The sequence below is a fragment of the Ascaphus truei genome, chromosome 5 (genome assembly GCF_040206685.1).
Source record: "Ascaphus truei isolate aAscTru1 chromosome 5, aAscTru1.hap1, whole genome shotgun sequence".
NCBI lineage: Eukaryota > Metazoa > Chordata > Amphibia > Anura > Ascaphidae > Ascaphus > Ascaphus truei.
Genome location: NC_134487.1, coordinates 283,083,727 through 283,146,530, shown reverse-complemented (window position 1 = coordinate 283,146,530; position 62,804 = coordinate 283,083,727). Strand labels below are relative to the sequence as shown.

Below are 62,804 nucleotides of genomic sequence, written 5' to 3'. Positions count from 1 at the left end.
TATTATTATTAAACTCTTAATGTCATTTTAATGTGTTTAAAGCATCCTTTGATCTCTATAGCAGGCTTTAGCCCACCTCCCCAGCAGTGCAAGATTTTTGCAACAATTTCCTGTGTGATACTTTGTTGCCAATGTTCCCAGCAGTTTGAGCTGCAAACTGTAACAATAGATCATGTTACTTTTGTAATATAAGAATACATTGTAACTGCTGAGTTACACTGACTGAAAGATTGATTGAAACTGAAAGGCGGCCATTTAGTGAACCCTGGAAAGCAGGATCTTTGCCGATAGATTACGGGAGAACTAATCTATCGACGGTTTATTGAAAACGAATTTGTGAAAGGCAATCAAAGGCTGCATATATTAAAAACAAAGGGACGCTTGGATTGCCTCTATAACTGCTAATGTTCTAATGAATGCTTTGGAATATTCCCTTGTCTTCATGTATAAACCTGGGACAAAGTTTAACTATCTGTATAGTGGTGCAGTGGTATAGTGGTGCAGTGCTATAGCGTTTAAAGTGCTAAAGTGGTAAAAGTGTGGAGGACTGTATATTTACTGAGTTATAATACAGACAGTACAGGGAGATAATATACAATGTTACACAAGTGCATTAAAGAGGAAGTTAAACAAAAGCAACAATTTCAATCAATCCTTCAGTCAGTGGAACTCAGCAGTTACAATGTATTCTTATATTACAAAAGTAACATGATCTATTGTTACAGTTTGCAGCTCAAACTGCTGGGAACATTGGCAACAAAGTATAGTCCCTGAGCTATAGAGCTTACAATCTAAATGGAACAAAGTCAGACGGGGGGGGGGAGATGTCAGGTGTGATGGGGAGGGGTGTGGAATGCTGTTGGGAGTTGGGGTGGGGGGAGTTCCCCAGGTGGGGAGCCAAATGTGAGAAAGGTTTGAGACATGAGACTGCTGTAAAGACAAATAGAGCAGAGAGGAGACAGGCTTCAGCAAAGCGTAAGGAACAAGAAGGGGCATAGAGAGAGAGATCAGAGCCGAGATGTAAGAGGGGGTAGAAGAATACAGAGCCTTGAATAAGATCAGTACACTTGTATAGTTCATGCAGAGTTTGATGGGGAGCAAGTGAAGGGGTTTCAGGAGGAGAGAGGCAGAGACAGACCTAGGAGCGAGAGAGACAAACCTAGGAGAGCGAGACAGACCTAGGAGCGAGATAGACAAACCTAGGAGAGAGAGACAGACCTAGGAGAGAGAGACAGACAGGGAGAGAGAGAACACTCCAGCAGTTATGGGGGGGATTGATTGCAGAGTAAGGAGTTAGGAGGCATCAAAGCCAGAGAGCAGAAGGTTATAATAGTCACATTGGGAGATAATGAGGGCATGCGTCAGAGATTTAGTTGTAGAACAACAAAGGAAAGCCCGGATTCTTGCAAAAAAATTGGTAAGCGGTTATATGGAACTAAAGGAGAATGTTTAGGAAGCAGTTATATAAAGCAATAGAAGGTGTTGTAGGGTGCAGTTATATGGTGTAATATGAGGGGTTATAGGGAGCTATAGGAGGAGTTAAAGGTAGGTCATTTGGAGTATTAGGAGGAGTTATAGGGTGGTCTCAGTACCACAAGATTGGCATAAATCAGACGTGGTGCCTATATTTAAAAAGGGAGCTAGATCACATCCGGGGAATTACAGACCTGTAAGCGTCACATCAATAGTGGGAAAGCTACTTGATGGTATAGTATGGGATAATTTTCAGGAATACCTAATAGATAACAAAATTATTAGTAATAGTCAGCATGGATTTATGAAGGATAGGTCGTGCCAAACTAACCTTATTAGTTTCAAAAGAACTATTCATCCTAAGGGCAGTGCCAATGATACAGGGTCATCCCTTAAGGTTGGATGAAAGGAGATGTCCCCAGCAACAAAAGGAAAGGATTCTTTACAGTAAGGGCAGTTAACATATGGAATTCATTACCCATGGAGACTGTGATGGCAGATACAATAGATATCTTTTAAAAAAAAAAATAAGTCTGGACATCTTTTTAGAAAGGAAAGGTATACAGGGATATACCAAATAAGTAAACATGGGAAGGATGTTGATCCAGGGAGAAATCTGATTGTCATTATTGGAGTCAGGAAGCAATTTATATTTCCCCTTATGAGATATCATTGGATACTGTTTGAATGGGGTTTTTTGTTCGCCTTCCTCTGGATCAATATACTGTAATTACAAATATAGGATAAATATCTGTCGTCAAAATTTAACATAGGTTGAGGTCGATGGACGTATGTATTTTTTCAACCTCATCTACTATGTAACTATGATAAATAGAACAATAGGATGAGTTATAGGGAGAGGTTTCATGGGGCATATGGGGCAATGGGAGAAGTTATAGGGAGAGATTATATGGGGCGATAGGAGGAGTTATAGGGAGAGATTATATGGGGCAATAGGAGAAGTTATAGGGAGGGGTTATATGGAGAGATAGGAGGAGTTATAGGGAGAGGTTATATGGGGCAATAGGAGGAATTATAGGGAGCAGTTATATGGGGCAATAGTAGGAATTATAGAGAGCGGTTATATGGGGCGATAGTAAATGTTATAGGGAGCAGTTATATCAGTGGGTTTTAACCTTTCTTTTGGTTAAGGGACCCTAGAATTAGATTGTGAAATTCTGGGGATCCCAACCCCCCCCCCCTCCCACCCCCCCATCTCCCCCTTCTCAAACTCCCTCCTTATACTCCCTCCCTCTCCCACCCCCCTTACACTCTATCTCTCCCCCTACCTTACGCTCTCCCCTTACCCCTCTTCCCCCTTACACTCCCTCCCTCTCCCACTCCCCTTACACTCTATCTCTCCCCCCTTATGCTCTCTCCCCCCACCTTACTCTCTCCCCCTACCCCTCTTCCCCCTTACACTCCCTCTCTCTCTCTCTCTCTTCGTCCCTTACACTCTCCCCCTCTCTCTTCTCCCTTTACACTCTGGGTTATATGGTGCAGTAGTAGTGCTTCCTGTATATGGCGGGATGCAGGGCAGACTGGGAACATTGCGGAGGCGTGTAGTATGAGGTGTCTTACCTTCTCCTTCGCCATCTCTCCCTGCCTGATCCCTCAGCATGGCGCCGCAATGTAAAATGGCGTTGTGTTGCCATGACAACGGGGCATCACGCGACATCGTGATGTGTTGTCACGGCATGTGGCGCCAGAGGGTGTCCCGTTTTCATGGCAGCGTTATATCACGTGACGCCCCGTTATCATGGCAACACTACACCATTTGACGTCGCGACGCCATGATGAGGGACCCTGCTGGAAGAGATGGTGAAGGAGAAGGTAAGAGAGTTACAGAGGCCCCGCGCTCTCCCCCGGCAATCAGTTTCATTGTTTTGGGGAAGAACGCGGGGCCCCTGTAACCGCGGGGTCGGGGTGCACAGGCACCGATAGCACCGCCATCACTCCGGCCCTGTGTGTACAAATAGGTATAATAGGTAAGTAATAAAACTGAGCCAGGGGCAGCTTCATGTAGGTGACAGGTAACAAGACACGGTGACGGGTCACAGGAGACGGTAACGGGGCACAGGATACAGTGACGGGGCACAGGATACGGTAACGGGGCACAGGATACGGTGACGGGGCACAGGATACGGTGACGGGTCACAAGACACGGTGACGGGTCACATGATACGGTGACGGGGCACATGATACAGTGACGGGGCACATGCTACGGTGACGGGTCACATGATACGGTGACGGGGCACATGATACGGTGACGGGGCACATGATACGGTGACGGGGCACATGATACGGTGACGGGGCACATGATACTGTTACGGGGCACATGATACGGTGACGGGGCACAGGATACGGTGACGGGGCACAGGATACGGTGACGGGTCACAAGACACGGTGACGGGTCACATGATACGGTGACGGGGCACATGATACAGTGACGGGGCACATGCTACGGTGACGGGTCACATGATACGGTGACGGGGCACATGATACGGTGACGGGGCACATGATACGGTGACGGGGCACATGATACTGTTACGGGGCACATGATACGGTTACGGGGCACATGATACGGTTACGGGGCACATGATACGGTTACGAGCACATGATACGGTGACGGGTCACAAGACACGGTCACAAGTCACATGATACGGTGACGGGGCACATGATACGGTGACGGGGCACATGATACGGTGACGGGGCACATGATACGGTGACGGGGCACATGATACGGTGACGGGTCACATGATACGGTGACGGGTCACATGATACGGTGACGGGTCACATGATACGGTGACGGGTCACATGATACGGTTACGGGGCACATGATACGGTGACGGGTCACAAGACACGGTCAAAGGTCACATGATACGATGACGGGGCACATGATACGGTGACGGGGCACATGATACGGTGACGGGGCACATGATACGGTGACGAGGCACATGATACGGTGACGGGGCACATGATACGGTGACGGGTCACATGATACGGTGACGGGTCACATGATACGGTGACGGGGCACATGCTACGGTGACGGGTCACATGATACGGTGACGGGGCACATGATACGTGACGGGGCACATGATACGGTGACGGGGCACATGATACTGTTACGGGGCACATGATACGGTTACGGGGCACATGATACGGTGACGGGGCACATGATACGGTGACGGGTCACAAGACACGGTCACAAGTCACATGATACGGTTACGGGGCACATGATACGGTTACGGGGCACATGATACGGTGACGGGTCACAAGACACGGTCACAAGTCACATGATACGGTGACGGGGCACATGATACGGTGACGGGTCACAAGACACGGTCACAAGTCACATGATACGGTTACGGGGCACATGATACGGTTACGGGGCACATGATACGGTGACGGGTCACAAGACACGGTCACAAGTCACATGATACGGTGACGGGGCACATGATACGGTGACGGGTCACATGATACGGTGACGGGTCACATGATACGGTGACGGGTCACATGATACGGTGACGGGTCACATGATACGGTGACGGGTCACATGATACGGTTACGTGGCACATGATACGGTGACGGGTCACAAGACACGGTCACAAGTCACATGATACGGTGACGGGGCACATGATACGGTGACGGGGCACATGATACGGTGACGGGGCACATGCTACGGTGACGGGTCACATGATACGGTGACGGGGCACATGATACGGTGACGGGGCACATGATACGGTGACGGGGCACATGATACGGTTACGGGGCACATGATACGGTTACGGGGCACATGATACGGTTACGGGGCACATGATATGGTGACGGGTCACAAGACACGGTCACAAGTCACATGATACGGTGACGGGGCACATGATACGGTGACGGGGCACATGATACGGTGACGGGGCACATGATACGGTGACGGGGCACATGATACGGTGACGGGTCACATGATACGGTGACGGGTCACATGATACGGTTACGGGGCACATGATACGGTGACGGGTCACAAGACACGGTCACAAGTCACATGATACGGTGACGGGGCACATGATACGGTGACGGGGCACATGATACGGTAACGGGTCACATGATACGGTGACGGGTCACAAGACACGGTGACGGGGCACATGATACGGTGACGGGGCACATGATACGGTGACGGGGCACATGATACGGTGACGGGTCACATGATACGGTGACGGGTCACATGATACGGTGACGGGTCACATGATACGGTGCCGGATCACATGATACGGTGACGGGTCACATGATACGGTGACGGGGCACATGATACGGTGACGAGGCACATGATACGGTGACGAGGCACATGATACGGTGACGGGGCACATGATACGGTGACGGGTCACATGATACGGTGACGGGTCACATGATACGGTGACGGGTCACATGATACGGTAACGGGTCACATGATACGGTGACGGGTCACAAGACACGGTGACGGGGCACATGATACGGTGACGGGGCACATGATACGGTGACGGGGCACATGATACGGTGACGGGGCACATGATACGGTGACGGGGCACATGATACGGTGACGGGGCACATGATACGGTGACGGTCACAAGACACGGTGACGGGTCACATGACACGGTGACGGGGCACATGATACGGTGACGGGGCACATGATACGGTGACGGGTCACCAGAAACGGTGACGAGACAGCTCTGAACTTACTGGAGAAAAGAGACAGGAACTGTGAGTCTATGATAGTGAAGTGAGATCCAAGCTCTGTGAGACGCCACTGTAAGAGACAGAGAGACAGACTGTGAGACAGACAGCTAATCCGGCAGACAGGCAGACTGTGAGACAAACAGCTAATGCGACAGGCAAACTGTGAGGCAGACAGGCAGACTGTGAGGCAGACAGGCAGACTGTGAGGCAGACAGGCAGACTGTGAGGCAGACAGGCAGACTGTGAGGCAGACAGGCAGACTGTGAGGCAGACAGGCAGACTGTGAGGCAGACAGGCAGACTGTGAGACTAACAGGCAGACTGTGAGACTAACAGGCAGACTGTGAGACAGACAGGCAGACTGTGAGGCAGACAGGCAGACTGTGAGACTAACAGGCAGACTGTGAGACTAACAGGCAGACTGTGAGACTAACAGGCAGACTGTGAGACTAACAGGCAGACTGTGAGACAGACAGACAGACACACACACTGTGAGACAGACAGGCAGACTGCGAGACAGACAGGCAGACTGCGAGACAGACAGGCAGACTGCGAGACAGACAGGCAGACTGCGAGACAGACAGGCAGACTGCGAGACAGACAGGCAGACTGCGAGACAGAGACAGACAGGCAGACTGCGAGACAGACAGGCAGACTGCGAGACAGACAGGCAGACTGCGAGACAGACTGCGAGACAGACAGGCAGACTGCGAGACAGACAGGCAGACTGCGAGACAGACAGGCAGACACACACACACTGTGAGACAGACAGGCAGACTGCAAGACAGACAGGCAGACTGCGAGGCAGACAGGCAGACTGCGAGACAGACAGGCAGATTGGGAGGCAGACATACAGGCAGATTGCGAGGCAGGCAGACAGGCAGACAGGCAGACTGTGAGACAGACAGGCAGACTGTGAGAGAGATACTGATCACAACGTGCTAGAGAAGCCCACCTCTATCTCTGTATTAGAGAAGCACCCCTCTATCTCTGTATTAGAGAAGCCCACCTCTATCTCTGTATTAGAGAAGCCCCATACCATCATCCCAGGACATACATGAAAACGAGCGGTAACTCTCAATGTATTACTTCCTGGTAACACATTTTATACATAAATAAATAAAAATCATTGTATTACAGAAGCCTCCATCCTGTCTCTGTGAGAATGAAGACCCCCTCTCAGTACTATAGATGTCCATCTCTGTATACTACATATGTCAATCTCTCTATACTATAGATGTCCATCTCTGTAAACTATATACTATAGATTTCCATCTCTCTATATAATAGATGTCCATCTCTCTATATTATAGCTGTCTTTCCTCTCTCTGCATTAAATATGTCCCTCCTCTCTGTGTATTAGAGATTTCCCTCCAGATGGCCCCTCTCTGCATTAGAGATGGCCCCTCTCTCTGTATATAAATTCATTAATCCCTCCTCTCTCTGTATTAGAGATGTCCCTCCTCTCTGTATTAGATATGTCCCTCCTCTCTGTATTAGATATGTCCCTCCTCTCACTGCAATAGAGATGTCCCTCCTCTCTCTGTATTAGAGATGTCCTTCCTCTCTCTGTATTAGAGATGCCCCTCCTCTCTCTGTATTAGAGATGCCCCTCCTCTCTCTGTATTAGAGATGTCCCTCCTCTCTCTGTATTAGAGATGCCCCTCCTCTTTCTGTATTAGAGATGCCCCTCCTCTCTCTGTATTAGAGATGTCCCTCCTTTCTCTGTATTAGAGATGCCCTCCCCTCTCACCGCCAGCTCCACATGGTCAGTTCCAGCATCGTCCTGTTTGTGCAGCAACTCAAAGTAATATCTCTGTGAGGCCGACAACCTGTGGAGAGACAGCACGAGAGCGCTACGAGACAGAGCATGAGAGCGCATGAGAGCACACACAGAAACAGCATGAGAGAGCACAGGGAAAGCATGAGAATACTCAGAGACAGCACGAGAAGGGACATGAGAGACAGCACTTAAGTGCACACAGAGACAGCATGAGAGAATGCAGAGACAGCATGAGAACCAGAATAAGAGTGTGAGAGGTGAAAGTTCTCCCTTCCCACAGTCTCACCTCACAGGTTTAGAGATCTGACTCTGGAATTTTCCAAACTCTCCTGGAGCTGCCCACTGCTTTCCTGTCTGCACAGGGCACAGAGAGGGGGGTACACAGAGGGGGCAGCAGAGAGAGAGAGACACAGAGAGACAGAGGCACAGAGAAGGGGCATCAGAAAGGGGGCAATAGAGAGAGAGGGGCACAGAGAAGGGACATCAGATAGATGCACAGAGAGAGAGAGACAGGCACAGAGAAGGGGCATCAGAGAGAGAGAGAGAGAGGCACAGAGAGAGAGGGGGCATCAGAGGGGCAATAGAGAGAGAGGGGGCATAGAGAAGGGGCAGAGAGAGAGAGGGGCAGAGAAAGGAGACATCAGAGAGAGAGAGGGGGCACAGAGTGAGAGAGAGAAGGGCACAGACGGATTATTAGAGAGTGGGGGAAATAGACGGGGCATCATAGATAGAGGGGCACAGAAAGAGGGAGAGGGGAAGGGGCATCAGAGAGAGAGAGAGGGCTCTATCCTTGTGTTGAGTAATGTATCTGTGTGTGTATATCAGTGTGTAGTGTATATGTAGCTGTGTTTGAAGTGTGTATGTATAATTTTATCACTGTGTTTCATTGTATCAGTGTGTGTAACATTGTATCAAGGTGCGTGTGTATCACAGTATTAGTGGGTACGTCTCAGTGTGTACGTATGTGTGCGTCTCGTTGTGTACACGTGTCTGTATCAGTATGTATGTATGTATGTATGTCTGTATCAGTATGTACGTATGTGTGTATCAGTGAGTGTATATTTGTGTGTATGTATCAGAGTTTACATGTGTGTATCACTGGATAGGGTGTGTGCATCAGTGTGCGTGTATTACTGTGTACATATGTGTATGTATGTGTAGCAGTGTTTGAAGTGTGTATGTATGATTGCAACAGTGTGTGTGCATTGGTGTGTATTAGTGTGTCTGTATTGGTGCGTGTCTATCAGTGTATGTATCACTGTGTCAGTGTATGTGGCACTGTATTTGTGTGTACATCTCAGTGTGTATGTATGTGTACTTATGTGTATATGTACATGTGTGTATCACCGTATACACGTATGTATCAGAGTGTGTGGATGTGTGTGTATCAGTCTGTGAATGTGTGTGTATCACCGTGTATCAGTGTATGTGTGTGTGTGTGTGTGTGTGTGTGTGAATGTATGTGTGTATCAGTGTGCGAATGTCTGTGTGTCAGTGTGTGTGTATCCATGTATGAATGTGTGTGTGTGTATCAGTGTGTGTAGTTCTGCGTACCGGACCCACGCTGCACAGGATCCGGAGTTTTCCGACCGTCTGATCCTCACTGAGCCAGAACTCAGAGTTATCATCAGAGGCCACAGCAAACTGGTACTCGCCTGCAGAGAGAAGGGCAGAGCGTCAGCTAGAGAGAGGAGAAGGGACGGAGACAGCCTGCACTGCGCTGAGAGGGGACAGAGACAGCCTGCACTGTGCTGAGAGGGGACAGAGACAACCTGTACTGTGCTGAGAGGGGACAGAGACAGCCTGCACTGCGCTGAGAGGGGACAGAGACAGCCTGCACTGTGCTGAGAGGGGACAGAGTGTCAGCTAGAGAGAGGAGAGGGGACAGAGACAACCTGTACTGTGCTGAGAGGGGACAGAGACAGCCTGCACTGCGCTGAGAGGGGACAGAGACAGCCTGCACTGTGCTGAGAGGGGACAGAGTGTCAGCTAGAGAGAGGAGAGTGGACAGAGACAGCCTGCACTGTGCTGAGAGGGGACAGAGACAGCCTGCACTGTGCTGAGAGGGGACAGAGTGTCAGCTAGAGAGAGGAGAGGGGACAGAGACAGCCTGCACTGTGCTGAGAGGGGACAGAGACAGTCTGCACTGTGCTGAGAGGGGACAGAGTGTCAGCTAGAGAGAGGAGAGTGGACAGAGACAGCCTGCACTGTGCTGAGAGGGGACAGAGACAGCCTGCACTGTTCTGATAGGGGATAGAGACAGCCTGCACTGCGCTGAGAGGGGACAGAGACAGCCTGTACTGTGCTGAGAGGGGACAGAGACAGCCTGCACTGTGCTGAGAGGGGACAAAGTGTCAGCTAGAGAGAGGAGAGGGGACAGAGACAGCCTGCACTGTGCTGAGAGGGGACAGAGACAGCCTGCACTGTGCTGAGAGGGAGCAGAGACAGCCTGCACTGTGCTGAGAGGGGACAGAGTGTCAGCTAGAGAGAGGAGAGGGGACAGAGACAGCCTGCACTGCGCTGATAGGGGACAGAGACAGCCTGCACTGTGCTGAGAGGGGACAGAGACAGCCTGCACTGTGCTGAGAGGGGACAGAGACAGCCTGCACTGCGCTGAGAGGGGACAGAGACAGCCTGCACTGTGCTGAGAGGGGGCAGAGACAGCCTGCACTGCGCTGAGAGGGGACAGAGACAGCCTGCACTGTGCTGAGAGGGGGCAGAGACAGCCTGCACTGCGCTGAGAGGGGACAGAGACAGCCTGCACTGCGCTGAGAGGGGACAGAGACAGTCTGCACTGCGTTGAGAGGGGACAGAGTGTCAGCTAGAGAGAGGAGGGGGATAGAGACAGCCTGCACTGCGAGAACAGTGGACAGAGACAGCCTGTACTGTGCTGAGAGGGGACAGAGACAGTCTGCACTGCGCTGAGAGGGGACAGAGACAGTCTGCACTGCGCTGATAGGGGACAGAGACAGCCTGCACTGTGCTGAGAGGGGACAGAGTGTCAGCTAGAGAGAGGAGGGGGATAGAGACAGCCTGCACTGTGCTGAGGAGGGGCAGAGACAGCCTGCACTGCGCTGATAAGGGCAGAGACAGCCTGCACTGCGCTGAGAGGGGACAGAGACAGCCTGCACTGCGCTGAGAGGGGGCAGAGACAGCCTGCACTGCGCTGAGAGGGGGCAGAGACAGCCTGCACTGCGCTGAGAGGGGACAGAGACAGCCTGCACTGCGCTGAAAGGGGACAGAGACAGCCTGCACTGCGCTGAGAGGGGGCAGAGACAGCCTGCACTGCGCTGAGAGGGGACAGAGACAGCCTGCACTGCGCTGAGAGGGGGCAGAGACAGCCTGCACTGCGCTGAGAGGGGGCAGAGACAGCCTGCACTGCGCTGAGAGGGGACAGAGACAGCCTGCACTGCGCTGAGAGGGAGCAGAGACAGCCTGCACTGCGCTGAGAGGGGACAGAGATAGCCTGCACTGCGCTGAGAGGGGACAGAGACAGCCTGCACTGCGCTGAGAGGGGACAGAGACAGCCTGCACTGCGCTGAGAGGGGGCAGAGACAGCCTGCACTGCGCTGAGAGGGGGCAGAGACAGCCTGCACTGCGCTGAGAGGGGACAGAGACAGCCTGCACTGCGCTGAGAGGGGACAGAGACAGCCTGCACTGCGCTGAGAGGGGACAGAGACAGCCTGCACTGCGCTGAGAGGGGACAGAGACAGCCTGCACTGCGCTGAGAGGGGACAGAGACAGCCTGCACTGCGCTGAGAGGGGACAGAGACAGCCTGCACTGCGCTGAGAGGGGACAGAGACAGCCTGCACTGCGCTGAGAGGGGACAGAGACAGCCTGCACTGCGCTGAGAGGGGACAGAGACTGCCTGCACTGTGCTGAGAGGGGGCAGAGACAGCCTGCACTGTGCTGAGAGGGGACAGAGACAGCCTGCACTGCGCTGAGAGGGGACAGAGACTGCCTGCACTGTGCTGAGAGGGGACAGAGACAGCCTGCACTGTGCTGAGAGGGGGCAGAGACAGCCTGCGCTGAGAGGGGACAGAGACAGCCTGCACTGCGCTGAGAGGGGACAGAGACAGCCTGCACTGCGCTGAGAGGGGACAGAGACTGCCTGCACTGTGCTGAGAGGGGGCAGAGACAGCCTGCACTGTGCTGAGAGGGGACAGAGACAGCCTGCACTGCGCTGAGAGGGGACAGAGACTGCCTGCACTGTGCTGAGAGGGGACAGAGACAGCCTGCACTGTGCTGAGAGGGGGCAGAGACAGCCTGCGCTGAGAGGGGACAGAGACAGCCTGCACTGCGCTGAGAGGGGACAGAGACAGCCTGCCCGGCTCTTTACAGACTGGCATTCTGTGTCCGCATTAAGCCCTACAAGATCCGGACAGCTCCTTGGATCCGGGGCAGATGGTACGAGACCTTTCCCTGGCTCAGCGCAGGAGCCTGTTCCTGGTCTGTAATGGTGTCTTATTTAACCCATGAGGGTACAGACCTGTCAGCAATCACCGACTGTCTGTTAGTCTTACTGGTTTGGGGTCAGTCTCACTGATTTTATTGGCGACAATGTCTCAGACTTCAGGGGCCTTTTTATGGTCCAAGCACCACCAAATGTCACTGACTTTGGTGACCTCTCTGTGTACACAAAGCAGGGGACGAGGTGCCGCCTGACTATGGACTTTCTGCACCTTGTGACGGGAGGTATAAATGGCGGCACTATCCCTTTAAATAGGGGGTAAAGCTCCACCTGCTGCTAATTTAGAGTCCGAGCCCCTTCACTGCCCGATGGGGCCAGAATGCATTGTTACTATTTGTGCTGTGGTCCCCTGTGGCAGCGAAGGGGTTACAGCTCCACCCTAATTTAAAGCACTGCACAGTGTGAATTATAGGTGAGAACTGGAGATCTTATCCAGCAGTGCAAGGGTTACCTCCCTCCTTCTCTTATTGCCCCGGGACCTGGGCACACAGTGGGGGGGTTATTCATTAAAATGTGATAGTGCCAATCAGGGCACATTGGCGTAAATGGAAGTTTCTGTGTGATACGGCCCCGATCGGCACTATCGCAGTTTAATGTATAACCCCCGGTCAGTGCTCCGGGAGGTCAGTGAGCAAAGTATAAATACCCCACACGAAGTGAAGCAGGGGACATTAAGAAACCCCAGCACTGCTAGAAGGGAAAGGGGAAGGGACTGTCTGTCTGTGACACTTCTAACTGTCTGTCTGTGACACTTCTAACTGTCTGTCTGTGACACTTCCAACTGTCTGTCTGTGACACTCCTAACTGTCTGTCTGTGACACTTCTAACTGTCTGTCTGTGACACTTCTAACTGTCTGTCTGTGACACTCCTAACTGTCTGTCTGTGACACTTCTAACTGTCTGTCTGTGACACTTCTAACTGTCTGTCTGTGACACTCCTAACTGTCTGTCTGTGACACTTCTAACTGTCTGTCTGTGACACTTCTAACTGTCTGTCTGTGACACTCCTAACTGTCTCTGACACTCCTAACGGTCTGTCTGTGACACTCCTAACTGTCTGTCTGTGACACTCCTGTCTGTCTGTGACACTCCTAACTGTCTGTCTGTGACACTCCTAACTGCCTGTCTGTGACACTCCTAACTGCCTGTCTGTGACACTCCTAACTGTCTGTCTGTGACACTCCTAACTGTCTGTCTGTGACACTCCTAACTGTCTGTGACAATCCTAACTGTCTGTCTGTGACACTCCTAACTGTCTGTCTGTGACACTCCTAACTGTCTGTGACAATCCTAACTGTCTGTCTGTGACACTCCTAACTGTCTGTCTGTGACACTCCTAACTGTCTGTCTGTGACACTCCTAACTGTCTGTGACAATCCTAACTGTCTGTCTGTGACACTCCTAACTGTCTATCTGTGACACTCCTAACTATCTGTCTGTGACACTCCTAACTGTCTGTCTGTGACAATCCTAACTGTCTGTGACACTCCTACCTGTCTGTGACAATCCTAACTGTCTGTCTGTGACACTCCTAACTGTCTGTCTGTGACACTCCTAACTGTCTGTCTGTGACACTCCTAACTGTCTGTCTGTGACAATCCTAACTGTCTGTCTGTGACACTCCTAACTGTCTGTCTGTGACACTCCTAACTGTCTGTCTGTGACACTCCTAACTGTCTGTCTGTGACACTCCTAACTGTCTGTCTGTGACACTCCTAACTGTCTGTCTGTAACACTCCTAACTGTCTGTCTGTGACAATCCTAACTGTCTGTCTGTGACACTTCTAACTGTCTGTCTGTGACACTTCTAACTGTCTGTCTGTGACACTTCTAACTGTCTGTCTGTGACACTTCTAAGGGTCTGTCTGTGACACTCCTAACGGTCTGTCTGTGACACTCCTAACGGTCTGTCTGTGACACTTCTAACTCTGTCTGTGACACTTCTAACTGTCTGTCTGTGACACTCCTAACTGTCTGTCTGTGACACTCCTAACTGTCTGTCTGTGACACTCCTAACTGTCTGTCTGTGACACTCCTAACTGCCTGTCTGTGACACTCCTAACTGTCTGTCTGTGACACTCCTAACTGTCTGTCTGTGACACTCCTAACTGTCTGTGACAATCCTAACTGTCTGTCTGTGACACTCCTAACTGTCTGTCTGTGACACTCCTAACTGTCTGTCTGTGACACTCCTAACTGCCTGTCTGTGACACTCCTAACTGTCTGTCTGTGACACTCCTAACTGTCTGTCTGTGACACTCCTAACTGTCTGTCTGTGACACTCCTAACTGTCTGTCTGTGACACTCCTAACTGTCTGTCTGTGACACTCCTAACTGTCTGTGACAATCCTAACTGTCTATCTGTGACACTCCTAACTGTCTATCTGTGATACTCCTAACTATCTGTCTGTGACACTCCTAACTGTCTGTCTGTGACAATCCTAACTGTCTGTCTGTGACAATCCTAACTGTCTGTGACACTCCTACCTGTCTGTGACAATCCTAACTGTCTGTCTGTGACACTCCTAACTGTCTGTCTGTGACACTCCTAACTGTCTGTCTGTGACACTCCTGTCTGTCTGTGACACTCCTAACTGTCTGTCTGTGACACTCCTAACTGTCTGTCTGTGACAATCCTAACTGTCTGTCTGTGACACTTCTAACTGTCTGTGACACTTCTAACTGTCTGTCTGTGACACTTCTAACTGTCTGTGACACTCCTAACTGTCTGTCTGTGACACTCCTAACTGTCTGTGACACTCCACCTGTCTGTGACAATCCTAACTGTCTGTCTGTGACACTCCTAACTGTCTGTCTGTGACACTCCTAACTGTCTGTCTGTGACACTCCTAACTGTCTGTCTGTGACAATCCTAACTGTCTGTCTGTGACACTCCTAACTGTCTGTCTGTGACAATCCTAACTGTCTGTCTGTGACACTCCTAACTGTCTGTGACACTCCACCTGTCTGTGACAATCCTAACTGTCTGTCTGTGACACTCCTAACTGTCTGTCTGTGACACTCCTAACTGTCTGTCTGTGACACTCCTAACTGTCTGTCTGTGACAATCCTAACTGTCTGTCTGTGACACTCCTAACTGTCTGTCTGTGACACTCCTAACTGTCTGTCTGTGACACTCCTAACTGTCTGTCTGTGACACTCCTAACTGTCTGTCTGTGACACTTCTAACTGTCTGTCTGCGACACTTCTAACTGTCTGTCTGCGACACTCCTAACTGTCTGTCTGCGACACTCCTAACTGTCTGTCTGCGACACTCCTAACTGTCTGTCTGTGACACTCCTAACTGTCTGTCTGTGACACTCCTAACTGCCTGTCTGTGACACTCCTAACTGTCTGTCTGTGACACTCCTAACTGTCTGTCTGTGACACTCCTAACTGTCTGTCTGTGACACTCCTAACTGTCTGTTTGTGACACTCCTAACTGTCTGTCTTCTCTGTTATTGTTCCGTCTCTCTATCCCCGTCTTTATCTCTCTCTCGCACTCTCCTGTCTTTGTCTCTCACTCTCCTCTATTTGCCTCTCTCCTTCACCTGTCTGTCTCTCTCTCCTGTCTGTCTATTTATCCCTCTCTCCCTCCCTCTCTTGTTTGTCTCTCCTATCTTTTTCTCTCCTGTCTTTGTCTCTCTCTCTCCCTCTCCTGTCTGTTTCTCTCTCACTCCCTCCCTCTCTCTCCCTCTACTGTCTGTCTCTCTCACTCTCTCTCATCTTTCTCTCTCTCGTCTTTGTGTCTCTCTCTTTCGTCTTTGTCTCCCTCTCTCTCTCCCTCTCTCTCCTGTCTCTCTTTCTCTCTCTATCACTCTCTCCTGTCTCTCTCCGTCCCTCTCCTGTCTGTCTCTCTCCAATCTTTCTCTCCCTCCCTCTCTCTCCTGTCTTTGTGTCTCTCTCGCTCTCTCTCTCTCTCCTGTCTTTGTCTCTCTCTCCGTCCCTCTCCTGTCTTTGTCTCTCTCTCTCTCCGTCCCTCTCTCCCTCTCCTGTTTGTCTGTCTCTCTCTCCTGTCTTTGTCTCTCTCTCCGTCCCTCTCTCCTGTCTGTCTGTCTCTCTCCTGTCTTTGCCTTTGTCTCTCTCACCCTCTCCTGTTGAGTAGAGAGGAGTCATGAGAATCCAGAGCTCAGCAAGTCTGGACATTGTGCATCAGTTGCAATGGAGAGATGTCAGAGATACAAAGGCTTGATATCCCCCTGTCACCCTGTGACTCTCCGTGTCCCTGCTCACAGTCACAGTCACACCCCACTGAGTGACCCTTTCGCAGCCAGAGGAAGAAACCTGAATAGATTAGGCTGCGTCCATGCTTGCTGATTGCGTGAAGAGGCGCGCGGAGGCTGAGGGAAAGCGGGTGCTTTCCCTGGCCTTAGATCGCGCGCCGTCCGGGGGCGTGTTGGGGGCATGTCGGGGGCAGGGCCAGTGACGTCACGGAGCTGGTTCGCCCTCATTGGGCGAACCGCTCACGTGACCGGCCCTGCGCTCCAGCAAGCGCGAAAAGCGAAAGCGAGCCCCTGCTAAAGCCGCTCTCATTGCGGCTGCAGGGGCTAAGTGCCGAGCGTAAGCGCGCCTCAGCACGGGTCAGCGCATAAGCGCTGACCATGTCCGAGGCCTTAGGATATTGGTTTGTGTGATCTCAAATCAGTGCTGTCAGTGAACTGAAGTCAAGTTTGCCTGCCCACCAATGAGTGAGATTGCCCTCCAATGAGTTACACTGCCGTACAATGAGTGACATCCCTCCAATGAGTGACACTACCCTCCAATGAGTTACACTGTTCTCCACTGAGTGACATCCCTCCAATGAGTGAGATTGCCCTCCAATGACTGAGACTGCCCTCCAATGAGTGACACTGCCCTCCAATGAGTGACACTGCCCTCCAATGAGTGACACTGCCCTCCAATGAGTGACACTGTTTTCCATTGAGTGACACTGCCCTCCAATGAGTGACATTGCCCTCCAATGAGTGACATTGACCTCCAATGAGTGAGACTGCCCTCCAATAAGTGAGACTGTCCTCCAATGAGTGACACTGCCCTCCAATGAGTGACACTGCCCTCCAATGAGTGACATTGCCCTCCAATAAGTGACACTGTTCTCCAATGAGTGACACTTCCCTCCAGTGAGTGACACTGCCCTCCAATGAGTGACACTGCCCTCCAATGAGTGGAACTCCAAAAAAGTGGTACTGCCTACTAGTGAGCGAGGCTGCTCTCCTATGAGTGAGACTGCCTTTCAGTGAGTGACAATGCTATCCAACCAGCGAGACCGCCCTCACAAATGTTGGGGGTAGAGGAAATAATTGGGACAGTCAAGAGAACTGGGTTTGAAATACAGAATACGCCCCTAAGGTCAGGTGGGGCCCCAGGTTTGGGAGTAAGTAGTTGATGCTCAGATGTGGGAGTCCTGTTTGCTGTGTCCGTCTGTCTGTTTCATTCAGCCCCCCGCTGCTCTCTTACCGTCGGTGGCAGGGTGCAGGTGCCCGAACATACGCAGACCATAGTTGGTCCACTCAGGAGTGACTGCCAGCTTCTTAATCGTGGTGCGAGTCTGGGAGGGGGAACAAGGAGGGTGGGTTAATTCTTTGGGAAACAGAAGCTGTGACAAGTACATGTTCAACCTGTTTATCAAGCTCCCGAACCAGCAATAAACAAATGTTAATAAAATAGAAACTCACAAAAACATAACGAGGTGGTATAATACAAAGAGTGAAGAACAATATATCAAAACGTTAAAACATAGGAAGGTGTGACAGAGTAATGGATTGTATATATAATTATTTTGCTATTGCACCATAAGTGCTTAGGGGGATATTAGGGCAGGATAGCAAATGGTATAGCAATGTTTTACTATATACCTAGAGGCGTACTGCTGCTGCTGCTGCTGCTGCTGCTTCTAGTGACTTGAAGGAATAAGCTCACGTGTGCTCATATGCATGTAATTACCCAGAATCCCTGGCTGCAGTGGAAGCATTGTATGCCAAGAGATAACGAGGAACAGCAGGGTTGCATAGGGGTACCATAATTCACCACTCAGAAAAAGAGGACACCAAGCCGGAAAACACCCATCGCACAGTCGGCGCTCATCGCTCGCGCATGCGCGATCGCCTTTCATTCGCACATGCGAAGTCGGAATTTGTTGCGCACATGCGCGATCGGGGTGTTCACAGATGCGTGAGCAGCCATGCAGACTGCGCATGCGTGAACAAAAGCCGACCGCGCATGCGTGAGTGATGAGTGTCCGCACTCGCACGGCCAGAAATCCCCGGACGTTTTAGTGATTTCAAAATTCTCTCCATGACGGAAACTATAAATTAAAAAGCCGGACATGTCCGGGAAAATATGGACGTATGGTAACCCCAGGGTTGCAGACCTGTCTGAAACATGTGAATGTGTTCACAAGTGGTATTTTTATTTGCTGTAAGGAATACGCTCAAATGCTGAGATTTTTGGGGAGCTACTGGAGCAATTATCACCGAGGTATCACATTTGACAACTTTAGACAATTATAACAATTTAATCTGTTGAACGCCGTCTATACATTATTCAAAGGAGTTGGACTAACATCTTCCCCAGCGCAGCGAAGGTGTCTTCAGGGCACGCTGCACGTGTGTCAGTTTTACTTTAAAGTTCACAACTCCAGCCCTCAAGACCCACCAACAGGTCGGATTTTAAGGATAACCCTGCTTCAGCACAGGTGAAGACTGAGCCACTGATTGAGTTACCTGTGCAGAAGCCGGGATATCCTGAAAACCTGACCTGTTGGGGGGGTCTTGAGGCCTGGAGTCGAGAACCTCTGTTAACCTTTTTCACTGCTGCCCATTGCAAAATTTGACAATATATATATATATATTTATTATTTATTATAGCATATAAAAAAATTACTTGTTAGCACATTCACATCTCAGGCTGCAGCCAGGGTGGCGCTGAGCGTGCAGGCGCTCATGCGCGGTGGCGCAAGCAAGTGTCAAATTCAAATTTGGCAAGCAGCTAAGTGCCGCGCATGCTGAGGCGCTCGCTCACTCTGGCCACACACATTGCCGCAATGTGTTTCATCGCGGCCAGCATGAGCTCGCCCGCCAGCTCAGGACCACCCTGGCCGAGGCCTTAGACAGGTCTGCAACCCTGCTTTTCACCATTATCACCTAGCATACAGTGCTTCCACTGCAGCAAGGGATTCTGGGAAATGACATGCAAACGAACACACAGTGCCACCTTTTGTCTTAAACCCATAATTACATGACACCCTTAAGCCAATGCACGCTGTTTCAAAAACAGCTTTAAAACATAGCCTGGGATGAGATGCAAAGCCCGTGAACCCACTCAAAGACAGACGGTTTCGACCTTATGGGTCTCACTCTTATGGGTGTCATGTAATTATGGCTTTAAGAAAAAAGGTGGCACTGTGTGCTCATTTGCATGTCATTTCCCAGAATCCCTTGCTGCATAATAATTGAGATATATACATAGAAGAGGAGTTTTTGTTTTGGTTTTTGCTTTTTTTTTTGATACAATTTTTTTTTTTTTTTTAAACTTAATTTTTATTTAAAAAAATTTAGGGAGAGGGGAGGTACATTGATACAATTTTTTAATCTTTAAATGTTTATTTAGAGATAGGATTTTGGTTTCATTTTAATATATTTGTCAGGATTAGTACAGCCTCTGATCCTTGTTTTTATATTCATATATTATTTTTTGTTTATATATGTTTTTACAATCAGTTATAGGGGTGTTATGGTTAAAATAACGTTTTTGATGTTTCAAATTTTTGATATTTCAAATTCATGTTTGATATCCCTTTTACTTCTTTGTTGTTGTTTTTATGTTACCTTTCTATACCCGGTGACACTCGGTACACACTCCCCACCCCTTGATTAACTGGCGTGGTGATTAAATATCCAGCAGGTGGGAGCTACTGGGTGTGTGCTGAGTTACCATTGGTTAGAACGCAGGGTATGATGGGTATTTTATGCCGATATCTGTTCTGTGTTAGTATTCTCTTTGACAAAGCACGTTGTACCATGCGAAACGCGTCGGAGTGGTTTGAGGGCTGTCGTGTGTCAATAAAGCTTACACTTGAGTGACACTGTCCTGGTCTGTGTTCCTACTGCACGGGAGTTGCACCGCTTCGCTCTTCCTGGATTTTATGTTTAATTTCAGGCAAGTTAGAACAAATTTACACAATAAAGCCAACACACGGGGGAGGGGAGCGGGGTCCAAATTATTAACTGCCTCAACCACCCCCATATTGTCATTCCAGAATTCTACATTCCGGTTAGCCAGCTGTGCGCCCCAAAGTCCTATTGCAACTACTAAAGGAAAAGATTCTAGAAATGTCAGTTTTTTTAAAGTTTTTTTATTTTTAACTATGACTCCATCCAAGATACCGGCCACTGCTCCGCACACCATGACCCCTCAAAATACGCTCCAAATCCAACTGCCGCAGCTGTAAAGAGCTGGAGCTCGTTGTTGGATGTAGTCCGACCCCTTCACAGTGTCCTCCCATTGTAGCAACGCAAGAACTCCAACAACACTGCCAAGTCCCTCCGGATCTCCACCGTTACCCTTATAAAATGATGCGGACGTCTCACCTCGGCCGTAGCAGCCGCTAGCCGTTTAGAAAATACCTTCCACACTGGCATAATTCTGGCTGCAAAAACCAGGTGTCTCATGAAGGCAGTGATTCACAACCTTTTTTGTTTGGAGGAACCCTTGAAGTATTTCGTTAAATTTCGGGGGAACCCCTATCTGGTTGACACATATTAGGTTCAACAGGGGTAAATCACAAAATAGACGTGTAAAGCAGTAGGGTTAATAAATAATAATGAACTCATATACTTTTGAATAAATCACCTTCCTACGCGTTAAAACCTTAATAATTATATATTTTTTACTCATTTACTCGCAAGTTTTTTCAAATTGTAGCACAGGCATACGCAACTTATAAAGTGAGAAGGGATGATCTGCTCCAAGGAAAACAGAGTCGTATCGCATGGGTAAAATCATCATCATCATCATCATCATCATCATATCTCCCCCAGCACCCCTCATCATCATCATCATATATGTCCCCCAGCACCCCTCATCATCATCAACCTCATATCTCCCCCAGCACCCCTCATCATCATCATCATATATGTCCCCCAGCACCCCTCATCATCATCAACCTCATATCTCCCCCAGCACCCCTCATCATCATCATCCTCATATCTCCCCCAGCACCTCTCATCATCCTCATATCTCCCCCAGCACCCCTCATCATCGTTATCCTACTCATATAGCCACCCCCTGCATCTCACATCACTCCCCCCCTGTATCTCACATCCCCCACCCCCCCCTGCATCTCACATCACCCCCCCCCCCTGCATCTCACATAACCCCCAGCTCCTGGATCTCACATCATCTCCCTCCACCCCCAAATGCCTACCTCAGGCGGGAGGAGAGGCTGGTATCCTGCAATTGCCGGCAGAGGAGGTGGAGGCAGCAGGCAGCAGAAAAACAGAGCAGGCAAGACTGCACGCATGCGCTCGCTCTAGCTAGAAGCAGGCACTGGACGTGCCGCACTGCTAGAGCACGCTCTGGGGGGGGCGACGAGAGGGAGAGCCAGGAAAGCCGCCGTGGCCCGCACAGTGAGTGCGGTCCAGCCCATATGTGGCCCGCGGTCCTTAGGCAGAACCCCTGAGACTGCTCCACGGAACCCTGGTTGCGAATCACTGCATTAAGGACTGAAAATGCCTCAATGTTGCTTTTTTGAGAGACATAAATGCCTCCTTGGAACTTCTTAACGCCCTCAGCTTCTCCCCAGGCAGCTTATATTCCACAAGAACCGGATCAATTTAGATTCCTATAAACAGAACGGTAGTGGGGTCCGCCGTTTTTTCCCACCGCCAACGGAACGCCAAACTCACATGCCACTGCTAAAAAACTCTGACAGCCCTCTGGCGCACAAATCGGACTCCCCTGGACCTATGAAAAAAATTGTCTAAATAGTGCATTACTCCCACCGCCTGCATTCTTTTCAGGACTACCTATTCCAGGAAAGTGCTGAAAGTTTCAAAGTAGAAGCACGACAGGGCACACACCCCATTGGCAAACAAAAATCCACAAATTCTGGTCACTCAGCTTGCACCCCAGTAGGTGAAAGCACTGGGGGTGTATTGGCAATAACCTAAATAACCTAAATGCCGATTGTATGTCCGCCTTCGCCAGAAGCGCGCCCTGCCCGTACCTGCCCACTAATGCTGCAGCCTGATCAAAATGTGCATAGCCCACCGAGCAAAGCTCCATCATTCACAGACGATCCCTGTGGATAATACCACACGGTTTTAAAAGATGCCCTGGAACAGGATTACACATTTTCTGCGTCCCTTTGCAGCTTTCAAGTAAACGGTCTCTCTAGTTAAGCTGCATGTTTTTCTCCTGTTCCAGCAGTTAGCTGCCTGTGTGAAATGCAACATTATTGCTACACATGCCCTTTACACAGCCCTAGCTGGTTGCCCTGGCAACCTTCCAATCTTCATAGCCAGAAGGTTGGTTTAGTCCTGCTCGCTACCCTGCTTTTCGGGCAGTTATAGTGGTCCTTAGACTTTTCCTGCCTGCCAAAAGAAAGTGTCTTTCTTTTCCCTACAAGCTGGTTATGTGAGTACATTCCACCTCCCTTCCACCCCCTGCAAGGCCATCCTTTTTTACCTTCCCCCCATACCAAGGCACCTTCATCTAGAGAAGCAGTCTCTCACTACATACCCCTATGTGCAAGTACCTTTTATATTTCTGTTGACTCACCCAATAAAGTTGAAGAAAATAGAAGGACTTTGTGTGCTTTCAAAAGGGGATGAGTTAAACCACTGGAGTCATTCACATCCTACACGTGACCCTGGTTCCAGAAGAAAAGACATTAACCCCCTGTACACTCCCCACGTTCAGCGACCCCTGCTAGTATACACAGCACTCATTCTGGTTCTAATTATACACTTAATACAACCAGCACTCGAAATCAACAGTCTCGCAGTTCAGCGCTTCCCTATACCCGTGTGGTAGGGATAATATCTCCACGTACTCCCCTGCCCATATCTTTCCGTTTTTTCTGCTAACAAGTGAAAACCCAAGGCTTCCAGAACCGCTTTTAAAATGGCAGCTACATCCCCCTCCCCCCCCCTTTCAGTAGCACCCACAGGCCCACTGCAGCAGCTCTCTTTCTGCCATGTGGATCTCAGACTGCACCGCCCAGGTTCGCCACTAGCCTCCGCTCTGCGGTCATCTGACCCACCACACCACCTGCATCACCCTCTGCACCAACTGCATCACCCTCACCACCTCCTAGCTGTTGCAAGACCTCCTGCATCACCTTCAGCACCTCCTGCGAGCAGACCTACAAGCTGTTGCAAGACCTCCTGCATCACTCTCTGCATCACCTTCAGCACCTCCTGCGAGCAGACCTACAAGCTGTTGCAAGACCTCCTGCATCACTCTCTGCATCACCTTCAGCACCTCCTGCGAGCAGACCTACAAGCTGTTGCAAGACCTCCTGCATCACTCTCTGCATCACCTTCACCACCTCCTGCAAGCAGACCTACAAGCTGTTGCAAGACCTCCTGCATCACTCTCTGCATCACCTTCAGCACCTCTTGCGAGCAGACCTACAAGCTGTTGCAAGACCTCCTGCATCACCCTCACCACCTCCTGCAAGCAGACCTACAAGCTGTTGCAAGACCTCCTGCATCACCCTCACCACCTCCTGCAAGCAGACCTACAAACTGTTGCAAGATCTCCTGCATCACTCTCTGCATCAACTTCAGCACCTCTTGCGAGCAGTCCTACAAGCTGTTGCAAGACCTCCTGCATCACTCTCTGCATCACCTTCAGCACCTCTTGCGAGCAGACCTACAAGCTGTTGCAAGACCTCCTGCATCACTCTCTGCATCACCCTCACCACCTCCTGCAAGCAGTCCTACAAGCTTTTGCAAGACCTCCTGCATCACTCTCTGCATCACCTTCAGCACCTCTTGCGAGCAGACCTACAAGCTGTTGCAAGACTGTGACGGTGAGGGGGTAACCAGGCACACAATAAAGGTTTAAGCCCGTTTGGTTACCTCTGATTCTTTATTGGGGCTTGGGAGTGTCAGCTCTTGAGCTTAACTGTTGTATATGCTTGTTGTAAAATGATGCGGTAATAAAGTATATTATGTGTTTTTGCCTTTCCAGGAGTGCCAGCGAGCAGAGATTGCTGTGGTATGAATTTCAACTGGGTTTTGCGGAGAAAGTGTCAGAATGTGCCTAGCTAGTCAGGGTCCAGAGTTGCTGGTTCCCCTAAAAATGTACCCAGGAATAAGGTCTGATTCCTGGATACATGTAGGCACATGTCCCGACAATATCTCCCCTTGAAAACGCTTTCGCAACTCACCACTAGGGGTCCCCTGCTTCAGCACAAACCAGAATGGTAAATGGGGCATAGGGATGTGAGGTGTCCCTGAAATAGTCAAGGGGTCCCTAGGTTAATGGGGATACCCAGTAAATGCCCAGGTCACCCAGAACCGGTATAGGGGTTCTGAGGTACTCCAACCATATATATATATATATATATAAAGTTCCCCAAAGTATATTCTCTAATAAAGTATACTTTATATCATGTTTTGTGTATAAGGCTCTATGCAGTCAGCTGGGGCATGTTTAAGGTGCCAGCTAGTCTGCATAGAATCCTACATGAAAGAGGAGACGGGATGTTCAGAGGTGTCTGCAAGACTCAGTGGCGCCTGCCCAGCGGGAGGCAATGGGCTAGTGTGACGATTGGTCTTCGCCCCCACCCCCGTGACGCGTCCTGTGATGAGATGGGTGACGCACATCGCGCTGCCAGGTTGGGGGACACTGCACGCACCGTTTCCAGGCTCCGGCCCGTGACACGCCCCGCAACGAGACGCATAATGCACGTCGCACTACCAGGCTGAGGGATACCGCTCGCACCGCACTCAGGCTCCGCCCCCGCGACATCACGGGCTCTGAGAAGTCTGGCTCTCAATTATTCCACACCTGCTCTTCTCCCCGTCCCTGCCTATCAGTGGACTGAATATGTCTGAGGGGGCGGTTCTCATTCATTACCCTGCAGCCTTGTACTAACCAGCTATTGGCTACCTGTTCCTTAAATGCTCAGCCGACCCTGCTGCAAATTGGCTGAGAATAAACATCTGTTTATGTGACGAAGTAGTCTGTGAATGAAACTCAGAAGTATTATAAACCCCTGCGCCAATCAGATTTTCACTTCTCTAAGATTCTAAGTTTCAAGTCTCCAGCAAGACAGAAGGCGGGCGGGTCTTTCCAAAGTGCTGCTTCAGCAAAATCTGCCTGGAATCTAGTCATCAGGGGAAAATCCTTATTTAGAATTCCCTGCACCTAGGAGAGTCTAGTTTTTTTTACCCCAGTTCCCAAGTAAGTGTGTCTTTTTGCCTGTAGTTTGTGTATCATTGTATGTATGCCTTCTTGTGAATAAATTTACAATTTATTTCATTAACTTGGCTTGCTCAATGCATGATCCTGGTAAAAAGGTGTAAATTGCCTGGTCTCCTGTGACAAAGAGAACCTGCATTACTCTGCATCACCTTCACCACCTCCTGCAAGCAGACTTACAAGTTGTAAGCTGAAGCCATCCAGCCACTGTTTGCAGCCTGTCCAACAGCTCCAGCATGGCAGCCATTGTAACTTATTTTCAGGTAGCAGACTGCCTTCCTTCCCCTGTGCTCCTTTGAATCCCCTTAACTCCATTTCCCCTCACCCCCCGCCCGTGACACTGGGGAGGGGGACGGGAAACAGCATGCAATCCAGCCAAGCTGGTGGGGAGAGGGGAAGCAGCATGTGCACCAAAAGGTGGTGAGGAGGGGGGGGGGGAGAAGAGAGGGGAGCCTAGTCCCTGCGGTCATATGTCCCGTCGCCGAGGGACTCCAGGCTGCTGTTCATTACCTATTCAGAACTCCATTCCTTCTTTCAAGGATCCTAACTCAACAGGTACTGTCCCTATCTACAACATAATAAACAGGGGGGGGCTGTTCTACACTATTACTTTATAAACATTGCTTATCTACTATCCCCGAGGCTCCTCTCCTCTCCTCATGTCCTCCTGGAACCTAACCTTCTTCAATAGTCCCTCCTCCTTAAATACCCCTGCGTGATGTCTGAATCCCCATAGTAACCCAAGGTGGGGCCCAGCTACGTTACTAGCGCTTTAGGAGGGGGTTATATAGGCATCCGAGCATCCGTTTGAAAAGTTACTGACTACGCGTTCTCTGTACAATAACATTTGTGTTGCGCCACATTTGAATTAAAAAGCAATACAAGTGTACAAAATGTGCGTGGTGTGAAGGTCGCAGTGTGAAGGTCGTTATATGATCCATATGGTGCATCATTTTTTATTTGAAATTCATTTTAACGCATCCTTCATGTTGAACACCAGATTGATACTATTTAAATTGAAACAGAATGATGTGTATTAGTTAAATTAAACTGTAATATTATTTGTAATACCCCTACTGTGAAAATAAGACATTTTGTTAGCTTATAAATTAAATGAAATATCCGTGTTGCCATTTATTTAGGAGCAATACTTTTGTTCGACCAGTGGACGCAAAAGGTAACAACTCCTGGGTATCTTCGGAATTCCGTGGTGCATAGAGTGGTGGAAGGTGCAGAGTGTGGTCAGGGGATACTCACGTGAGGGTAAAGAGGGAAGTGCAGGTTCTGGCGGAGCTGCTGGATGCTGCTTCCACACCAATCCTCAAACACATGGAGATTCACCTGACCAATGAACTGCAAAGACAGATGCAACACAAGGTCACTAATGCCCACCACGGGGGGGGAACCCTCTACTAGGACCACGAGATCACTAACACCCACCATGGGAGATCATCTACTAGGGTCACAGGATCACTAACAAGCACCACAGGAACCGTCTGCCACAGGTCAGTAACACCCACCACAAGGACCGTGGGGCAGGGGAGAGCAGGGATAACTTCGGAGGGTGTAACTGGAGCCTGGAGAGAGGCCCCTTCTGATAGTCTGACTTCTAGGATCAAAGAAGAGATGACACCGGGGATTTATATGACTGCATAAAGGGAGCTTTGTGCTGGTCTGATACCCACCCTCCACCTCAAATGACCCCCTCACTAACCCTCCCTCCTCAGCACAAACACTGCTACTGCTCCCATTCCTGGTGGGGAGGGACAGGAAATGCTCTGCAGAAGGGCAGGAGAGTGCAGGTCTTATTGGCAGTGAAGTTCCCATATCAGTTTAGAGAGACTGGGAATCATTTGTCTCAGGGAGACTGCTGTGCCGTTTTAGCCCTGTTTTGCAGCTGACGGCTGCTGAGTGCAGAGGTCTTTATACTGCATTCTTTATTCCCTCAGTTTATTCAGGTTTCTGTGTCCTCCCTGAGGCAGGATTAGTTGGGCTTTGGAATATCAGCACAGAGCCGCGGTCACCAGAGACTCAGATTTCCCGTGACACAGTTTGCTGAGAGAGAGCAGTGTCACCTCACAAGTCTCCGCTCCTCACCCAGGGACAAACCTGAGCTTACAAGTGCACTTATAACACCAGCCCCTGGGAGAGATTGCAAGCTAGAACAGTGGTACTATGCAACACAGCCACTGCATACACTGCACCTACTGCACTGCAACCACACAGGCACTGCATGCACTGCACCCACACAGGCATTGCATGCACTGCACCCACACAGGCACAGCATCCACACAGGCACTGCATGCACTCCAACCACACAGGCACTGCATGCACTGCACCCACACAGGCACTGCATGCACTGCACCCACACAGGCACTGCATGCACTGTAACCACACAGGCACAGCATGCACTGCACCCACACAGATACTACATGCATTGCACCACAGAGTCACTGCATGCACTGCACCCACACAGCCACCACATGCACTGCACCCACACAGATACTACATCATTGCACCACAGAGTCACTGCATGCACTGCACCCACACAGCGACTACATGCACTGCACCCACACAGGCATTCACTGTAATAACAATGCTAATGCAACCACATGGAATGGAAGTGCTGCTATCTAAGTCACTGCTTCATAGGGATCTCCCAGCCACGCACACAAAGAATCCCCCAGTTACCTCTGGTTTCCAGGACACATTATAAGACAGCTCACTGGGCACGGGCTGAGGAAACAGAAATATCAGAGAGCAGGGAAATCAATGGAGACACTGGAACAAAGGTGTAACACGCCTAAGTGCTTTCAATTGATATCACAGAGAATGGAGCATTAAAAGCCAAGTCCAGGTTATTAAATATCACATCCAATACAAAAGAGCAGCATTGCTTAAGAATCTTGTGATTCTGTCACTTTTCTCCCATTGCCCAAAGACTGAAAATTAGATTGTGAGCTGTGTGCGGCAGAGATGTGCTGTGTGCAGTGCTACCATAGGAGAAAAAGGTGCGGTTCCCTCCAACACATGGCCTATTTTTTCCCCCCGCTGTTTTCCATTTTATTTTAATTGGAAAGGCCCAAAGCCTGCACTAGAGTGCGCATTGTAACTTCACTGGCTTCTCCCCAGCAGGCAGCACAGAGCTGTTTTCCATGCAGACTTCAAAGAGACTGTCTTATCCTGAGCTCCCTCCAGAGATGAGGATCTTTAAAGTCCAGTGATGTCAAACAGGCCCAGATCCACCGCGCTTCATTAACTCAGGACTCGTACCGCCACGTTATAAAAATCAGTAACAGACATTATTTTCCCTTGAGTTTAAGTTTAACGCATATCCACAACGGGAATAATATTAAAAAAAACAACGTATGTTGTATATCTCATACCCACACTCATACCCACACCCACACCCCAGGTTAAGCTAGCAGAAACCTTGTGCTAACGGCAAATAACATGGCTCGCATTACGCCTGCCTTACCTGAAGGTGGGAGATAGAGAGAGAGAGAGAGAGGAGGGAGAAGAGATGGAGAGAGGATAGGCCAGGGGTGAGCAACTCCAGTCCTCAAGGGCCACCAACAGGTCAGGTTTTGAGGATATCCCTGCTTCAGCACAGGTGGCTCAATAGGTGACAGTCTTCAACTGAGCCACCTGTGCTGAAGCAGGGATATGCTCAAAACCTGACCTGTTGGTGGCCCTTGAGGACTGGAGTTGGCCAGCCCTGGGATAGAGAAAGTACTCGGTAATTTATATACCTCCCCAAACACTCCTTAATCTCTCTCCTCTCCAGCACAACTCATATTTCAGGGTGTGGATGGGAGTAACGCCACCTCAAGGCATGACTAAACCCCGGGCGCATTAAATCCCTATGCTAAGTATAACAGATCTGTGGGTAGGTGTCGTGACAGGGAAGACCTCTTCAATATAATTATTACTAACGTCTGTATAGTTAACGCCAGTAGCGCAATCAGGGGGGGTGCAAGGGTGCATTTGCACCGTCCCAATAATTGGTAACGCGTTTACAGAGGCTCCGCGCTCTTCCGCACAGCAATGAAACAGATTGCCGGGGGAGACAGCGGGGGTCTCTGTATGAGAGCAGCCCTCCTCCATCGACGTCGCTGCGTCAGGTGACACTGCGTCGTCATGGAGACGCGACATCACACAGCGACGGGTTGCCATAAGAACGCGCCATCACGTAATGCAACGATGTCGCATGGCGCCACATTGCCATGAGAACGCGCCATCACGTGACGCAGCCCCGTCACACGGCGCCACGTTGCCATGACAGCGCACCGTCACGTGACGCAGTGACGTCATTTCGATGGGGAGGGCTGGTAAAAACTGCACCCCCCCATGTAAGAGATGTGTGCATTGGTACATTTAATGGAGACCGATTAGGGTGAAATGAAATCCTGGCTTTATTGAGTCTGTTCCTATGACAATGTAAACTCAAAATATAAAAGAAACACCTACTCCACTTTGGAGAATAACTGCTATTAGGACGCAGAAGTAAATCTCTCCTGGGCAGGAGCGGGCTGAGGCCTTGCCCTGTTTGGGGGTAAGGTATGCTGAGGAGGGGTGCTCAGGGCCTCAAGCCCAGGGTACTGCCTTCAGGGAATGGAACCTGTACTTAACCTATTAAACCCCAGTTATACCCTCTCTGGTGTGATGTCTAGAGTGTGAACGCTAAGAAGAGTTGCCAATGAGGTTCATCCTGGCTGCACCAGGATCCTCCTGGGCTGGAGGCGCTGCGCTGACCGAAGAACCATCACTGAGAGCCTGTCCTGATGCCTCCCTATACCATCGCGGAGTTGTAACAGGGCTTCCCTCAGGAAGCTCTGTGGATCGGCGGTTTAGCAGTCCGTGATTAATTACGTTTTGGGTTCTTTTTTTAGGAATAAAATATAGTTAAAACCTCAGTGATCAGGGAAACAAGGAGAGGTGAAAACAGACCTCTTTTTGTGCAGTAGATGATGGGAGAAATCTTTCTCAATAAGCATGCACGGGATGTGCAGCTTTGAGTCAGAACCTGAGTGAAAAATAGGAAATATATCATAGGAAATGTGAGAGGATCGGGAAGGTGGTGTGTGTGACCTTCAAACCAAGAACCTTGTGACAAGAGGGACATCTGGCAAGTAGCTCACTGGAGATAAGAGAAGGATGTGAGGCATTTGGGAGGACGCAGAACTGAGACTGGAACCGGCAGGGACATGTGTGTGTGTGTGTATCTGTACATGTATACACACAGAGCCGAGGCTGGAACCGTCAGGGACATGTGTGTGTGTATCTGTACATGTATACACACAGCCGAGGCTGGAACCGTCAGGGACATGTGTGTGTGTGTGTGTGTGTATCTGTACATGTATACACACACAACCGAGGCTGGAACCGGCAGTGACATGTGTGTATCTGTACATGTATACACACAGCCGAGGCTGGAACCGTCAGGGACATCTGTGTGTGTGTATCTGTACATGTATACACACACAGCTGAGGCTGGAACCGTCAGGGACATGTGTGTGTGTACCTGTACATGTATACACACACAGCCGAGGCTGGAATCGTATAAACATGTATATATTCACAGCTGAGGCTGAAGTTAAGTGTGTATGTGTGTGTATCTGTACATGTGTAAACAAAGCAAGACTAGAGCTATCAAAGACATGCGTATCTATGTGTATGTGTACATGAGTATCTATGTGTACGTGTACATGTACTGTATACACACATACAGCAAAGCGTTCAGTAGTGTGTGCATGGTAACCACTGGCTTCTCCCCAGCAGGTGACACAGAGCTGTTTTCCATTCAGAATTCAAAGAGACGGTCTTATCCAGAGCTCCTTTGATACGGATCTTTGAAGTCCAGTGTTGTCAAACAGGCCCAGATCCACCGAGCTTCATTAACTCAGGACATACACACACTCACACGCCCATACACCATGTTAAGTTAGCAGAACTTTGTGTTAACTGCAAATAGCAGTTACGCCTGTCTTACCAAAAGGTGGGAGATAGAGAGAAGAGACAGCTAGAGAGACAGAGAGGAGAGAAAGATAGGGAAGCGAGAAGATATGGAGAGAGATAGAGGAGAGAGTACTCAGTGATTTATATACGTACCTCCAAACACTCCTCTATCTCACTCTGTCCCCTGTCTCTCAGAATTGAGAAAAGAATATATTGTAGCACTCGGTTCGTTAACAGCAGGGAACTGGGCATTTTGGATTGATCAAAATTGAATACGAGTCAGAATCCAGCATCCCACGTTTCGGCTGTCCAGGGCATGTCCTTGAGGAAGCCTGCTTGACAGTCGAAACATTGCATGCTTTTTTCTGACTCATTCAATTTTGATACATCCGAAGTGCCCAGTTGCCTTTTTTCTCCTCTCTCTCAGAACCCATACAGTATTTCAGGGTGTGGATGGGAGGAACGCCACCTTTAGGCATGACATCTAACATCTCGTTAAATCTCTGCGTTAAGTATAACAGAGATCTGTGGGTAGGCGTTGACACTCTTTGACAAAGTCCGATTGGAAGAAACGCGTCAGAGTTACTCTGTGGCAGATTGATTTTGATATGTACTGAATAAACAACCTTTTTTTCTGATTACGTTTGGATACTTTTGATTGTACCCCTACGGCAAGCTGTGAACCGCCTGAACCAACTCTCCTTCACTTACCTGATTACTCGGCTGGAGCACGCTTCTTAGCGCACCGGATCAGCGTTCCTATTTGCAGTGTTTGAGGACTGAACTCGACGAGTCAAGATTGTGAGTACTACTACTCTTTGTGGGGTTGCGTGGCGGTGTATGAGACGCCGGGATGTGTGAGGGTAGTGGCGGAGATCAGCTGTGGTAAGCAGTCTCATAGTTCCGTGCAGGGAACACGGCTTTACTGTTTACTTTTCTCCTTACCACATTATGGCCCCGTCCTCATGGTCAGTCTCGGGTACACGGTCCCACTCCCTGATTTATGTTTCTAGGATTCAGGACACTGATCAGTAGCGCTTTTTATTTCCTTATTATTGTGGACATTGTGGATATTATCTGTACTATTTGGAGCATCAGTCTTTGGAGTGTATTCTCTGCCTGAGATCTGTGGGTAGGCGTTGGTACAGGGAACACTTCTTGCAGTTAATTAGCACTATCAACGTCCGTATAGTTTACGCAATGTTCTTTCTGACTGAAAATAGCACTGTGTTATTGAGCTAATGTTATTGAGCTTTGAAGATACACAGGGTATAACAGGACATTACTTCACATACTGGAGCCTTGTATTCTCTCGCTTGCTCCATTTTCTCACCTCTTAATCTATCCTAGATGCTCTACAATCTGTCTTCCGCACTGCTCACTCAACTGAAATAGACCTCACTAAAATAACTAATGACCTCTATGCTGCCACAGAGTTCTGTTGTGGGACCTCTTTTCTCTGAACACTCTCTCTACGTGACCTTATCACCTCTATGCTGATGACACACACATTTACCTTTCAACCCCTGCCCTTACACCTGTTGTACAGAACAAAGTCTTTGAATGTCTCTCTGTTATATTATCCAGGATGGCCCGCCGCCAACTCAAACTTAACATGTCAAAGACGGAGCTCCTCATACTTCCTCCCAAGCCTGGCCCTACTGCCCCCTTCTCCATTACTGTTGGCAGCACCATCATACACCTCTCTATCCACCTATAGGGCCCATCTTAATACACACCTCTTTAATTAAACATTTAGGTAGCTCCGCTGGCTGATACTATACATCTCATATGCATTTACCATTCCTCCTTGCAGACGCAGTTACCATAACATCCTCCTACTGTCTGTAAGTTCTCCCTACTTACCACTTAGACTGTAAGCTCTTCAGGGCAGGGACTCCATTTCCTAATGTTACTTTTATGTATGACGTGCTTATCAATATGATTTCGCTTTTATAACCTCTGTAAAGCGCTATGTACATGGCTGGCACTATATAAATAAAGATATACATACTAAATCCTGGGTCTACATGGAGGATGGAGCAGATGAAAGTGCCCCGAGTCCCCCGAATAGTGACCCCCCATGAAAGCTATGTGTGAGAGTCCGGCCCCGGAGATGCACCAACATATTCTCATTACTCAACATTACTTTATAATGTGATACCCTCTCACCGGCTCAGGATGTCTCGGCGGATGGTAAAACTCCAGGTTCGGCCGAACGGCAGGGATATTGCTGTTTGCCAGAGCTTTGCCCAACTCCCTCCAGCTGCTGTACCCTGAAATAGACGGGGAGAGGGAGAGAGAAACAGGGTGGAGGGGAGACACAGAGAAAATGGGAGGGGGGGGTGACAGAGTGAGAGAGAGAGGGGGAGGAGAGGCAGAGAGAGTGCAGGGGGAAGAGAGGTAGAGCGTGCGAGAGACGGGGGGGGGGGGGAGAGAGAGGGTGGAGGGAGAGAGAGAAGGAGAGAAAGATTGAGCCAGTGGGAGAGAGAAAGGGAGAAGGGGGAGGAGAGAGGGTGAGAGAGAGAAAAATATATTTTGTATTCATTGCAATCTGTAAAGTGCTGAGTAGATGGTTGGTGCCATTTAAATAAAATATATGCTACACTGCCAAAAACATGACATCAGCATGCAACATCCCAGCATTTATACTTGACTTACCCAGCTTCAGATTTTGTCCCCTCTTCCCAACCTTGAACAAATACACTGACGCCATAACCTATTACACCAAAACCACCAATACATAGCTTAACATTTTACTTCCCCCGGGGACCCGCCTGTTTGCCTTGAACACCACACACCAAAAGCCCACAGGGTACCTGTGGCTTAAACCCCAAATAGCCACCGCCGCCGCCACGAGCCTGCTGACATTGTAAAATACACATTACGTGGGAAGTCATTATCACACCTGCCGCATTAGGCTAAGTCCATTCTGCTTTCGTCCGAGCGGTGGTGTGCGCCTGAGTGACGTCATCCGCGTGAAGCGGGTGCGTTTTTTGGCCATGCTAGATGCGCCGTGGGGAGGCGGGGGGGCGTGTCTGGGGGCGTCACCGAGCTGGTTCGCCCTCATTGGGCGAACCGCTCACATGAGCTGCCCATCCGTCGCCTTAAGGCAATCTGATCGCGCCCCGCGGTCTGCGTCAGCATGGACTTAGCCTTTGCCTCGTATGGCTTTGCTTCCTCCATGACCACACCTCAAGATGTTCACCAACCTCCACTAATAGAGCCAAACCGGAAAGGTCCCCACAACAAACAGACATACTGTAAGTTCTAAGTTCAACGCTAAGTTCAATGTACCTTAAAGTCTAAAATGGCTTATCAATGTTAGCGTAGAAATAAGTTGCTATATATCAACCCCAAAATGTTATAAAGGTTAAAAAATTTGTTTTTTTTCACAGTATGGCTATTATAAATAATATTAGACTAATCATTTATATTTAATAACACTAGTTATACATAAAAATACATGATTCTGTTTTAATATACATTGTATCAACTAGGTATTCAACACGACGCGTTGTGCGTGTGGTATAAAGTCTTTATACCTCACACACACACACACTTTATACATCCCAAACACACTCTTTATACCTCACACGCACACACTTTGTACCTCACACGCACACACTTTGTACCTCACACGCACACACTTTATACATCCCACACACACACTTTATACTTCACACGCACACACTTTGTACCTCACACGCACACACTTTATACATCCCACACACACTTTATACATCCCACACACACACTTTATACTTCACACGCACACACTTTGTACCTCACACGCGCACACTTTATACATCCCACACACACACTTTATACTTCACACGCACACACTTTGTACCTCACACGCACACACTTTGTACCTCACACGCGCACACTTTATACATCCCACACACACACTTTATACATCCCACACACACACTTTGTACGTCACACGCACACACTTTATACCTCACACGCACACACTTTATACCTCACACACACACACTTTATACCTCACATGCACACTTTATACCTCACACACACACACACGCCCACACTTTTTAACTCACACACTTTACACCTCACACCCAGACACTTTACACTTCACCTGGAATAACACTCGCAAACACCAGAGGTCCGAACATGGCCCAACACGTATCCAAATAAATATATCATCTCACTGAGAGCAGGTCACTGAGACAATTCACAATCCACACACGTGCAATTATACAAACCAGCTGCCGTGGCTCTCTTTCCATTTCATTTATTTATCTCATTTGTGGCTTCTCTTTTTTTTCCCCCAACGCTTTTAAGTACATTTTAACAATGCGTACACATGTCGGGCACGGGGCTCAAAGATGATATCAACCGTGAGGGAGCAAATTGCAGCTGCAGCCATGTGGTAAGTGGGCCGCAGCTGAAATAACTCTAAGAAGATCCACCCTCAATAAACCCCTCCGCTGCCTTCGACACCATGGATCACCCCCTTCTCCTGGACATTCTGCGCTCCCCTGGCCTCCATGATGCAGCCTTCCCCTGCTTCACGTCCTACATTTCTAACTGCTCCTTCAGTGTTTCCTTCTCTGGTATCGCCTCATCTTCACTCCCTCTCGATGTTGGGCTCCCACAAGGCTCTGTCCTTGGCCCTCTGCTCTTCTCACTCTACAACTCTGCTCTTGGTGAGCTGATACAATCTTTTGACTTTGAGTATCATCTATATGCTGATGACACTCTCCTGACCTCTGCCCATTCTTTCCGGTCCCGTGTCTCCAACTGTTTGTCTGCAATCTCCTCCTGGATGTCTCACCGTTATCTGAAGCTTAACATCTCCAAAACATAACTAATACTCTTTCCCCCTTACACTGCCACCGCTACACCTACACTCTCCCTCACTCTCATCAACACCTCAAGCCCGCTGTCTAGGGGTTATCTTTTCTTATGATCTCTCCTTCATTCCTCACGAAATCCTGCCGTCTCCACTTCCGCAATATCACCAAGATACGCCATTTTCTCACTCGTGGTGCAACTAAAATCCTAATTCACTCATCTTGTCCCGCAAAGATTACTGATCCTTCTCCTAGTTGGCATTCTCCTTGTCCACCTGTCCCAACTCCAATCCATCCAAAATGCTGCTGTCAGACTCATCTTTCTCACTCACCGCTCCACTTCTGCTGCTCTACTACGCATATCCTTAGGCCTCGTTTATACCAAGAGCTGCAGGACCGCGGCGCTATTCTGCGACGTCACCCTGTGCTGCTGCCAATCGGCATCTTGATTATAACAGGGAGACAGGCGAGAAGAGTAGCAGAGGAGGTGTGGTGGAGGCGTGGCCATGAACAGTTTGCTCTCATTGGCTGAACCGCTCACGTGACGCAACCGTCGCCAGCCACTAACAAAATCCTCTGTCTCCTCTCCAGTCGCCCGCCCTGCAGCTCCAGGCGGCGCGCACGTCACTACAGGTATATTTACTTGAATTAGATTTATGTATTCTGTTTTTGAGCCGCACGGCGTCGCACCTACGTTTTTCTGTATAATCACGGCCTTACACTGGATTCCAGGGCCGGTGCAAGGGTATTCGGCGCGCTAGATGAACCTGCAGCCTCGTTCCCCCCCCCCTCCACTCAATGAACTTTCTTTCTACCATGATCCCCCTCTCTCCCATTTTCTCTCTCCCATGGTAGTTCTCACTCCTACCCTGGGGAGATACATATGCTTGTTTCCCTTAGTATGGGTTATATTGGAAGTCACCTGCATAGCGTCAATAATGCCCCATGTCAAGTAGGCCCCTGTTGGGAATACACTGCTTTCTGGGATCAATATCCCATTACTATGTACTGCATACTTCGTCCATGCATAATGGATCGAGAGTTTAATAAGGACCTTCCCGTGGGGGCAATCTGATTATGCTCCTGAGCTACTACTCTGAAAACTCCTACCAAACACATGCTTACTCCTCTTCCCACATGAAAACAATGTTGGTCTATTACTGTAGGTGCTAACTGTATAGGGCACGTTCCTTAACTGAAAACAATAAGCAGGGACAGGACACTCTTAAAATACATATATATATATATACACGTAAATATATTTACAGTGAGGTCCTCTGCCAGAACTCTGAGGAACCTGCGTCTTGAACATTGGGTGGTGCTATATAAACTCTTCTATAGTGACATCACTGGTTACAAGACATCCTACATCACATGATAGTGAGGGACAATACCAGAGTGAGGTCACCAGTTAATCCATTAAGGCAGTCAACCCGTTAGTAATTAATAAGGGGGTGGGGCTAAATTTGTATGTAACTGTGTAATTATCAAATCTCTGTGCCCCATTGTACCAGGCTGTGGAATATATTGGTGCTTTACAAATAAACAATAGTAATAATAATAAGTATAGGGAGCATTATCTTAACACATACTGAACTCTGCTGCAGAGCATCACATTACAGAGCCCTGTGTGGCAGGACGTTGTGCAATGCAGCCCACGTCAAGTAGCGCGTTTAAGTAGCAAGCATAGTGGAGTTTAAAAGGGAGGACAATTGTATTACCTAACAGATATTATCCTATTCTTCTCTTCTCAGGTATGTTTCTTTGATTGGAACCCCTCTTTTAAATTAAGCCCATCACCAATTGATCAGTATTTAACTTGTACAACACCCTGTTTAGAAAAAAAACATCTGTTTTAATGTCCCACACATGTGCTAATTAAGTTGCCTGGGCTGTACTTAATTCTGGTGAGATTTTAGAGCTATATAACCAGTCAGCATTGCAGCCCAAGCTGTCTGCAGCCCATCAGCAAGCATAGTGGAGTTTAAAAGGGAGTTCAAAAGGAGTGAACAAGTAGACAACACCTACTGATCCTGATTCCTGTATTTGATCTACGCTGTAAAGGAGGATATTATCTACCCCAGACTGCACATCTCTGCAGTTTACTATTGCTTTGGTGCCACCTCTACTATTTATATTTGCTATGGCCTCACTTCTTTTGAAAGTATGCACTTCTTTCTACCAGCCTCATGTCTCCAACTCTATTCATATATCCCCATCTCTCCTCTGTTCGCCACTTCTCAGTTCACATTAAGTACTTTCTTTCCTGCGCCCTCTGACACTACACAGCTATACCCCCTGCCCTAAAACACACCCCTACAAATCATCCTCACACATTCTCTTTCTATCCATGCTTCTCCTCCTTGCTTCTGGGTATATCTCTCCCAATCCTGGTCCCTGCCTTGTTTCTACACGCTCTCGTCCTCGCCTGCCAAATGCAACTTCTACTCCATCTGGTGTCAACCCCTCTAACCTCATACCCATCCCCTGCCACCCTCCCTCCTCTCTCCCTTTCTCCTGTGCCCTTTGGAATGCTCGCTCCCTTTCTAACAAGTTCCTCTCTGTACATGACTTCTTTCTCTCTCACTCCCTGCTTCTCTTTGTTATAACTGAGACCTGGCTCACTCAGTCTGACTGCACTTGGAAGTTGCCCTCTCTTATGGTGGCCTTTCTCTCTCCCACACTCTGCGCCCTGATGTCTTTCTAACTATCGACCTGTCTCCTTCCTGCCTTTTGCCTCCAAACTCCTTGAACGTCTTGTATTCTCTAATTTGCTCCATTTTCTCAACACCTATTTTCTTCTAGATTCTCTACAATCTGGCTTCCGCACTGCTCACTCCACTGAAACAGCCCTCACTAAAATAACTAATGACCTCAATACTGCCAAAGACAGAGGTCATTACACTATGCTCATACTATTTGACCTCTCTGCAGCATTTGACACCATGGACCACCCTCTTCTCCTTCACATTCTCCATACTCTTGTTATTTGTAACAAAGCTCTATCCTGGATCTCCTCTTACCTCTCCCATCGTACTTTCAGTGTCTCTTTTGCTAACACCTCCTCCTCTATCGATCTCTCTGTGATGATACCCCAGGGCTCTGTCCTGGACCTCTTCTCTTTTCTCTGTACACACTTTCTCTAGGTGACCTAATCACATCTCTGGGGTTTAAATATCACCTCTATGCTGAAAACACACAAATGTACTTTTCAACCCCTGACCTTACACGTGCTGTACAAACCAAAGTTTCTTAACATGGCAAAAATAGAGCTCCTTAAACTTCCTCCCAAACCTGGCCCTACTACCTCCTTTCACATTACTGTTGGAAGTACCATCATTCACCCAGTAGCCCAAGCATGCTGCCTAGGTGTCTCACTCGACTCCTCTCTCACAATCTCCCCTCACATTCAAAATGTATCTAAAACCTGTCGCTTTTTCCTCCGCAATATTACAAAGATACGCCCTTTCCTCTGTTACTCGACTGCTAAAACTTTGACTCAGGCCCTCATTCTTTCCCGTCTCGATTACAGTAACCTCCTGCTGCCGGCCTTCCTGCCTCTCACCTGTCTCCCCTACAATCTATCCTTAACAATGCTGCCAGAATCACTCTACTCTTTCCTAAATCTGTCTCAGCGTCTCCCCTGCTCAAATCACTGTCCTGGCTTCCAATCAAATCCCGCATCTCGCACTCAATTCTCCTCCTCACTTTTAAAGCTTTACACTCTTCTGCCCCTCCTTACATCTCAGCCCTACTTTCTCGCTATGCACCATCCTGACTCTTGCGTTCCGCTCAAGGATGTCTTCTCTCTACCCCCTTTGTATCTAAAGCCCTCTCCCGCCTTAAACCTTTCTCATTGACTGCCCCACACCTCTGGAATGCCCTTCCTCTCAATACCCGACTAGCACCCTCTCTATCCACCTTTAGGACCCACCTGAAGGCACACTTGCTTAAAGAAGCATATGAGTAGCACCGTGGCTAATATTATACATGGTACATAAAGCTTGGCCCCCTGCAGACGCACTTACCAGAACGCCGTCCTACTGTCTCTGTACGTTCTCCCTACCAATTAGATTGTAAGCTCTTCGGAGCAGGGACTCCTCTTCCACAATGTTACTTTTACGTCTGAAGCACTTATTCTCATGATCTGTTATGTGTTATTTATATGATTACCACGTGTATTACGGCTGTGAAGCGCTATGTACATTAATGGCGCTATATAAATAAAAACATACATACATACATACAATGCAGTGACTGCTTCACTCTCTCACAGTCTTGCTGTGTTAGTGACATGCTGGATTACTCCCGTCCCTCCCCGGGGAACTCCACTGTGTATCAGCAACTCCCAGGTACGCAGCTGGTACCTCTGTCCCTGTGGGGGGTGTGGGGGAGAGAAGGTATGGCAGTGCAGGTGCTGGGACCGTCTCCTGAGTTCTCCTTCCCCCAACCCGTCACACACTAACACATTAACCCCTGCACCGCTACGCATGGTGAAATATTGCTTTGCAGTGCGTTGCAGGCCGCTCTTGCAGTGAAGAAGCAGAGAAAACATCATGGAGGGCAGCCATCTTAAATAATCCAGAACTGTGAAAATGTACATTTGGGGATCTGTGTATCAAAGTCAAGAAATCTTGTTCTGAGGATTTAGGAAGCTCGTTAATCAGATTTCTTACATTTGATGCAGATCATTAAAAAAAAATGATAATGAACAAATGCATTGTTAGCCTGCGGACCCGCTGCGGCCGGCGGCGCGCGCGGCAACAGCCCACCAGACCCTTTCCTCCAGTCTGGAGGTCCCCGCTGGCTCCTTCAGACGGGGCTGACTGCGTGCTGTGGCGCGTCAGCCGGCCGATGCTGCAAGCTTCTGGTGAACAGAAGCGCTGACGCGTCACGTGGTGCGGCAGTCAGCCAATGAGGAGGGAGGAAGGGGAGGAGCTTCAGAGCTGCGGGAGGGAGGCGGCTAGGAGGCAAGTCTGTGAGGCAGCCGTGTCACTGATTTTTACCCTCATAGACTTCAGTGAAGTTTCCCTGTTACAAATCAGCACTTCTTCTATTAAAATGTCATTTTTGTGCCCAGAACCCTCAAATCGCACAGATTTTGGTCCTTGGAGGTTGTCACCTGCACTGGAAATTTATTTACGCAGCTACTGTGCTGCGGGAGGGAGGCGGCTAGGAGGGAAGTCTGTGTGTTCAGTGCATGGCTCCCCTCCCAGATGTCTCTGTTTGCCGGGAGCTGCAGAGACCGGTGTGGGGGGGCGGGGAGCTGCAGAGACCGGGTTGGGGGGCAGGGAGCTGCAGAGACATTGCCGCCCCCCCCCGGCCCGTTTTGGCCACGCCCCCTGTCATGGCCGTGCCCCCCCCTGACCTGTTTGGCCACGCCCCCCCCGCTCGCAAAAATGCTCCTTATGGACCGCAAATAGCTTCAAGTGCCTCTCCACGCGCCGCCTGTCTGCAGTGCGGGCGCGTGGTCTGAGGCAGTGGGGCTTTAGCCTAAGGCCTCGTCCAGGGTTATTGCTTGCTGGCGGAGGCGCGCTGAGGCTGAGGGAAAGCGGGTGCTTTCCCTGGCCTTAGACAGCGCGCCGTCCGGGGGCGTGTCGGCGGGCGGGCCAGTGACGTCACGGAGCTGGTTCGCCCTCATTGGGCGAACCGCTCACGTGACCGGCCCTGCGCTCCGGCAACCGCTTGAATTTTAAATTTACCTAAGACCTACACTTCCGCAAGCTCTCATTGCGGCTGTAGGGGCTCACTGGTAAGTACCAGCGCGCCTCAGCACGGTTCAGCGCATAGGCGCTGACCATGCCCGAGGCCTAAGAGATGTGTGCAGAGGTATGCAAATGGAGACCGTTTAGGGTGAAATTAACATATGGCTTTATTGAGCCTGTCCCTTTAAACAGCACAGCAAACAAAAATATACAAAAACAACAAACACCTATCCCTGTGTAAGGGCTAACTTACTTCCCCAGTTCCTCTCTCACAAGACTGGGAGGATAAGACTCTTTCCAGCCTACCACCCCAACGTCTCAGCGGTACCTTAAAGCAGGCGGCCCTTCACCTCAGTGGTGTCCAGGTGTCTTAGTGTGCTTGAGGGTCCAGCCTCTGGCTGGTTCCTGGGTCCTCTGCCTCCAGGAAAAGAGGTCTGGTCCCTTTGTGTCTTGCTGTCAATACACAGTCCTCCTGTGTACTCAAGACCCTCTCCTCATGTCAGCACTGTTGTGTGCGGAGGAAAAATCTCCTGTGTCTCACATGAGGCTTTTTCACAGAGCTCTGATTAGTCCAGGTGGAGACTGGCTTATTGAGTGGCTGCAATTAACCAGCTCCATGCTGGATTCAGAGCTCTGAGGCAGCTTTATCCAAATAGGGATAAGTCCCTGTTGCATGTATAAACATGAATATATCTCAATATAACATGAACATCCGGTAACTACTTCATATTGCGGCTCCATATATCACCTCCTATTGCTCCATATAATCTCTCTAGAATTCTTCTTTTGCTCCATATAACTCCCCTATAATTATCCTATTACTCCCTATAACTCCTCCTATCGCTCCATATATAGCCCCTCCCCATAATTCCTCCTATTGCTCCATATAACCGCTCCCTATAACTCCTCCTATCGCTCCATATATAGCCCCTCCCAATAAGTCCTCCTATTGCTCCATATAACCCCTCCCTATAAGTCCTCCTATTGCTCCATATAACCCCTCCTTATAACTCCTCCCATTGTCCCATAGAACAGTCCCCTATAAATCATATAATTCATGGTGAAACACAGGATACAATGTCTCTCTTCAATTTATGAAACAATCCTAATATTTCTCTGGTGGATTTAGAATATGAAGGAGTTATGATTGGTATATTACTTGGCGATGAGTGAACTGTATCTGTTGTGAGAACCTCTCATTACGGAAGAAATTGGTCGAGAGAGATGGAGTAATAGAAAAAAGGGTTGGGAGATTCCCAGGTGAAGAGTGAGTAATCCGCTCGTGTATTTGTCAGAACTGTAGATGTTACAAGTGTAACAGGGTATGTCCCATTATACCTTTCTTTCCCCCTGTTATCTCTGTTATGTAAGTCCTGTTAGCTGCAGGCATTAACAGGTTAAATCTATGGGCTCTTGACCCCCCTTATGCCCCTCTTATGAATGATAGAAGTAAGGTGGTGACTCGTGGCCTGTGTAAGCCTATCAGGGATAGGTATAGACCATGAGCCCGTCCCTTCTTGAGTCTCCTAGGAGGGTGTGACCAAGTTAGAGAGAGTCCTGCTTGATGAGCATGCTCACCCCTAGCCTTTGGTTGGGGGAACATCAGATTCAGCCACAGAGGCCTGTAAGATCAGAGCCTTCACCATCCAAAGGTTTGGGACCTCTGAGACCATGCACCGCTGTGATGAAGAACTGCAGTGAGTGCCAGCCTGAATAAAGATCCTGTTCTAATATACCTCAGTCTGAGTATCAGTCTTTGGGCTGAGGGGGAAAGAGTGCAATAGTGGGGGCTGACCTCCGAACATCCTGGAGCCCATTGCTGCTGGAGGCGCTAAGTACCATGAGAAGAACCAGAGGAAGAACCTAAGCCTGTCCTGATCTCCACACTACCGCAGATCAGCTCAGCTCTCCTGACCCTAACAGGTATTGCACCACACACTAGGTGGCATAGGCTGTGTAATCTCCCACTGGGGGGAGGGGGGATGACAGTGCTACACAATATTAGGGGGCACTAAGGAACAGGGGGAGATTTCTGTTAATGATGTGGAGTTACAGGGAACAGATAAACAGCATCGAACACTGTGACAAACTGGGAATACCTTCACTGTGTGGTAGTGTGGAACTTAGGCCTGAGAAATGGATTGTGGTATGGGGTCTCTGAGACACATTATGGTATACTAAGACCACTCGGGTGACAAAAGGGTTCATCAGTTTTGAACAGTTTGTAAGCAATGTATGAGGAGATCTGGGAAAGTGAGATATTGAAGAGACTCTAGACGAGATTGTTGCTGCTCTTGCTGCTGTTGTAGGATTAGTGGGTGAAAAGCTCATTCTGTTTATCTTGGCATAATAGGTGTTTTTCATAATCCTTATATGGGCATTAGATTAGTTTAGCTGTATAGTAAGTAAGTAATATATCCGGTGATTTTGATATATGCAAATTGTTTTATGTTTTGAGTGTTCGAACCAAGCCTGTGAGATTTCGTTACTTTGGTCTCCATGCAATTGCTTTGTAATAAAGAAATAATTTCTTATTTTATTCTATTCATTTTTGGACAATCAGTATTTTTGATTTTCCACTATCACAACGGCTATAACTGGGAGTAAGACACCCCACAATTGGGAGTCAGAGACCCCATCAATGGCCTCTTTCCATGATCTTGTTTTGACCCTATAATGTGACATTATGTGTGTTTCCTCATCACACCCCACTGTTTCCTCTTCCTTTGACTGCAATGAACTGGGCAGCAGACCTATTTCTGATGTGAGGTGCAGGAGAGTAACAAGAGTGAGCAATACTCTGGTGCTACCAAACAGACAACCATCCAGCAAATTATATCAATTATAACGTTTTCGGACACTCCATATGAGAAGTATATATCCTGTGAGTCGCAGGTGAGGGGAGACTAGTGTCTAGTGTGGGTTTCCCAACTCCAGTCCTCAGGGAACCACAACAGATCAGGTCTTAAGGATATCCCTGCTCCATCACAGGTGGGTCAATCAGCGGCTCAGTCATTTTGACTAGCATAATTGTAAGTATAAAATAAAGACTCACTATTGATGGATATCCAATGTGTCCTTCTGGAGGTCCAGTGATGTGCATCATGATGAAGCGCAATGCGCGAAACGCGTTGAGTGAAGCTGCCTCTCTAGAGATTTTTCTATGATCTAATAAATTTGATTCTTTTTCTTATGAGTGAGCCCCCTCTGGATCGTTTTTTCACTCTGGGTGGTGCTCTGTTTTTCCTTCAACTTTATTGCAGGAGAGTAACAAGACTAGAAATGTTTGTAAATTTGGGACTTTTAAAGGTTTTTCTGTAAACCACAGTGCGGCTGCAAAGCAAATCCCAGAATTCCACATGTCAGTGACACAGGAGCACGTCTTATGGTCTTCGTGACAGTGACAATTTGTGGGATGTGATATAAGAGGATTTGTACACAGATCCAAGTGCAGTGCCCAACCCACTGACCAATAAATCCACTGACCAATCACCTGTCTATCCCACTAACCAATCAAAGTGTAATGTTCTATTCAGACTTCAGTCTTCTTTAGCAGTGCTGGAGATGTGCAGGTCATCTGAATGGCCCTGGTCCTTTCTATGTTATAATGTTACATATTTAGTCTTTGCCCCTCCACTCACACACACGCTCCATCTAGATTGCACTTAAGTTCTGAATATTGTTCTGACTGCTTTGGGTTCTGGTTCTGACCATCTCAAACGCTTCTGATTCTTTTGCGTTCTTGTCCTGGTTGTTTCAGGTCCTGCTTGTCTTGGGTTTTAGTTCAGTTTTAGGTTATCCCTGTCATGTGTCACTGAATTAGGCTGCTGTGTCACTGAGTCACCGTCTGTGGGGCTAGGAGAGGTGAGTCTCCTTCTGCCAGAAAATGTGACAATGGCAAACATCGCAGCCAAAAACTCCACACAGAGTGCCAACACAAACATGTCGTGCGTGTGTGTGTGAGAGAGAGACTGCATGTTTGAGTATATTAGCTCTGTTTATGTATATGGTGTATATGTTGTTTGCATATGTTATATATGTATACAAAAGCAAATATACAGCAAGCACACCTGTAATAAAACATTGGCATGTATTGGCAAGTATGTGCATCATATCAGCCAAATATACGTATACATTACCCAAACCGAAGTCCAGAGAAAGAAGAGGCAGCACATCGCAGGTAAGTGAGCAATCGTCCTACGTTCTTCATAATAGTCTATTAAAGTGTCCCCATGCATTTCAGCAAGCTGAAGCAGTTTTTGGCAAATAGACAAATTCCAATATTGCGATCCTTATTGTCAGACACAGTCCTGATGAAGGTCCTGATATAGAGTCCGTCTGAAACGCTGGAATTTTGTCTTTTTGCCAATACACTTTTTCTGCTCACTTACTTGCTGCCTCTTCTTTCTCTGGACTTCGGTTTGGGTGAAGTATATACAATGGCGAGAAAAAGTTTGTGAACCCCAATGATAATTATGGAAACGCCATAGTTTTTCCATTGTAACCTTGAATCAAAACTAGTCAATGTCTTTCTAAACAAAATGATGCATGAATTAGACAAAATGCATAATTAAGGATGTGTGCAAAAGTAAGTGAAACCCTGGTTTTATCAGCTAAATTAAAGGGGATAATTAGAATCAGATGTTCAAATAAGTAGGTAGAACGTCAGGTGTGAGTTTGGGAGGCCTCACCCTATATAAAAAATCTGAAACTTTATGAGTTTGGTCTTCACCTACAAGTGTGTCGAAATATATCATGCCATGATCAAAAGAAATCTCTGAGAACCTCAGAAAAGCAGTTATTGCTGCTCATCAGTCTAGAAAGGGTTACTGAACAAGTTCTAAGTTTTTGGGGCTCCACCAATCCACTGTCAGACAGATCTACAGTCTACAAATGGACAAAAGTTCAAGACCACAGTCACTCAACCCAGGAGCAGTTGTTCTACCACAATCTCTCCAAGAACAAACCGGCAAATCATCCAGGAAGTCACAAAGAACCCTAGAGTAACATCCAAGTATCTGCAGGCCACTCTCGCCTTGGCTAATGTGAGTGTTCATAAGTCAACTATCAGAAAAAAGACTGAACAAGAATGGTGTTCATGGAAGGATAGCCAGGAGGAAACCACTGCTCTCTAACAAGAAAATTGCTTGTCTGAAGATCGCCAAAGAGCACATAGATGACCCACAAGACTTCTAGAACAATGTTGCCTGGACAGACGAGTTAAAGGTAGAACTTTTTTTACCTCAATGAGAAAGGTTATGTTTGGTGAAAATCAAACACTGCATTTGAACAGAAAAACGTAAAGTTGTGAGTGGAGTTCCTCAAGGATCGGTACTGGGCCCTCTGCTTTTTAACTTGTTTATTAATTATGTTAAGGTTGGCATACTGTAGAAAGCAAAGTCTCCATCTTGGCTGATGACATTAAATTGTGTAAGGTAGTAGAATCGTTACAGGATGTAATTTCTCTCCAGAAGGACTTGCATAGACTGGAAACTTGGGCAGGTAAATGGCAGATGGGGTTTACTACCGCTAAATGTAAGATTATGCATTTGGGAAGCAAGAATAACCAGGCAATTTACAAATTAAATGGGGATAAATTAGGACAATCCTTGGTGGAGAAAGATTTAGGGGTGCTCGTACACAGCAGTCTTAGCAATAGTGCCCAAAGTCATGCAGTAGCTGAAAAGGCAAATGAAGAAGACACAGCACATTAAGGCATACAACAAATGAATCCATTGTTTCGGGCCATCAGGGAATAGCAGCAGCAGAGAATTTCAACTGGAACTGAAAAACCGCTTCAGCTTGCTCCAAATGCTTGGGGACACTTTCATGCGTTTGATCCTGTGTACACCTCAGCGGTCCTAGATCCATTAAGAAGACCATGTTGAAGAAGCGTACATTGATATTATAAAGGACATTTGCTAGAATGACACATCAACCATCAGATTAAATGAAGATACAAGCAAGACAAGGATCGGCAAGGGGGTGCGACAGGGAGACACTGTGTCACCAAAGCTTTTCACAGCAACTGTTGAAGAATTGTTCAAGACATTAGATTGGGAAGAAAAGGGAATCAAAAGCAATGGTGAATATTTGAGTCACCTTCGATTTGCAGATGACTTTTGAATGAAATCAATAAGAGAATGAAGATGGGACCGAGGCATTTTGAAGTAACAAGACAATATATTTCAAGAGAGTGTCCCTCGAGGAAAATTATTATTATAAAAAATAAAAAAGATAATTCAGAAACTTCAGACAATGCAAAGAAGTATGGAGAAATGCATGCCGGGTATTACCTGAATAGATAGGAAAAAGACTGAATAGGTTCGAAACCAAATAAAAGTCTGTGAGATCATCACAAGCGTGAAGAAATTAAAAGGGCAGTGGGCCGAACACATCACAAGAAGAAACGACCATCGTTGGACAAAGATGGTACTTGACTGGATTCCAAGAGAGATTAAACGTCCAAGAGAGATTAGAAATCCAAGAAAGATTAAAAGACCAAGACCGATTAAAAGAGCAAGACGACGACCAAAAGTAAGATGGGAGGAGGAAATCTGAACACGTGTTGGAGCGACGTGGAGAAGAGAGGCTTGTTAACGCAGATTAGGCGAAAATAATTTAAAAGACGCTAGATGGATGTATCTACAGGAATATGGATGGGACCTGACCGCAGTTGGACTAGAATCATTTCTGCTGCTTACGTGAATGAAAGGGAATATTCAATTCCCATAAAACAATAATAGAAATAGATAAGCATTCACCCTAGCGCATGAAATGATGTTATTAATGGGAACCTAAGTTTTCCAGAAGCTAGTTGTACCGCAGAACCTGGAAGATCAATGGGAGGCTTCATCCAGCAGTGGGACAACAAGGACTGAAGATGATAATATAATATATACTGTGTGTTGGTATACATACAAAAATCAACGCAGGCACGTCCCTTCAAGTAAAAAGGTGAACTTTACTGTGTTTTACAACCACGTCTCGGTCCTTTCTCAAAACCAAGCAAAGTCATTACTTCAGTACTCCTTTTAACCCCTGGTGTCCAAAAAGGAGCAAATCTGACGTGTTGGGGCCATGCAAGACTGCTGACAGAAGTGAAGTCCGGTGCGTCACGTCAGAAGCTGGGTGTGTATGTATGTGTGTATGTATGTGTGTATGTATACAGTATGAATATATTTAAAGTTATGGTTGGTGATAAAGGCAACAAAAAACCTCCACCGTTAGCATATAGCCAATAACGAATATCACTTGTGAGCACATTCACATGTCTCAGAGAGGTCTGCAACCCTGCCTTTCAACCATTATCAGCTAGCATACAGTGCTTCCACTGCAGCAAGGGATTCTGGGTGCAGGATAAGTGAGAAATAAAGTACCTACATTTCCGGGTAGAGAGTTTACAAACATTATCAGGATAAACTTAAAAAAATGATTTTCAAATATTTATTCTTGACTGTTTTTTATTTTTTTTATTTCTATCAAATGCATTAATCACCAGGTTTTGCACCATTAAACATAATCACTAGGATTAGCTCACTTAATCCTAAATGGGACAACAGTCATTGAAGTGGAAACTCGTTCACTGACCCCATTGTAGGCAGATCCGCGGGGACAAGGGAGACAAGAAACGAATTATTAATATCATCCCTCTCACTCAATTAGCTAACGACACAGGGAAGAGATTCTTCATTAGGAGAAGAACATTTATGTGCATCTCCTGCCGGAGTTCGCACAACTAGTTACAATAACCACAGAACACACAGCTAACCAGATACAGTAACTACATAACACACAGCTAACCAGAGATAGTAACTACAGAACACACAGCTAACCAGATACAGTAACTACAGAACACACAGCTAACCAGATACAGTAACTACATAACATACAGCTAACCAGAGATAGTAACTACAGAACACACAGCTACAGTAACTACAGAACACACAGCTAACCAGAGACAGTAACTACAGAACACACAGCTAACCAGATACAGTAACCACAGAACACACAGCTAACCAGATACAGTAACTACATAACACACAGCTAACCAGAGACAGTAACTACAGAACACACAGCTAACCAGAGACAGTAACTACAGAACACACAGCTAACCAGATACAGTAACTACAGAACACACAGCTAACCAGAGACAGTAACTACAGAACACGCAGCTAACCAGAGACAGTAACCACAGAACACGCAGCTAACCAGATACAGTAACTACAGAACACACAGCTAACCAGATACAGTAACTACAGAACACGCAGCTAACCAGATACAGTAACCACAGAACACGCAGCTAACCAGACAGTAACCACAGAACACGCAGCTAACCAGATACAGTAACCACAGAAGACGGAGCTAACCAGATACAGTAACTACAGAACACACAGCTAACCAGAGATAGTAACTACAGAACACGCAGCTAACCAGATACAGTAACCACAGAACACACAGCTAACCAGACAGTAACCACAGAACACGCAGCTAACCAGATACAGTAACCACAGAAGACGCAGCTAACCAGATACAGTAACTACAGAACACACAGCTAACCAGAGATAGTAACTACAGAAAACACAGCTGACCAGATACAGTAACTACAGAACACACCGCTAACCAGAGACAGTAACTACAGAACACACAGCTAACCAGATACAGTAACTACAGAACACACAGCTAACCAGAGACAGTAACTACAGAACACACAGCTAACCAGATACACTAACAAGCGTCCATCACACATACAACTAACCAGAGCGATATAATATCATGCAGAGCAATTTAATAACATACAGAGCTATTTAATTACAGCCCAAACATGCATTGATATACAGTAATAACATGAAAAGTAATATATAAAAACATGCAGAGCAATGTGCTGCAGGAAACTCTGTCAGTGAGGCGGTTATTCACAGCCAGCCCTCCTGCAGACTGCGGGGAGCGCTGCACAATGTCTGTATACCTGCATTGTACAGTGCTGTGTAGACTGTCTGTACCATGCAAAATAAACATGACTAAACTGATGCAGCTTTAGGGGCCAAATTATCTGTGCCCCATCTCGTTACCAACACAGGAGATGATGTATCTATGTGCACTGTTGGTACACGGTAGTACTGAGTAAGTGCTGTGTACAGTAGGCGTGTGTGGTACTACACACCCCTACTGTACACAGCACGTATCACCTAATATCCGCCTCCAGAACCTTGCTTATGGCCTTAAGGTTCAACAAAGAATTCCTTCCCTTACCGGGCTCCTCACTTCTGGAACAATTTACAGGCGTCTCTCGAAACCACCTCCTGTTTATAAGAGCGTTCGAGACCTCGGCTTTCATACGTGAAGTTATAAGTAAGATTGAATGTTATCATCATAATATTCTGTACCCAGAACATACTGAAAAATTAAAGGTAACTCTTGACGGGGGATATGCTCTAAAGTGCGTAAATAAATACGTGTGTTTACCATATAATTCTATTTTAAATATTAATGTATATATATATATATACTGTATATATATATATATATATATATACAGAACAGTGTGCGTGTGTGTGTGTGTGTATATATATACACACACACAGACTATATCTCTGTATATAAGTACAGCAGTCAGGCAAAATCATCAAAGATGGTCAGGGTTTCCAGCACAGCACAAAGTGTGCAAAGTTAAATATTTTATTGTTCCATCAGACACGAGACAGTCCGACGTTTCGCTTCCCAGGGGGTCCTTCTTCAGGGGTACCGTAGCTATTCAGGGCCACACATCAAATACCACAAAATGATTGTACATAAGTACAGAGGAGTGTACAGTATATATCTGGTTATATATGTACAAAACAGTGTATATGTACAAGAGACTCCAACACCCAAGGATGTAAATCAGAGCGATTTGATTATTTCAATGGAAAAGTTCAGATTTTTATCAGCGTCACTCAGGAAAATTCATAATGACTCAAATGTCGTGTCCCCCCCCCCCCATAGAATGTATTTACAATCAATGTCAGCCCTCCCTGGGATGTTCAGGAGTTAGGTGACCTTACTGGGGCAACTTACTTCTGTTTATGGGGTTCCCATCTGATGGTGCCACCGCCAGCTGCAGATACACCGTCCAGATCCCCAGCAGCAGGACACAGACCACCACCAGGAGCCGAAAACGCCTCCGCAGAGTCTTCATGGGCAGCGGGCGACTCCACATCCCAGCTGCCCGGCGCCTCCACACCTGTCGTGGCACCGTGGCTTCAGGAGACCGGACCCCACGCTGTCTCCCCTCTGGAACTCCGCTGAGACAGCGAGGTCATGCTCTGGACATCTCCATTAAAGTGACATCCCCGAGGAGTCACACACGCAGTGTGATAGCTGCACCCACTTATAATGTAATGGGACCTTCCCCCAAACCCGACCTGTTCTTCTGACCTAGCGTCCCCCTCACTTAGTCTGACATTAGTGGTACATTAGATTCTCCCCACCTTCCCTAAGTCTAATGACAGGTGCCCCTTTTGTGGCCCTCACTTATTCTGGCTACTGTGACTTGGTCCCCTCTCACCTATCGTAACGTTGGTAACGTTGGAGGTGTCTTCGCCGTTCTCAATACTAGAGGCAAGCGTCACCTTCCCCTATTTAAATTCTGGTGACACTTGGGGTCCCACTCGCACATTTTTAGAAGGCGACCCTCATGATCTGAGTGGTTCCTAGTCTCCACTCACTCCCCCTCCCCTGGTTTTGTAGCTGGTACACAAAATATGGGGTGCCCTAAACACTGATATATTTTAAGGTGGTGGCTCTGGGTAGTACCATCCTTAAAATTACGAATATCTTTGGACTGATCACTATTAACAAAGAGTATGATAAATAGGATGACAAAATTTAAGTTTACAGTATAAGCCCCTCTACGACTAGGCGGACAATTTAATTGCTTGTGGCCCTAAATTTAACCTGTGGCTCCCAGATCTCGTAGGTCCCTTCTTTGCCTTGTCACAGCTCCTGTCTGTCTCTGCTAAGCTCCTGCCGTCTCTCTTTCTTCCTGCTGTTACCTGTCTCTCCTCTCACCTGCATGTCCCGCCCCTCTCCCTGTGGCTATCTCCCTCTCGTCTCACTCTCACTGCAATGTTTTGCCGGTCCCTCCCGTGTTCCTTTCCACGGTGTCTCCTTGCCTGGGCTCTCGTCTTCTTGGCTTTCCTCTCTACCTCACGCACCTCGCTCTCAGGGAGGGGTCAGGTGAGGGAGACTCCCAAACTATCGCTGCTCCTCCCTGTCAGTGCAGCCGCAGCCTGACACATGGCATAACAACCGATTCTGTAACCCATTCCTTGCAGGTGACACCTGCAGGGCACTTAGGGCTTCACTATAAGTACACAATGTCAGTGTGCGGTTAAAGACAAAGAAAGCCCTGTATTGTGGCAAAATGCCATGATGTTTAGCTTTCTGCCCTAGGGAGCTTACAATCTAAACAGTGTACTGGGTGACAAACAGATACAACAGGATCATATTGTGGCAGCAGAAGAAACGAATCCTCTAACCGCTACATTATGTTAGAGGAAAACAGCCGTTTTTAGACTCCTTCTTCAGGCTCCCGGTGACACATTAACAGAAGCCTGAAGAAGGAGTCTGAGGCCAGGTCCCCGCTGGCTACTGCAGCGCCCGCTGTGGCGGACGCTGCAGGGACAAGAGCCCTCCCCTCAATGGGGCCAGGACCGATGCGAGGGGGGGACGCCGCGTGCCGAGTTTTTCAGGAGCACCTGAAAATGGAGATGGCCATGGGCGACGGAGCGCTAGGCCACGCCCCCCGGCAGTTTAGCCAATGAGGGCGACCGGGGAATTCAGCTGCACGCGCCGCCAGCCTCGCGGGCGCGCCTGCAGCGGAGGCACTGGGGACGCAGCCTGAGTGATACAGGAGGCTGCAGGCTTTCTAAGATAAAATGTTTAAAATGTATCATTTCTACCCTACACTTGTTATTTTTCATTGGCAGACAGGATTTTTTCTCCCTACTGACATGGTACCAGTATATGTAACATGTGGTATATAACACACATAACAGTATATATATATATATATATATATATATATATATATATATATACACACGGTATAACAGTGCAGGAGTATGTGGTGTTCTGTGTACATGCAGAGAGTGAAAGATGGAGAAAGAGCAATGTATGTACTGTATGTGTGATAATATAGACACACGAAATCCAGGGGGAGCATAAACAAGAAACACACGAAGCCGACATGACTACGTGGCGAAACGCGTAGACTGGGAGTCACCTTACTACACAGAGCAGTCTGGGAGAGGAACCGCAGGAAGCTGGGTTACCACCGGAGTGCAACCGGATCTGACGTCAGGTCTTGCGGTGACGCGACGGAGAAGGGGCTGGAGACAGAGGTCTATCGGTGGCCACGGGACAGTGAGCTGGCTTGCTGACGGTCTCCCCTATACACTATTGAAGTCTGATATGCCCGATTTTAATTGACACATTTACTGTGGTCGGCTTTCTTTTGATGACCTTGAGTTGATACCCACCATAGATTGACTGCCTTAGCCTCTCTATTGCTCTTGAAACTCTTACAGTTTGTAAGTAGACACTCTATACGAGCCAAGATTTGGAGCTGATTATTGTCCACCTTGCAATTCTTCTGCACTTAGATTTTCTGTGCCTTTGTGTGTTTCTCCTTTATGCTCCCCCTGGATTTCGTGTCTCTACTGCAACATTTGGGACGAGTGAAGACTAATCCTACCAGAGGGTTTGAGCAGGGGGTGAAATGTCATTATTTTTGTGTCACCATCATTTGGTTTACCACTATTATTCACGGTTATGTGTATGATTCTTGCACCTTATATTTTTTACTTTATTTAAAGTGTTAGTATCACTTCACTATATTCACAGTGATCGCCTGTTTAGTTGTTTTGCGCCTATATATCACTTTTTTACCTGTGTGATAATATAGGGCACAGTACACAGGGCACACAGTACTGGTGGGAGGGCTGCCAAATGCTTCAGACTTTACAACCATTAGGCTTTATCCATAGTGCAGGATACGGAGCGAGCTATGGAGCGAGCTATGGAGCTCGCGCCGAAACAAACACTAGGACGCCAATGTATATGCGCATAGTGCGTGTGCACATGAGCTACAGGGAGAGCGGCGCTTCGCGATACAAACATGTTTGTATTTACAGCGCGACGCCGGGCCACGGAGGAGCGCGGAAGCTAGCGCGTTCTACTATGGATGCAACCTTCGAAATAATAGGGAAGGTGTTGGATTGCTGAGTGCTTTCATTTCATTGCAGCTGATTGATCCAATATGTTGCTAAGCAGGAGCTCTGATTGGGCTCAGTGGTAACAGGAAGACGTGATGTGTAGATGGAGCAGTCTGTGTATTATAACCTGCAGCACAGCACTGAATGTAACATCCTGAGAAAGCAAAGATCAGATATTCAGGACCAGGAGCACAATCACTGCAACTTGTACTTCTCATTCACTCATCCATCTCTCTATCCGCATGTTCTGGCATCACTCCGCATGTTATTCTATCTCTCCGCATGTTATTCTATCTCTCCGCATGTTATATCTCCGCATGTTATTCTATCTCTCTGCATGTTATTCTATCTCTGCATGTTATTCTATCTCTCCGCATGTTATATTTCCGCATGTTATTCTATCTCTCTGCATGTTATGTTATTCTATCTCTGCAAGTTATTCTATCTCTGCATGTTATATCTCTGCATGTTATTATATCTCTGCATGTTATGTTATTCTATCTCTGCATGTTATTCTATCTCTGCATGTTATATCTCTGCATGTTATTATATCTGAGTGCTATTATATAAGTCTGCTTGTTATTACTGTATATCTCTCTGCGTGTTATATTTCTGTGCGTGTTATTAGATCTCTCTGTGTCTTATTATATTGCTCTGCATGTTATTATATCCCTGTTATTACATCGCTCTGAGTTTTATTATACGACTCTTCATGTTGTTATATCGCTCTGCGCGTTATTCTATTAGAAATTATTAAAGTCCAAGCTGCCATGTGTCATAAATAGGAGTCTGGATGAAGACATTGGATTTATAACTCGTGATTGTTCTGTTCCCAGAAATGAGTAATAATTACATCAACACAAATAATTGCTTGAGCATTCCTGGGACCTCCACAAAGAAAATGGTTATAATTATGAGCTCATCATAAGAACTGTATACCTGCAGAGCTATGTGTATCTGTATACCTGCAGAGCTGTGTGTATCTGTATACCTGCAGAGCTGTGTGTATCTGAATACCTGCAGAGCTATGTGTATCTGTATACCTGCAGAGCTGTGTATCTGAATACCTGCAGAGCTATGTGTATCTGTATACCTGCAGAGCTGTGTATCTGAATACCTGCAGAGCAATGTGTACCTGTAGAGCTGTGTATCTGTATACTTGTAGAGCTGCGTATCTGTATACCTGCAGAGCTGTGTGTATCTGAATACCTGCAGAGCATTGTGTACCTGTAGAGCTGTGTATCTGTATACTTCTAGAGCTGTGTGTATCTGTATACTTTCAGAGCTGTGTGTATTTGTATACCTGCAGAGCTGTGTGTATCTGTATACCTGCAGAGCTGTGTGTATTTGTATACCTGCAGAGCTGTGTGTATCTGTATACCTGCAGAGCTATGTGTATCTGTATACCTGCAGAGCTGTGTGTATCTGTATACCTGCAGAGCTATGTGTATCTGTATACCTGCAGAGCTGTGTGTATTTGTATACCTGCAGAGCTATGTGTATCTGTATACCTGCAGAGCTGTGTGTATTTGTATATCTGAAGAGCTATGTGTATCTGTATACCTGCAGAGCTATGTGTATCTGTATACCTGCAGAGCTGTGTGTATCTGTATACCTGCAGAGCTATGTGTATCTGTATACCTGCAGAGCTGTGTGTATTTGTATACCTGCAGAGCTGTGTGTATCTGTATACCTGCAGAGCTGTGTGTATTTGTATACCTGCAGAGCTATGTGTATCTGTATACCTGCAGAGCTGTGTGTATTTGTATACCTGAAGAGCTATGTGTATCTGTATACCTGCAGAGCTATGTGTATCTGTATACCTGCAGAGCTGTGTGTATTTGTATACCTGCAGAGCTATGTGTATCTGTATACCTGCAGAGCTGTGTGTATTTGTATACCTGCAGAGCTGTGTGTATCTGTATACCTGCAGAGCTGTGTGTATTTGTATACCTGCAGAGCTATGTGTATCTGTATACCTGCAGAGCTGTGTGTATTTGTATACCTGCAGAGCTGTGTGTATCTGTATACCTGCAGAGCTGTGTGTATACCTGCAGAGCTGTGTGTATTTGTATACCTGCAGAGCTATGTGTATCTGTATACCTGCAGAGCTGTGTGTATTTGTATACCTGCAGAGCTATGTGTATCTGTATACCTGCAGAGCTGTGTATTTGTATACCTGCAGAGCTATGTGTATCTGTATACCTGCAGAGCTGTGTGTATTTGTATACCTGCAGAGCTATGTGTATCTGTATACCTGCAGAGCTGTGTGTATTGTATACCTGCAGAGCTATGTATATCTGTATACCTGCAGAGCTGTGTGTATTTGTGTACCTGCAGAGCTATGTGTATCTGTATACCTGCAGAGCGATGAGTTACCTGCAGAGCGATGTGTATCTGTATACCTGCAGAGCGATGTGTATCTGTATACCTGCAGAGCTGTGTGTATCTGTATACCTGCAGAGCGATGAGTTACCTGCAGAGCGATGTGTATCTGTATACCTGCAGAGCAGTGTGTATTTGTATACCTGCAGAGCTATGTGTATCTGTATACCTGCAGAGCGATGAGTTACCTGCAGAGCGATGTGTATCTGTATACCTGCAGAGCGATGAGTTACCTGCAGAGCGATGTGTATCTGTATACCTGCAGAGCGATGAGTTACCTGCAGAGCACTATATATGAATGGGGGCGGGGAGGGTCTGGGCAATCCTGTGCTCTCTGGGCTCCCACATTGCCCGCCCCCTGCATGAGTCACACATTGTCCTGTCACTCAAGTTCTGATGTACAGCCTTTAACACACGGGTAATCCCAGAGTTTATAGAATGAGGGACACATTCAGGGGCTGACGTGAGGAAATAAGGCAGCAGAAATCCCATACGGCGTTTATGGGTTATAAAGCAGCCTCATTATTATTATTACCCACAACGCAATGTTTTTCCATTAAATACTTCATCACCACAGGTGCAAACACGTACTGTTCTCTACTGACGTTTATGGGGCGATTTCTGCTGGAACTCGCCCTTTCCTGCTAGAGCCCCAACCACCATTTTGAAAGGCGCGGAGTCCGCCGCCATCTTTGGCTCGTTTGACAGTTGTACCTGGAAATGTTTTGGGGAGCGGGAGAAACATTACAGGGCACTGAAGAAATTAAGACATTGCGGCATAAACCTGCCAGCCATATCCTGGCGTTTGCGCAGGTCTGCAGTGTATAGATGTAAATAAACAGGCGCACAGAGCGTGAGAAACAGTAACCTTGTTTGAGCACTTTTTCCCAGATCAGCTAAAACCAGCAGAACAGGGTTTTCCAAATGTGTCCGAGCAGAGACCCTCCCTTAACCTCGCTCTGACAGCCTGCCATTGTGAGCACCCACCCCCACATGGGAAGCGGGACACGGGCTGTCACTATTGGTCTCATGTAACAGAAACAGGACACTGGTGATCCACACATGGTATTCCGGATTAACCCCCTTGTTCCCAGAGACCAACATGAAATAGTTCTGCACATACATGCATAAGCGTGTGTGTGTATGTGTATATATATATATATCTCCTTCACTCGGACGGAAGTCCGTGGACCCGGCTCACTTGGCCCCCTCTGTATAACATCTTTGGACTCATTTGTTCTCACCCGAGACTGCGAGGAGCCTGCTTTTTAATTTATTTCATATGAGTTTTCTATATGTGTTTGTATGTCTCTAATACACCTGTTTATCCATTCATTTTGGTGCGCTGTGCCTTTCTTTTCTCATATATATATATATATATATATATATATATATAATATATATATACACACACATACATACATACACATATTGTTTTGTGATTTGGTGCTGCTGTGTCTTGCACTGAGAGGGTATGAGTATTGTATGGATTTAATGTATTGTATGGATTTTATACAATTTATTGGTGTTTAGGTTATATGAATAATGGTGTTTTAGTATTGTATTCCTTGGTTTTACATACTGTTGTTGAATTTGTGACTCAGTAGTCTGGAAGACACTATTGGTCTAATATTCACACCCCCAAGTCACTATTTATACCTATATGCAGTAGCTTGTGGCCACACCTAGCGCTCCCCAATTGCACTTAGGTGCATGTGCATATTTTTTTCATTTATCATTGTATGTATTTATCTTTGCGGCTGAGGACGCAGTTATTTGAGTCCCCTTTGCTGCCACCAGTGCCGGACTCACGCATGAGCTAACAATGCTACAGCTCAGGGCCGCACCATATAAGGAGCCTCAAACATAGAAAGGAATGGAGGCATTTCAGGTTTTAAAATGGGATGATAAATAAAGAAGATATGGGGAATAAGAAGATTCTCTATAAATATGGACATTTGCGTTCGAATCTGACCCTGAGCATCATGTGAATCGAAAAAGTGACAAACTTCGTGGCTTATCATTTGAAGACATCGTCCATGACTTTGCTCGCCAAAAATCCCGAAAGGAAATGTTTTAATATTACAATGAATGTGATGTGCGCTGTTCAGTTTAGCGCGACAGCGTCATCTCTGTATATAACGCCGCTAGTATAAGGCTCTAGTTCATTTCACTTTCATGTTTGTATTTTCAGAGGTCAGTCAGAATAATAAATCTATTTCTAATTTTTTAGGGCTCTTAAGCTTGACATAGTTTAGGGCCTCAGAAGGTGAAAGTTCAGCCCTGGCTGCCAGGACAGACTTGAACACACTGCTTGCTCATACAGTACATACATTATTTTACAATGCGCCCCAGGCTCCTCTGACAGGGAAAGGGTTATCAGCCGCACGGTATTCACTCATATTTCCGCTAAGCCATCTGCTTCTTTATGTCATTATACTTGTCCCTAATTGGGTGAGCCGATACCTGCAGTCAGCTGATAGCCAACGGAACGGGTAACAGGCCAAGTAAGATTACGTTCAAGGGAAGGGTCTGCCCATATAGATACCCCCAGCCTCAATATAGGGAAGCGCGTGTACAACGGTACATGCAGCACTTTATTTTTTAAAGCTGCAGACCAAGCAATATCATACGTGTTTTTTTATTCTTTACTGAGAAAATACTTGTAGCATTTTTTTTAAACCACTGTGAATTACATTTTTAATGTGTTATAATGTAACAAGCATTTTTTTGTTGCTATAGCAACCATTTACAAAGTCACACTCCTTTCTCTTCTGAAACAGGCTCTGGCACACCCCTTTTTGGGCCCTGCCCTCTCTAGCAGGGCACCAATTGTATCTAGTGACTGCCTGGTCACATGATCTTCCCCACAGAACTTAGCATCTTTGGTCCTCTTCTGCTCCACTGACGGCCATTTAGTGAACCCCCGAGCCAAATCTTCCGACGATCGATCACAGGAGAACGGATCGATCAGCAACTTAGTTAATTACTGATCATTGTGTGGATTGTATTGATGCACATCTTAAAGGGGGGAAAAAAATGAAACAAAAGAACCGGCAGCTTGTACTGCTGCTTTAAAGCAACTCTTACTAACATTGTTATCTTGTTGTTCTTATTAATACTTCTGCAGTTCAGTTTACAAGACATCTGGAGGGAGGAGAGCTCAGGAAGCCCCATGTGAACTCTCAGGCTGGCACCTGCTTACAGCTCACCTGTGTTTAGTGTCCCACCCTGATCTAGGAGAAAAACAGCGCACGGCAGCCCTCTGCTGGTCAGAGGAATGTAGCGGCAGGTGAGAAAGTGACCGGATCTCAGCATGAAGGAAGCAACAGGGACGACTAGTAAAGACGATGTCATCCTGTGTCAGTATCAGTGTCTTCAGGCGAGTTGAGCTCTAGGGAGTGTCACGGGAGATCAGGACTAACACCAGGGATCAATAACGCCAGACAGAAACACGAGAATGTATTGAAAAAAGTATCCACATCTACACAAATAAACAGACAACACATACTTAACCGAGGTCAACTGGGGATATCCTATAGTCCTAGGCGCGGGGACCTCCCTAAAGAGATTTTCCCTGATCTTTCCCCAGAGGATGTCTTCTGGACTGGACTCCAGCCCAAAACTCCTGTCCTGAAGCTGAGTCTCCTCTGATCTTAGGCCGCGCTTATAGTGCCGGCACCTGAAAACAAATGCATTGCCGCGGCCGCGTGTGCTTATAGTAAGCGCGATGGCAACAAAGCAACGCGATTTTTGGAAGCCGGGAATATTTGATTTTTCAGGGGCTGTCGCCTCATGTGACAGCCTCATAACCAATCGATGCCCGGGTCTATAGTCCACTAGCTAGGAGTCTCCCTCCCTACATGTTTATACCTTTAGCCCACCATATTGCAACTTTCAGGGCCAGGTGCTGCCTACCTGCCCAGGCCCTGATTGGTGGGTACAACTGCAACATTACATTAGCAACATAAACGGTTACAGGGAAGGGTCGCAGACAGCTTCTGCAACATTTCTCCTGCAAACACATTAACCCCGCGTCCCTGCACTGCTGGAACCAGGCTTACAATACAGATATACATACATATAACCTAATATAATACAGCTGTATTATTGTCAGGTAGGGGTAATGCAGGGCTTAACTTTTATTAACATCAGCCATATTTACCCCTACCATCACAGGGAGAAGTTATATGGGGTAATAGGAGGAGGTATAGGGAGCGGTTATAAGGGATAATTGGAGGGGTACATGGAGCAGTTATATGGGGGAATAGGAGTTATAGGGACCGGTTATATGGGGGAATAGGAGTTTATAGGGAGAGGTTATATGGAGCAATAAGAGTTATAGGTAGTGGTTATATGGGGCAATAAGAGTTATAGGTAGTGGTTATATGGGGCAATAAGAGTTACAGGGAGCGGTTATATGGGGCAATAAGAGTTATAGGGAGCGGCTATATGGGGGAATAGGAGTTTATAGGGAGTGGGGATATGAACAATAAGAGCAGTTGTAGGGAGCGGTTATATGGGATAATAGGAGGAATTATAAGGATAAGTTTGTCTACCAAATGTTTCCTCTACCCATATCCGACCCCGCCAAGATGATGGATCGGAGGGGGCTCTGTCTGTGCACACTCTTGTTGAACACAGAATAACATCAGACAAAAAGGAACAGCCAGAGGAACTCAAACCGCTCCCAAGCAGGGTTGCCACCTCCAACTGATAAAAAGTCCCTTACTTGGTGGCGTGCTGCGGCAGCGTCTCCCAGCAACCTGCTGCAATCCCCCCTCCAACTGCAGTGAACATGGCTTCCGCGTAGCG

At 47.5% G+C, this 62,804-nt stretch overlaps 1 protein-coding gene across 1 annotated transcript; it reads right to left on the bottom strand.

Moving 5' to 3' along the window:
* Positions 1 to 6,064: 6,064 nt before the first annotated feature.
* LOC142494758 (beta-1,4-N-acetylgalactosaminyltransferase 3-like) lies at positions 6,065 to 53,550 on the bottom strand. The gene is made up of 9 exons (XM_075599196.1): positions 52,405 to 53,550; positions 33,996 to 34,099; positions 28,557 to 28,601; positions 27,123 to 27,218; positions 17,889 to 17,979; positions 9,514 to 9,614; positions 8,246 to 8,313; positions 7,930 to 8,008; positions 6,065 to 6,247 (listed from the first exon to the last, which is right to left on the bottom strand). Exons 1-9 carry the CDS (start codon positions 52,544 to 52,546, stop codon positions 6,065 to 6,067), a joined length of 909 nt encoding a protein of 302 aa, XP_075455311.1. The 5' UTR covers positions 52,547 to 53,550.
* Between the last annotated feature and the right edge of the window lie 9,254 nt (positions 53,551 to 62,804).

Coding starts and splice junctions, on each gene's coding strand:
- LOC142494758 (XM_075599196.1), bottom strand. CDS start 52,546: ATGTGGAGTCGCCCGCTGCCCATGAAGACTCTGCGGAGGCGTTTTCGG. Junction 28,602..33,995: donor CGCCGAGACATCCTGAGCCG/GTGAGAGGGTAT, acceptor CTGTTTCCTCAG/CCCGTGCCCAGTGAGCTGTC. Junction 8,314..9,513: donor TCCTGTGCAGCGTGGGTCCG/GTACGCAGAACT, acceptor TGCCCTGTGCAG/ACAGGAAAGCAGTGGGCAGC.